The sequence below is a fragment of the Antechinus flavipes genome, chromosome X, assembly GCF_016432865.1.
Source record: "Antechinus flavipes isolate AdamAnt ecotype Samford, QLD, Australia chromosome X, AdamAnt_v2, whole genome shotgun sequence".
Lineage (NCBI taxonomy): Eukaryota > Metazoa > Chordata > Mammalia > Dasyuromorphia > Dasyuridae > Antechinus > Antechinus flavipes.
Window position 1 is genome coordinate 46,136,020 of NC_067404.1, and position 60,948 is coordinate 46,196,967.

General features: G+C 48.6%; 1 protein-coding gene across 1 annotated transcript; it reads left to right on the plus strand.

Annotated features, from left to right (window-relative positions):
• Nucleotides 1-24,563: 24,563 nt before the first annotated feature.
• APLN (apelin) lies at nucleotides 24,564-41,940 on the plus strand. The gene is made up of 3 exons (XM_051968365.1): nucleotides 24,564-24,855; nucleotides 38,569-38,737; nucleotides 39,431-41,940. Exons 1-2 carry the CDS (start codon nucleotides 24,789-24,791, stop codon nucleotides 38,730-38,732), a joined length of 231 nt encoding a protein of 76 aa, XP_051824325.1. The 5' UTR covers nucleotides 24,564-24,788; the 3' UTR covers nucleotides 38,733-38,737; nucleotides 39,431-41,940.
• Nucleotides 41,941-60,948: the final 19,008 nt, after the last annotated feature.

The window sequence follows — 60,948 nt, forward strand, 5'->3', positions numbered from 1 at the left end:
TCCCCACAAGCCTCCTAAATCACCACTTTCCTCCAAGTTCTCCAAGACCTCCCCATATATTTGACTGGCCTTCTACGTTATCTTTGGTTGGAAAATTGTTTGGCTCTGTCTTTTGTGGGTTCTGGGGCTTGAAAATTTTGTTTCGAGTCATTATTTAAAGGGATTTGGAGGAGTCTGGGGAGAGCCCTGGCGAGACCCCCTGCCTTTACTCCGCTACCTTGGCTCCCCCCTCGTGTTTTCCTGGAAAAAGTGAAAGCCGTTGATAAGAAGTCCTCCTTCAGCCTTCTCTACCAGCCCCAGGTCCTTGACATTTATTCTCCATGTTCTCTTCCTTTCCCCAAGCCCCTGCTGAAGATGCGGCCCTTCCCTTTGCCTGGTCAACGACGTGTACATGTGTCCTCGATCCCATTTTCTCTAGCCCATCACCCTTCTCTCTAGTATCTTCACTGTCCCCCTGTCGGTTCCTCAACGTCTACAAACATAGCTAGATTTCCATCCGCTACCCAACCTTAAAAAAAAAAAAAAACCAATCTCACCAGCCCTTCAAGTAGGGCCCATTTTTCTCCTCAGTTTCACAAGCAAACTCCCAGAAAACAGCTCCTTCCATTCATTTACTCTGCTTCCTCTCTGCTCTCCTTTGAGACTGGACTTGTGGATCTCATCACTCAACTGAAACGGTTTCTCTCCAAAGTTATCAGTGATTAATTGCCAAACCTCAAAGCCTTTTTCTTAGAGCTCATCCTTCTTTATATCTCTGGAGCACTGGAAACTGCTGCCTACCCTCTCTGCATCCTCTCTCCTGTCCAGATTTTGGGGACTCTGCTCTCTCTTGGTTCTCCTTTCATTTTTCTGGGTTCCAGGACCTGTTTCCGCCTGCCCCCATGCCCGGATCACTTTCTCTCCTCCACTCTGAATACTGATCTCCCCGACTTCCAAGGAGTCCCAGCTAAATCCCCACTTTCCACAAGAAGTCTTCCTCAACCTCTCAATTCTGCTGCCTTCCCTCTGTTAATTATTTTCCATTTTTTGTATCTAATTCGATTCGATACATTTGTTTGCAAGTCGCCTCCCCCATTTCTTTTCCCCTCTTTTTGTATCTCTAGTGCTTAGAACGGTGCCTGGAACGTAGTAGGTGCTTAATGGTATGGTTTATTGCTCTTTCTCAATCTCCTTTGCTGGATCATCCATCCTGCCCCCCAACTGGGAGTATATTCCCCAGGCTTCCTTTTCCATTCTTTCTCCCCTTTCTCTCTTGGGTATCTCTTTAATGATCCACTTTATGCAGATGACTTCCAGATCCAGATATCCAGCCTTAACCTCTCTCCTAAAATCTAGCCTCCGATCTCCAACGGCCCATTGTTCATTTTGAAGTGATTATCCCTTAGCCATCTCAAAGTCAATACCGATCTCACTCTCTTTCCCCTCAAATTCTCTCCTCTGACAAAGTTGCCCATTTCTGTTGAGAGTAACCTTATCTTCTAGCTTTAAAACCATTACAATAGCCTCCTAATTGGTCTCCTTTGATTCTGATCTTATCACCCTTCTGGTTCAGGAGGGGATTGACTCCAGGGGTCAAAAATGAAGACCTACAGATCAGATTTAGGGACCAGGGCTAAATTTAGATTCAGGAAGGACTTCTTTGATCTCTCCTCCATAAAACTGCCAACTTGATCTGGCTAAAGCACAAGTTTGACCCCTGTTCTAGAAGTTCAGGTTATTCTCTGGAGTCCAGAGGATAAAATGTAAATCCCTGGATGTAGCCCCTTTGCTCTGGCTCTCTGGACTCCCTACCCCTCCAGCATGGTTGTAAATCTCTGTGTCTTCTGCATCTCACCCAACTTGACATGCAACCCTTAGAGCACAAAATATCTCCTGTTTTCCTGCAGCTTCAGGAAAGCCTTCAGGAAAGTGTCCAGGAGACACGACTGGTACACAAGTAACACTGAGGGATGGGCCCATTTTTCTAAACCCTCAAGGGCTACAAAGCTACTAAACCCTCCTCACCATGAGGTTGGGAAGGAAGGGCTGCAGCTATTACAGAATCACAGAATTTGAGGTGGAAGGGACTTCGGACGCCATTGTCTCCAAACCCAGCACGAAAGGACTCCCCACGGTACCATCTTGGATAATTTGGCTTCTCCCAGAAAAATCTCTGAGAAGGGGAAGCCCCGCCCCTTCCCACCACTTCTCACTTTGGGACAGTCCAAAGTATTATGAAATTTTTGTTGAGACACTAATCTAAAAGTGCCTCGTTTTCTCTACTCACTGCTTCAATTTCTGCCCTGTGGGACCAAAGAGACCAAGTGGAATCATCTTCTACGAGACTGCTCCCGGACTCTTCTCTTGATGAAACAGTCCCAGTTCCTTCAGTGGATTCTCATATAATACAAACTCTGGGATCATCATCACCCTGGCTGTCCTCATCCAAACACTTCAGCTTGTCCATATCTTTCTCAAGCCACGGTGTTCAGAACTGAGACCTCCACTAGGTCTGACAAAGACACAGGCCAGTGGGATTCTCATCTCACCATTCGAAGCTCTAGCCACGGTTTTCTCACTCTCCATATCCCATGGCTGACTCATACTGAGCTTCATAGTTCACTAAACCAGGGCATCTTAAACTTTTTCTACTCGTGACCCCTTTCCACTCAAGAAATTTTACCCAGATCTATAGGTATATAAAACAGGTATTAAATTTATTAATAATAAGTCATGATTTCACAACCTCCTCATTTAGGGTTGTGAACCACAGTTTAAGAAGTTGGAAATCATTTTCAGACAAACTGCTGTCTGACCAGGCCTCCCCTACTTTGCATTAGTGAAGTTGAATTTTTGAACACAAGTGTCAGATTTTTTTTTGCTGAAGCAATTGGGGTCAAGTGACTTGCCCAGGGTCATACAGCTAGGAAGTGTTAAGTGTCTGAGGCTGGATTTGAAGTCAGGTCCTCCCGACTTCAGGGCCAGCACTCTATCCACTGCACCATCTGGCTGCCCCCCAAGTGTCCGATTTTACATTTAATCCCACTGAATTTCATCTGAATACGTTCAGCTCAACGCTGTGGCCTGATGAGAACTTTTTGGATCCTGATTCTCTCATCCAGGGTGGTAGCTGTGTCTCAGCTGTGTGACCTCTGCAAGTTTGATGAGCGTGTCATGTCTTTATTCGAGTCTTTGAGAGGCCCAAGCCCAGTCCCAGAGCCCTGAAGCACTTTGTGGGGAGTTAGTTCTTGACCCTCTGATTTGAAATCAATCTTGAAGGTCAGTCAGCTACTCAATTAGGAACCCACCTAATTGTATCGTTTCCTAGTTCTTATTTCTGCATCTTCTCTACAGTCTCTGCTCTCAAGAAGCTCACAGTCTAATGGGGAAGACAACATCCAGCCAACTATTTAATCTAATTATAGACAGGAAAAATTGGAGATAATCAATAGAGGGAAGGCCCTAGAGTTAGGGTTGCTTGGGGATAGAAGATGGGATTTTAGCGGGGATCTGAAGAAAGCCAGGGAAGCAGAAGGCAGACATGAGGAAGGAGAGAGTGAAGACATGAGAATGGACAGTGAAAATGCATGAGATCCCACGAGATGGAATGTCTTAGTTGAGGAAAACCAAGGTTAATGTCATTGGATCATAAAACAGGTGGAAGTGAGCATGTATGTGACTGGAAAGGTAGGACAAAGTGGACAGGCAACGAAGGGCCCTGGACACCAAAGAGAGGAAGTGATTCTGGAAGTGTTAAGGTGATTCAAGATAATTCCAATAGACTTAGGATGGAAAATGCCATCTGCATGCAGAACGAGAACTAGGGAGACCGAATGTGGAGCAAAGCAGAATATCTTCACCTTGTTGTTGTTGTTGTTTTTCTTTCTCATGTTTTTTTTTTTTCACTTTTGATCTGGTTTTTCTTGCACAGCACGATGAATATGGAAATGTTTTTAGAAGAATTGTTTGCCGATTTGGGGAGGGGAGAGAAGGAAGAAAATCTGGACCATAAGGTTTTGCAAAGGTAAAGGTTGAAAACTATCTTTGCATGTATTTGGAAAAAATAAAATGCTATCATAAGAAATAAAAGAGATTCTGGAGGTGATAGGGAGCCACTGGAGTTTATTGAAGGGGGGGGTGATGTGGTCAGGCCTGTATTTTAGGAAGATCAATTTGACATCTGAGTGGAAGATGAACTAGAGTGGGGAGAGACGAGACAGAGAGACCAATCAGCGGGCTATTGCTATAGGCCGGGGGTGGGTGACGATGTGCCACATTAGAGCGATGGAGGTGTCAGGGGAGAGAAAGGGGTGTATGTGAGAGAAGTTATAAAGGTCAAATTGATAGGATTCAGCAACAGATGGGATATGAGAGACAGAGCAAGAAATTAAGCATGACACTAAGGTTGAAAGCCTGGATGACAGAGGGAATGGTGATGCACTTGACGGTAAGAAGGTAGAAGGGGGGTGGCTTGGGAGGAAAGAGAATGAATCCAGTTTAGGAAATGTTCAATTTCAAATACCTCCAATCATCGGAGATGTTCAATAGGCAGTCGGGGATGTGAGACTAGAGGTCAGGAGAAAGATTACAGCTGGATAAATAGATCTGGGAATTATCTACATAGAGATGATAATTGAATCCATTGGAGGTGAAGAGATCACTAAGTGAAATCATGTAGAGGGAGAATAGTACAGAAGGAGAAGAGAGAAGGGCTTAGGACAGAGCCTCGTGTAACATTTTCCGGCTAGTAGATGTGATTTAAAGATACAGCAGAGGAAATGAAGAAGAAACAGTGAGGTAGGTGGAATTAAGCAATGTCACAGATGCCTCCAGAAGAGAATATCAAGGAGAAGGGGGCAATCGATAATGTGGAAAGTGTGGAAAGCCTGCCAGAGAAAGCAGAGAGATTAGAAAGGATGAAAACATAGAAAAAGGCCATCACAAGGCTCAAGTAAATACGGGCCTGCACATATTATACAGGTCCTAGGGGAAACACAGAAATAATGAAAATAAAATGCAGAAAAAGAAAAAAAAGAGAAAAACGCCATCAGATTAACAATAAGGAGATCATTGGTAATTGGAGAGAGGAGTTTCGGTTGAATGAGGAGGGGAGAAGACAGACTACAGAGAGATCAAAGGAAAGAAAGTGTAAGCATTGCTTGTAGAAGGTCTTCTCCATTAGCTATGAAAAGATAGAGAAATATGGGAAGATAGCTTGCAGGAATGGATCAATCAAGTGTGAGCTTTTTAATTTGAGTTTTAAATGTTTATTTATTAACATTAATTTGTAAATTTTGAGCTCCAAATTTCCTTCCTTCCTCCTTTTCCTTTCCAAGGCAAAAAATGTGATTTTCATTATGTGAAGTCATGCAAAACATATTTCCCTAATAGCTTTGTTGGAAAAAGAAAGAAACAATGAATGGAAGGAAGGAAGGAAGGAAAGAAGAAAGGAAGAAAAAGAAAAAGAAAGAAAGAAAGAAAGAAAAAGAAAGAAAGAAAGAAAGAAAGAAAGAAGAAAGAAAAAGAAAGAAAGAAGGAAGGAAGGAAGGAAGGAAGGAAGGAAGGAAGGAAGGAGGGAGGAGGGAAGGAGGAAGGAAGGGTAAGAAGGAATAAAGGAAGAAAGGAAGAAAGAAAGAAGGAAGGAAGGAAGGAAGAAAGGAAAGAAGGAAGGAAGGAAGGAAGGAAGGAGGGAGGGAGGAGGGAAGGAGGAAGGAAGGGTAAGAAGGAAGAAAGGAAGAAAGGAAGAAAGAAAGAAAGAAGGAAGGAAGGAAGGAATGAAAGAAAGGAAAGAAGGAACAAAGGAAAGAAAGAAAGAAAAATGTGTTCTATGTGGAGAAAGTAGATAGTATCATGACTTCTTTGTTTCACAACTGACCGTTGTTACAATGTTACTGTTACTATATATAATGTATTCCTGGTTGTGATGTGAAGAAGTTTTCTAGGTAGCAGGAAAGCAAACAGTCGAATTGTTGTTTGCCCTTCATTTTCCAAGAGTACCAGTACCAATCCAATCATCATGGGCTGATGTCTTGACTTGCTCAGGCGAATTGGATTTAAGCGAAGCAGAGTTATACAAAGTGGCAAAGTTGTCAGCCTCACTCTCTCTTCCAGAGACGTCACAGTCCAGTGGCAAGACAAAAGTCAGGCCTGTAGATAAGGAGAGATCGAAGATAAGTGAGTGAGAGGGAATGATAGAGGGGACATTCTACTGGAGAAAACAAAATGGAATGGGAGATTTGGGTTTTTTTAAAAATAATTATAACTTTTTTATTGACAGAACCCACGCCTGGGTAATTTTTTACATTATCCCTTGCACTCACTTCTGTTCCAATTTTTCCCCTCTCTCCCCCCTCCCCCCTCCCCCAGCTGGCAAGCAGTCCTATACATGTTAAGTGGGTCACAGTATATCCTAGATACAACATATGTGTGCAGAACTGAACAGTTCTCTTGTTGCACAGGGAGAATTGGATTCAGAAAATAAAAATCACCCGGGAAGAAAAACCAAAATGCAAACAGTTTCCATTCATTCTCCAGTGTTCTTTCTTTGGGTGTAGCTGCTTCTGTCCCTCGTTGATCAATTGAAATTGAGTTCGATTTTCTCTTTGTCAAAGAAATCCACTTCCATCAGAATACATCCTCATACAGTATCGTGAATGATGTGTATAATGATCTCCTGGTTCTGCTCATTTCCCTCAGCGTCAGTTCATGTCAGTCTCTCCAGGCCTCTCTGTATTCCTTCTGCTGGTCATTTCTTACAGAACAATAATATTCCATAACATTCATATACCACAATTTATCCAGCCATTCTCCAATTGATGGGCATGGAATGGGAGATTTGTGTATGTAGAAGGGTTTGCTTGGGTAAGGGCAAGGGCCTTCTCTTTTTTTAAATTGCTTATTTATTTATTTAAATAATAGCTTTTTGTCCAAATCCATGCAAAGCTAGTTTTCAACATTCACCCTTGCAAAATCTTGTGTTCCAATTTTTCTCCCTCCCTTCCCCCCACTTCCTCCCCTAGAGGGCAAGTAATCCAATATAGATTAAACATGTACAATTCTTCTAAATATATTTCCACTGTTATCTTGCTGCACAAGAAAAAATCAGATCAAAAAGGGTAAAAAAATGAGAAAGAAAACAAAATGCAAGCAAACAACAACAAAAAGGTGAAAATGCTCTGTTGTGATCCACACTCTGTTCCCGCAGGCCTCTCTCTGCGTGCGCATGGCTCTCTCCATCACAAGTCTATTGGAACTGGCCTGAATCTCTTCATTGTGAAAAAAGCCACATCCATTACAGTTGATCATCACATAATCTTGTTGGTGTTGTGTACAAAGTTCTCTTGGTTCTAGCTTAGCATCAATTCATGCAAATTTTTCTTTTCTTTTCCCTTTCTTAACTAATTTTTTATTAAAGCTTTTTATTGACAAAACCTATGCATGGGTAATTTTTCAACACTGACTCTTGCAAAACCTTCTGTTCCAACTTTTCCCCTCCTTCCCCCCATCCCCTCCCCTAGATTGCAGGTAGTCCAATATATATTAAATATGTTAAAATATATGTTAAATCCAATATGTGTATACATATTTATACAATTATCTCATGCAAGTCTTTCCAGGCCTCTCTGAAATCATCGCGCTGATGGTTTCTTATAGAAAATAATGTTCCATTACCTTCATATACCATCACTTATTCAGCCATCCCCCCAAATGATGGGCATCCCCTCAGCTCCCAGTTCCTTGAGAAGAGCCATCTCTTAAAGTGAAACAGGGATGAAGGAAGAAATAGTGACAGGAGACATTTGGGTGATGAAAAGAGGAAAAGAAACTTTTTTCAGTGAAATATGAAGTGTGGTTCTTAGCTGAGAGGGTTAGGAGAGAGGGAAGTTTGAGAAGAAATTTTCATTCAATTTTCATTTCAAAATTCAAATTTCAAATTTCAAAATTTCAAGTTTGGAAAAGCCATTGCGGTCAGGGGGATACTGAGTCAATTATGGAGGCGGAAAAGGATTGCTTAGACACAGTGAGGACCCAGTTGTGATTCTGTAATATAAATTTGTAGTAGCCCCAGCCGTCATGGTTTCATGATTTTCTCCAGCTTCATTCATTCACACGTGAATAGGAGCCCAGACAACACACGGAGGGAGTATTCTAGGACTGGGGCTCGGCAGGGCAAGAGCTTTGATATGATAAAGGAGCAAGGAACTCAAGAGAGGAGGGAAGTATAGAGTTGAAATGGTTCATCAAAGGGTCAAGATGGGGAAGGAAAGAGACTGTACCCACTTCAGGATTAATAGCCTGAGAAAAGAACTGAAGGTTTATTAAGGCACTGGAGGTCACACTGAGAATGAAGAACAGGGTAAGAGGCTGCAAGGCAGGAAGGATGGAATGGCAACTGATGCCAATCATGTTAGGACACGAATATAGAAGCAGAACGTTGGTGGGTGATGTCAGACTCAAGGGGTCATGGGAAATGAATAGGTTGGGGGAGGGCGGATGAAGGCAGGGGTTGAGGAGGAGAGAAAGGCTGTGTACCAGGCACTGAATTCACTGAGGAAAGAAGGGGAGTATCCTGAAGGTTGGTGGGCAACGGCCACCTGAATTTTGATTGGGCGGTAGGTATGGATTGGCCGAATCTTAAAGGAGAAGGTTACTGAGTGATGGTGGTAGAGAATGAGCAGGGATGTGGCCATTGGGAACAAGTGGTATTTCTCCCCGCTCTCTCCCCCGCTGAGTTGAAGGAAATGAGTGAAAGTACAACCACTTGCACAAAGGATAACCAGAGTATCTGTGTCCTCTGTAGGGAGCTAGGTCTCAGTGAGACTCAAAAGATGGAAGGAGTGGAAAAGATTTAAGATGAAAGCCAGTTCCTTAGGGAAGGAGCTTTCCAGAGGCACTGTGGAAAGGGTGGGAGTTTGTTGTTTGTTCTTCATTTTCCAAGAGGCCCCATGACATCTTAGGTGATATCTTGGCTTGCCTGTGAATTGGATTTAAGGGAGGCAGACATTAGTCTCCGTCTCTTTTCCTCAGTCATCAAAGTCCAGTGGGATATTGAAGGGATTGAATGGAGGGCAAGGAGAATAAGGGAGCAGGCTGTTGGGCATGGGGAATGGGGGGAGTGGGAGAACGGGGGAGTCTGTTCATCACGGAGAGATATAATCAGGTCAGTTATCAACATCCCTAGGGTTTAGCCCCAGGGTGGAGTTTTCTCAGAGATGTAGGCAGCTCAGGCAAGGGGACCGGCCTGGTGGGGCCCACAGAATGGCATTTCTCTTCCCGCAGGCCAGCCTGAGACACCACTGAGAAAGAACAAGGGAACGGCCATTGGGAGCATGGGAAGCGCTATGTACCTTGTGCCCTAGAAGTATTATGGTGGTCGCTGTGTGGAAGGTGGAGGACTGAAAGAAGGGAGACCCATCAGGAGGTCCTTGCAAGTCTGGGTATAAGCATATGAGGACCCGCCCTAGGTCAGACACCTGAGATAGAGAGATTGGATCAACCAGACTTAAAAAACGGAATGGATTTGCAGGTTGGGGGAGAAGGAAGGGTCCTTTTCCCTCTCTGAGTTTGTTTTATTTCCTGCAAAGTGAGGTCGCTTTGCAGGAACAGAACTCTACCCAGTGACTACAATAATACACATGAAAAACAATACTGAAAGACAGCAGAACCTCGATCAGGGCGGCGATCAGGTATGGCTCCGGGAGACTGTTGATAAAGCCCCTTTCCTCCCTTGTCGGGGAAGGGCTCCGGGGAAGCGCCACAGGCCCCCATCTGTGGCCCGTGTGCTGGCTCGCTTATACTGCCTTGTTACAACAGAGAGTTCTAATAGTGGGAATGAACAGGGACGTCGCTGAGAAATGACAGTTATCTACGGAAGAAAAGAAAAAAGACATAAATAAAATATCTGAGGGAACTGCGTTATCTTCCATCATTGATATTCTATAACGCTAAGACATTTATTTCTCTTCCTTCTGAACTAGTTTCCTTATCTGAAAAATGAGGATAATAGATTTGACACTTCTTCCATCAGAGAGCAGATAGGAGAAAAATACTTTGTAAACTCTGCCAGTGCCATACTGATAGAAGCTCTCATTATTAGTAGTAGTAATAATAGTATGCTCCCCTGGGATAAAATGGAGGCAATTAGCCAGAAGTTTCCTTTCCCACCAACACCTGAACATTTGGGGAAACTGAGAGCCTGACTTCAATTATTCAGTTCTAAAGCAATTATTGGCTTGTCCAGTTGTGTGTGTGTAAACTCTGACGATAGGAGCTCTCATTATTAGTAGTAGTAATAATAGTATGCTCCCTGGGGATAAAATGGAGGCAATTAGCCAGAAGTTTCTTTTCCCACTAACACTAGAACATTTGGGGAAACTGAGAGCCTGACCTGAATTATTCAGTTCTAAAGCAATTATTGACTTGTCCAGTTGTGTGTGTGTGTGTGTGTGTGTAAACTCTGACGATAGGAGCTCTCATTATTATTAGCAGTAGCAATCATATATATCCCAGGAATAAAATGGAGGCAATTAGCCAGAAGTTTCCTTTCCCACTAACACCAGAACATTTGGGGAAACTGAGAGCCTGACTTGAATTATTCAGTTCTAAAGCAATTATTGACTTGTCCAGTTGTGTGTGTGTGTGTGTGTAAATTCTGACAGTGTCATACTGACAGGAGCTCTCATTATTATTAGCAGTAGTAATTGTACACATCCCAGGAATAAAATGGGGGCAATTAGCCAGAAGTTTCCTTTCCCACCAGCACCTGAACATTTGGGGAAACTGAGGGGCCTGACTTCTGCATCAGTTACTGACTTCCCCAGGCGTGCGTGTGTAGACACGGTCTGCAGGGTGGATTGACGAGGGAAGGAGTCCAACAAGGGCTGCTGTCCGAGGGCTCTCCAGGTGAGGGGAAGGAAGCGGCTTAATGAGCTCTCCTCTTTCTAATTTCTCCAAATCAGTGAGTCAGGGGGCCGGCATGCCTTTGGACATTCCAAGCCGATGAGATCTCCTGGGCCAGGAATGCACAGACATACCAGAGGGAGAGAAAACAATAGGAGACAAGATGGAAATGAGCAATGGGTTTTTTCAGTCTCTTGACCCAAGTTGGAGGAGCCCAGAGAATAGGGAGGAAGAGGAGGAAGTGTCCTTGCCGGAAAGGAGATTGTGCTTCGGCGCGCATCAGGGAAGCCACCCGCGAGAATCTGAAGACCTGGAATGTCAAGACTCAGGGGAGGTGCTCGGGGTGGAAGCACCAGGGGGGAAGAGGGAGAGAGGAAAGAGGCCGGGGAGCCGTGGCTGGGGGTGAAAGCCCAGAAGGAAAGGGAGGGGACACAAAAGACAAAATAACCACTGCCCAAAGCCATCTGTCAGCCGCCCAGGGCCCACGGGGCAGCATCTCCAACTCGGCGTGGCCGACGAGGGCTTCGGCATCCTCTACCTCATCTCCCCTTCCTTGTTTTCCTTGTCATCCTTCCAGTCACCCACGTCCCCAACTTGGAGTCATTCCCAACTTTTCATCCTCCTTCAGCTCTCGGCTTCCACATTCGCTCAGTTGGCCGAGTCTCACCGTTCCTACCTCGGTGAGACATTATCTTGTGACCTTCCCCTTCTCTCCACTCATCGAATCCCCGAGGAGAGAGAGATCCCAGGTTTAGTGTTGCCAATCAGGGGAGGCTTCCTGGAGGATGGGGCACCTGAGCTGAGCCCTGAAGGAAGGGACAGACTTCAGCAGACGAGCAGGTTTCAAGCCCCCATTTCCAGCATGTAGGAACGCCTCGAACCAAATCATGGACCCGGGATAGACCGGAGTCGAGCTGAAAAGTAGTTGTAATATGTTAGAACTGGAAGAAGCTCAGAAAGCCAGCCCATTTCCAGGACATAGGATTTAAATGAACACGGAGGCCATTGGATTAAAATCCTTTGTTTTACAGAGGGAGAAACCGAGGCACAGGGAGTAGAAGTGGCTCACCCAAAGTTCAATCATTTTTCTAGCTAAGTGATGATTAGTTTGAGTGAGGAACCCTGGGAAGTAGTCTCACCATTTAGAAGTTATCATTCTACGTGAAACATAACGGTTCTTGGTTCTAGACCCACGGAAGGAAGCATGCGATTCGAATTTCAACGATTTGACCACTTCACCAGACTCATTATTACAATGAACTGGAACCTAACTGTTCTTTCAATGGGGGCCAGTGGATACAGCTGAAAGGATGATTGTGAGTTAGGTGCCCAGCTCCCGGTGAGAGAAAGAACTGCCTTAGAGGACCATGGTTCAGCACAACTGGGAAATGGGTAGAGGGATCTAGAAAGATGAAATTAGCTCCAAAGGAGATGTTCCATTCAATCCAACAGACAGGATCACAATGATGTGGGCAGTCGAATAGATCGGAGGATGTGTCAGGTAAGAGGGAGAAGAGATCAGAGGTAAGGGAGAACAAGGAGGAGGTCATTCCACTGAGATTAGCCTTTCCGGACCTCAGTTTCCTGATTTGTAAAATGAGGAGTTGAGCCAGGCAACCTCTTAGGGTCCACTCTTACTCTAGAGATACTATTTTCACTGAGAAGAGACAAGAGCCTGAGATGAGGTGGGCGCTGGAGCAGAGAAAGGCAACCCACAGGAAAGGCTGAGACTGTACGATGGATAGCTGGAGGGGACGGAGAAGGAAGAGGTGAAGCTGTTTCCCTGTGAGCATTGGCCCTATAGCTCACACGCTGGATCACACCTCCTGCCTCAGTTGGAGGGCCACTTCTTGTTCTGGTTGGACCAGATGCAGCGGACGACCGATCCTTCCCAGCTCTTAGATTCTGTGATCTTTGGAAATCGGGGCCCGCCATCGAACGGGTTCAAAGGCTTGCTGAAGGCCATCGAGGCAGGAAAGCAGCGGGGATGGGATCTGAGCCCAGTCTCTCTGACCAAGTCCGTGGCTCTCCCAATACGTCAAGGAAAACGGTGTAACAGGATTGCAAGGTCATCGTGGAAAATGAATCCTTGTATCTCTTTTGCCTGTGAGGATGTTACCTTGGGAAAGATCTGATTCAGTCTTTGTGTACTCAGGGAAAGGGCAAATATGAAAGTTGATGAAGTAGGAACCCAGGAAGATCTCAATTCCCTGAATGTTGGAGAGGAGACCAAATAAGGCCAGACACAGGGTAGAAATGTTCTCTCTGGCAGGCGGTGCAGGTTCCTGTGCCTGGTGCTTGGGAGCGAAGAATCAGGGCGGTGGGGGGGGGGAGACAGAGGAAGGTATACTCTTTTTTTTTTTAAGAGTGAAGAAGATAGATTTTATTTTAAGTGTATTTATGAGGCATGGAAATATTTTCTGATAAGAACAAGTTGATGATAATAATTTTGACTAACATTTCTTTAGCATTTAACTTTGTGAAGCATTTTACATTTGTAATCTCTCTCTCTTTCTATGTGGCACTGAAGAAATTGATATTTATTTATTTTTTTTATTATAGCTTTTGATTTACAAAACCTATGCATGGGTAATTTTTCAACACTGACCCTTGCAAAACCTTCTGTTCCAAATTTTCCCCTCCTTCCCCCCACCCCCTCCTCCAGATGGCAAATAGTCCAATACACGTTAAATGTGTGAAAGTCTATGTTAAATCTAATATATGTATACATAGTTATATGTATGATCTTGCTGCTCAAGAAAGACCAGATCAAGAAAGAAAAAAACCTGAGAAGGAAAACAGAAATGCAAAAAAAGAACAACAGAAAGAATGCAAATGCTATGTTGTGGTCCACGCTCATTTCCCATAATTCTCTCTCCGGGTGTAACTGACTCTCTTCGTTACTGAACAATTGGAACTGGTTTGAATCGTGTCGTTGTTGAAGAGAGCCACGTCCATCAGAATCGATCATCTCATGGTCTTGTTGTCGCCATGTATAATGATCTCCTGGTGCTGCTCACTTCACTCAGCATCAGTTCGTCTAAGCGTCTCCAGACCCCCTGCTCATCATTTTTTATATAACAATAGTATTCCATAACCTTCATATCCCACAACTTATTCAGCCATTCCCCAGCTGATGGGCATCCATTCAGTTTCCAAAGGGCTGCCACAAACATCTTTGCACGTGTGGGGCCCTTGCCCTTCTTCAAGGAAGGCATACTCTTGCCTTCAGACGGCTGTGGACAGGGGCCACATCTGGCCCTGCTTGGAGTAAGGAAGGTTTGTTAAGGTGTTTGTTTTTCCAGCGTGGGGCCGGTCGGTCCATAGCTTCTCACTTCTTTCTGCTGGCGTGAGAGCAGGACTCAGCCCGGGGCCATTATCAGCACCCCCCCCCCCAATCTGGGACTGGGATGGGAACTAATTTGTGATTAGGTAACAGTTTGGACCCTGACCAGAGTCAGGGCTGAGGCTGGGACCGGGTTTAAAGGCTACCATTTGCATCTAGAGGTAAAGTGGGACGGCGCAACCCATGACCTTGACCTCTATGTCATCAACTGAACATTGGCAGTGGATTAGTTGGAAGGTGGGGGAGAGGGAAAAAGTCAAGCCGTTTCCCCGTCCCCGTGTCTTAATCTTACAAGATGTCGCCCATTTCTGCTAACCTCGCCAACTGAGCTGGAGGATCAAGAGGTTCTTTGGGGCGGCTGCTGAAGTCTGAAGATGACTGACCCTTTGGGGAGCGACCCCCCCAAACAGTGGCCAGGCCTTCTGAGGAAGGACTTCGTGAATGGCGAGGTAGAGATAGTGAACTTCAAAGGGCTCACTTTGGAGGAATAAAGGGATTGAATGAGGAGGTCGCCCCTTGGGGACAAGACTATTTTCGGGCAAGAGAGCAGAGGCAGGATGGAGACCCCTGAGGGACGCCATAAAGGATGTGGGGAGGAAATGGAATCTGCTTGGAAAGACAAGGAGAAGCAGTGGCCTTGGGTGGAGCTCGAGGATCAGAAGAAATCAGGAAGGATACAGAAGAAAGGGGCCAGAGGGACAGGTTGACCCTATGGGGTGGAGATCTAAATAGTAAGGCATGGAGAGGCTGGGAAAAGTGGGACATCCTCCCCTCCATCTGCGGTTCCCATGTCAAGCAAATCTGACAAAAGCATTTAGAATCATAAGGAACCTTAGAAAAACACGTCTATCCAACTCCTTTATTTATTCATTTGCTTGTTTATTTATTGCTGAGGCGATTGGGGTTAAGTGATTTGCCCAGGGGGTCACACAGCTAGGAAGTGTTAAGTGTCTGAGACCAGATTTGAACTGGGGTCCTCCCGACTTCGGGGCTGGTGCCGTGACCACTGCGCCACCCAGCCGTCCCTCGACTCCTTCATTTTAAAGTTGGGGAAAATGAGACCCAAGGAGGGTAGGAGCCTCGGGCAGTTCGAAAGCCACCTTCTGCACGAGGCCTTTGCTGGTCCCTCCAGTGGTTAGTGCCTTCTCCCACAAGGATACCTTGGGCCTACTTTGTACAGGTCTTAGGTACACCAGTATGTGTAGGGACACCCATTAGAACGTAAGCTCCTTCGGGGCAGGGAATATCTTTTCTTTGTCTTGTATGCCCAGCTCTTAGAATAGTGCCTGGCACACAGGAAGAAGGCTTGGGACAGGATGTGTGATTCTATTGGAACTCCCAGATGAAGTAACTCCCTCTACCAGTGCAGGTTGGCACCTCCTCTGCCCGTAACAGTCCCAGAACGCTGATTTTCCTGGGGTCAGACAGCCAATGTGTGTTAGAGATGGGATTTGGACTCAGTTCTTTCGGGCTCCAGCGTCGGGTCTCTACTCACTCCCTGGCACACAGGACGTGTTTAATAAAGTCCTGTTGATCGAGGGATTGTTCCAAGGTCGCGAGCTAGTAAGCAGAGAAGCCTTGTTTTCCAAATTGTATATTCTCCACGACCTTGCCAGCTTCCTAAATTTAAGCAAAAACTAAATTAGGGGGGCAGGTCTTCACCTCCCCAAGGCTGCTTTCCTCAGAGAGTGTTCTTCTAGAGAGCAAGCACCCCAAGGTGATTTCAAGTGGTGTTTCATTGAGAAAAATCTTTCCCTTTTTGGGGAATCAGTCAGTTATTGTTAAGTCATTTTTCAGTTGTGCCCAACTCTTTGTGACCCCCCATTTTGGGGTTTTCTTGGCACAGACACTCGAATGTTTGCCATTTCCTTCGCCAGCTCATTTTACAAATGAGGAAACTGAGGCGAGCAGAGTGACGTGACTCGCCCAGGGTCACATGGCTAGTCAGTGAGGCCGCATTGACTACCGGAAGGTGAGTTTGCCTCCTTCTGAGCCCAGCGCTCTATCCACTGTGACAACACCCAGAGGCCTCTCTTGGATCAATACCATTACCTTAAAAGGAGCTGTTGGGGACATTTGAAATTTCCTGGGCATGTACTGGAGAAAACCGGGCACCAAAGTGCCGGGGGCGGGGAGGAACGCAATTTATTTCTGGGATTCAGTGTTGCTCATAAGACGGCATGCCCAATTTGGAGCCTGAGATCCGGGTTCGAAGCCTGGCTCTGGTCCTTGCTAGCCACGTGATCTCGACTCTCTGGGCCTATCTTGCCCGGCCTTAGTTTTCTGGAAAATGAGGGAGCTCCAGCCAGCGGGATGCTGATCAATCTTTATCAGGCAGCAGAGGGGAAGGGGGGGGCGGCCTTGAAGTTGGATTTCCGCAGTCACATTCCCCTCCATCACTTAAAAAGGCCGAGACCACCGGTGCAACAATAATCAAGCCCCGGTTGGGGGCATTGGCCCATTTCCGGAGTTTGGATGCACCCTCATGTGGACTTTAGATCTATGGTCGCTGGAACTGAGAGCAACTCTCCAGGGGGGTAAGTCACTGGGCTCTGGGAGATTTCAGGTGCGGGAACAATAAGCACGGAGAGAAGGCCAGTGGACCACCGGGCCGGCGTGGCACCTCATTGGGCCATGCCAAGAACTAAAGATCTCTCCAGGGAATCCAAGGCTCCTCTTTTTCAGAGCCTAAAATCATCATCTAGTTGTAGTCACTATCTCCTCCTTCTTCTCCTCCTCCTCCTCCTCCTCCTCCTTTTCCTCTTTCTCCTTCTCTTCTTCCTCCTTCTCCTCTTCCTCCTCCTCCTCTTCCTTCTCCTCCTCCTCCTTCTATTCTTCCTCCTCTTACTACTTTTCTCCTCTTCCTTTTCTCTTCCTCCTCCTCCTCCTTTTCCTCCTTCTTCTCTTCCTCCTCCTCCTCCTCCTCCTCCTTCTATTCCTCCTCCTCCTACTTTTCTCCTCCTCCTCTCCTCCTCCTCCTCCTCCTCCTCCTCCTCCTCCTCCTCCTTCTATTCCTCCTCCTCCTACTTTTCTCCTCCTCCTCCTCCTCCTCCTCCTCTCCTCCTCCTCCTCCTCTTCCTCCTTCTATTCCTCCTCCTCCTACTTTTCTCCTCCTCCTCCTCCTCCTCCTCCTCCTCCTCCTCCTCCTCCTCCTCCTCCTCCTCCTCCTCCTCCTCTTCTTTCCAAGCCTGACTTTCACTGAGATCCTTTGTTTTTCTGTTGCCGTGATTTCCGAACACGTCCCTCCTCCCTCCCCACAGTCCTCGAGCACCCCAGTCCGAAAGAGCAGAAAGGGAGAAGAGCGCGTTCCCAGAAGTCTAGGCCATCTTCCCGGGCCGCAGGCCCCCCCCTGGGTGAAGAAGGGCGGGAGCACGCCCGCGGCCCTTTGCTCCGCCGGTGCGGGGAGGCGGGGGCCGCGGGCGTTATTATCTCTGTTTACCAGACGCTCCCTTCCCTCCTCCCGGAGCGCCTTCCTGGGATAGGCGCGCGACCCTTCGATTCACACCGTCGGTTCCGAGCGGTCCGTGCACCCCGGGCTCTGATTAAAACCCCTCAAGCAAAAAATGAGCCGGGAGGATTTCTCACGTGTCCCCTCCCGGCAGATCGCGGCGCGCCGATAATTTAGCGTCTTCCCGAGGCGGCCGCGGCTCGGAAGGATTAAGTGATTTGGCGGGCCCTCTCCCCCCGCGCCCGCGGGCTCCCGGCTTCCCCGTGGCTCTGGTCGGAGCGCCCTCCTACCCCGGCCGGGAGAGCGGTTGGCAAAGCCAGCTGGAAGGGACTGGAGTTTAGCCGGGAGAGGAGGACTTGGGGGGGGTCACCATAGCTCCGTGGGCGTGGGAGAAGGGGGAGCGGGGGATGATCTTGGCTCCCGAGGATAGAATCAGGAGCGAAGCGGAGGGGAGATTGCACACAGGTTTAGGTCTGATGAAAGAGATTCCGGAAAGAAAGAAGAGTTGGCCAAACTCTCAGCCTGGGAAGTGAGCTGATATTCACACTGTAACTGACCTTTTTTTTTTTTTTGGCTGAGGTAATGGGGTTAAGTGACTTGCCCAGGGTCACACAGCTAGGGAGTATGTCTGAGAGCAGATTTGAACTCAGGTCCTCCGGAATTCAGAGCTGGTGCTCTAGCCACTGTGCCCCACTTGTATAGTGCGTTAGAGCAGGGCTTCTTCAACTTTGTGACTAAGTGAATAGCCACGCAGATAGCATCAGACAGATTTGAACCCAAGTCCTGGAAAGTTCCCATCAGTTCCCTCGATGACATTTGACTGAAGGATCATGGAATCTCGAATCTCGGGGTTGGAAAGCTCCTCGGGGGCCATCGAAAGATGACAAAATCCCCAAGGAAAAGCCATCAGGATTCCTTCCCCTTGTCCTCCTCTTCCTCCCTTCAGCTGCTCCTCTTCCTTTTTTAAATATCTAATTGATTTTTCCTTTTTATTTAAACTGCAACAAAACCGAGGGCCTCGCAGGGCTGCCCAAAATGTTTAGTGACTTGTAAAGCATCGGCCGGCCGACGGTATTTAACCTGGAGTTCTCACTGTTGTCTGACTCGGCTAGAACACGGTTCCAGTGAGGTCAAGGTCATGGGTCTAATCTTCACGATAACATTCCTAGTATAGTGAAGATCATAATGAATACAATGTGATCATAATATCCGATGATTTGACGATAATTCGGGATTACCGATACACCCATCGGACATAAGTACAGGCCAGGATTCTTCTTCATATCACTCGGATCATTACAAAGTTCATGTGAAGAGATGTAGCTTCCTATCGTCCTTGAGCCCCTCACTCAGCCCCAGGCCTTCTTGCCCTAACGGAGGCGGAACTTGAACTTGAACTTGGAGCGACTTGGAGCCACTTTGACACGAGCTAGGGTGAGGAGGGGACTTTGACCCGGGTGTGGAAACGTAGGAGACAATGGCTGCTCCGTAACCCTTCCGCAGGTGAACACGACTGAGTGATACATTTCCCAAGTTTCCCTCTCCCCCTGGTTTGGATCCGAGTCCCGAGATCTGTTCCCTGTCCTCGAAAAGCTGGTTTCAGGGCCCCTTTCTGGGCTGTGGGCCCCAGGCCCTCGAATGGCCGCCGGGCTCTGCTCCTTTTGCAAATGTTTTTTGTCACCTGGTCTGGGATGGCGGGATGGCTCCGTGAAGTCCGTCCCCACTGCTGGAGGGACCCTATTAATAAATGTACTGCTATGACTGAGAGAAATTCGCTAGCGCTCTTGTTGTCTTTAACAAAGACCGAAGTCCTCAACGAGTGACAGATTATGTACTAACCCTGCGAGGCAGGAGGACCAGGATTTTTATCACATTTTATAGTTAAGGAAATTGCTGATTTGTGCAGCCATGTGCATATATTTTATATTTACCTAAGATTGTCTTCCCTGAATCCCTCTCTCTCTCTTTCTCACTCTGTCTGTCTCTGTCTCTCTGTCTCTCTGTGTCTCTCTCTGTGTGTGTCTCTCTGTCTCTATCACTCTTTGTCTCTGTCTCTCTGTGTGTCTCTCTCTCTGCGTCTCTCTCTCTGTGTTGTCTCTCTCTGTCTCTCTCTGTGTTTCTGTCTGTCTTGCTCTGTTTCTGTCTCTGTCTCTCTGTGTCTCTCTGTGTCTCTGTCTGTCTCTCTCTCTCTCTCTCTCTCTCTCTCTCTCTCTCTCTCTCCTCTCTCTCTCTATTTATATAGTTTACAATATAAACTCCTTGAGGGCAGGAAGTGTTTGTTGTTCAATCCTTTTCAGTCTTATCCAGGGATTTTCTTGGCAAAGAATCTGGAAGAGTTTGCCATTTCTCCACCTCTTTTTACAGATGAGGAAACTGAAGCAAATAGGATACCATTATTTGCCCAGGGTCACACAGCTAATAAGGGTCTCGGGCTGGATTTGAACCTGGATGCTCCTGATTTTAGGCCCAGGGTCCTATCCACTGCAGCATCACCTGGCTTTTGTATTTGTAGGCCTTTAACAATGGCTTGACTCACTGATGCAACTAGTAAGCAGCACAATTAGAACTAAGAAGGACCTGCGCATTCATGGAGGCTTAGGAGCCCAGAATGCTGCTGCTGGGAGCTACCATCCAGATCTTAGAGCTGGAAGGGACCTCGGGGCCAGCCAGTCCAGTCTCTTATTTTACAGAGGAGGAAACTGAGGCTTCTGCTGATCAACTGACTTCCCACCGTCTCATGAGTAGTAAGCGTGAGAAGTAGGATTTGAACCTTTGACCTCTGACTTGGAATCCCGTGACGTGTCATCTGCCTCTCCGGCTGATTTTACAGATGGGGAAACTGAGGCAAACAGGGTGAAGTGACTTGTCTGGGTTCACACAACTAGTGAGTGTCTGAGGCCAGATTTGAACTCAGGAAGAGGAGTCTTCCGACTCCAAACCCGGCTCCTTATCCACTGCAGTGCTACCAGATCACAGGAATGGTCACAACGGGTCAAATGTGGATTGGACATACCCGCACACATGGAAAGAATGATGTGGAAATACCTTAACTCAGTTGGGTAAATGATAAGACACAGAGAGGGGAGAGGGGAAGATGGTGGAATCGGGGAAGGCTTAATCAAAAACAAAATGAACTCTTTTAAATGGCTGAGCTTGGCGAACCTAAGCCTGTTGACTTTAAATCTAGAACTCTTTCCATCACTCTATGAGGCAACCGTTATTTTGCCAGTTTTATCTCTAACCCTATTTTATAACTGAGGGAATAGGGTTAGAGAAAGGAAAGAGGTATCATTGGGAATGAAGAGCCCTCCATTTAATAATTGCTTCTAAAACCAATTATGAGAGTAACTGTGTGTCTGTGGATAAGTCATTTCCCCCCCAATCTAGACTTCGGTTTTCCCCATCTGTTAAACAAAGGCAGTTGACTAAAAGGCCTCTTAGGTTCCATCTAGCTGTCTATGGGCTTCAGATCTCTTTGCAGTTCTCATTTTCTTGAAATTCTGTGAGCCTGTACGGTCCAAGGCCTCATCCCCCCACAGACTGAACTGTGACCTTTGAACTCTTGTCCATCGTAGATCACGTCTCCCCTGCTGATCGGGGCCTGTCTCTGGACCCATGCTCTAAGTCTTTCCAGATTGGTAGCATCTGTCAGTTTTTGATCTCTGCTGGCAAAGCTTTCTGTGTCCCGTGACCATGTGGACATCACGATGGGGAATAGGCCTATGCAATCACAGAACCTCAGACTTGGAAGAGATCTTGGGGATCTTCTGGTCCAGCTCATGAATGAACTTCCCTAGCATGTGATCCCCCAGTCTCTCCTTGGAGAACCCTGACCCCTAGAGGGATGAAATAAACACAACCTCCAAGCAAAGCCCATTCCACTACAGAACAGCTAGCTCTCTGCCAGGAAGGTCTTTCTTGCATCAAGCCTAAATGTGTCTCTCCTCAACTCCCACCCGTTGTTTCCAATGCTGTTCCCCCAGAACCAAACAGGAGAAATCGACTCCCTCTTCTACATATTGGCCCTCCAGATGTTTGAAGACTCCGATGACGCTGTTTTTTTCTCAAGAGAATTTTGTTTTCCCCAAGACTCATAAAGATAGTTGTCAACGTTCGGTTTTGGAAGATTTTGAATTCCAGATCTTTTCTCTTTCCCTCCCTTCCCTCCCTCCTCCCCAAGACAGCAAGCACAATGCCATATAGTTTAAGCCTACACAATACTTTAAAGCATATTTGTATATTTGTCTCGTTGTACAAGAAAAATCAGACCGAGAGGGAAAAAACCACGAGAAAGAAAGAGCAGACAAACAAATAAATAAAAAGGCGAAGAGACTATGGGATCCACAGTCAGTCCATCGTTCTCTCCCTGGGTGCAGATGGCATTTTCCAGATGATGTCATTGGATCGTAGATTTGGGACTGAGAAGGACCTGCGCATTCATGGAGGCTTAGGAGCCCAGAATGCTAGTGCTGGGAGCTACCATCCAGGTCTTAGAGCTGGAAGGGACCTCGGGGCCAGCCAGTCCAGTCTCTTCATTTTGCAGAGGAGGAAACTGAGGCTTCTCCTAGCTTCCCACAGTCTCGTGAGTAGTAAGCATGAGAAGTAAGATTTGAATCCTTGGCTTCTAACTTGGAATCCAGTATTCATCCCCCTAATCCAATCCCCTTATTTTACAGAGGAGGAAAAGAGGCACAAAAAGGTTTGCCGAAGGTCAGTCACAAGGTCACTGGCAGGTCTGGGATTCGAATTCTCAGCCCCCTAAATCCCAGTGTACTCTCTTCCCTGCCCCCTCTGGATCTGTCTCCTCTCAGTCTTCTTGCTAAACCTTCCCAGCTCTTTCAATGGATTCTCACATATAGTGGGATGTCCATGGTGAGTAAGCATCCTGGTCTCCCTCCTCTGGGGGTCTCAAGTTTTTGTCCAAGTCCTCCTTAAAGTGGGGCACTTGGAACTACTTTTCCTCTGGGGCCCAAAGGCTTGCCAGTTTTTAAGAGTTTGAGCTACACCGTAAGAACTGGCAATTTTAAAAGCTTTTCCTCGGCCCCCAGTGAGTCTTTCGGGTATATCAGGCCCTTCCTGTACAGAGTTTGCGAGAGCGAAGGTCGATTTTCAATATGCTATGACTGCCACCTATGTGCTGAAACTTATACTGGGTACCATGCCAAGGGCCCGAGCAGGAAGTAAGACTCTCTGCCCAGACCTGCTCCCATCTGATAGAAAAGACACAGCCTTTTTCCCAGAGAGCTCCGGGACTGGGGAGTAAATCCAGGTCTTCCCTTTCCTCTGCCCTTTTCATGGAGCTCCCAGCGTCCATAAGGAGATTCCACAGTCAACCTGGGAGGATACGCTGGGCATTGGCTCTGGGCTCAGAAGACTTACTCTCTGCTACTCACTACAGGAATGACCTTGGGCTTTAGGCAAGAGATAGATGAGCTGCCCTTTGCTATTTGACCTCTGAGTTTATGATCCCATATGCTCCGTAGGAGCAACTGGCAGAATCTCACACAGTCCTCTGGTCCAAAGGTGGGTATGAATTGAACGGGCAAACAGGTAGCCTGCGCACAGAACCATGGGGGAAAGCCAAGGGAACCGCCAAGGAGCTGCAGGTTCAAACCAGGACTGTGGCAGAACCATAGCATTTCAGGGTTGGAAGGAACCTCTTCCATAGCGAGTCCCACCTGTATATGAAAGTCAAGGGGTATGTTGTCCTGATTTGGGGAGAGCTGCCGAGAAGATGTGGGACCTCAGATGTTTGGGAGAAAGGAAGGGGGGAGGAGAAATGATCTTCTAGGCCCAGGGTGGCTGCATAGGGGAGACCAACATGGGCAAGGTGTGATTAGATGCCCTCGAATGCCCCTTCTGGATGGGAGATGAGTCACAGCATCTCGAGTCTGAAGGGGCCTCAGAGGCCACCTGGTGATACCCTTTCGTTTTGCAGAGGGGGAAACTGAGGCTCAGGGAAGGCAAACGATTTGCCCAATGCCACACAGGTATGAAACGAGCAAGCTTCCCAATCCGGGTGCCCTCACTGCAGAGCCAGCTGCTCTGTTCATTGTCCTACGGCTGATTCTAAGGTTTTTGAGGGATGGGGGGGGAGTGAAGGCCTTTGAGGATTAGGTCACGCACCCCAAATCCGGCTCTAGATGTGAGGGGCAATGAGCAGCCCTGTGACTGTCTCCAACAGGCCTTTCTGGTTTGGGGGTTGGCAACTGGAGTGTAGAGAGTGGGGGGGGAGGGCGGGGGGAGACAATCTGGGTTGACTTTTCTCCTTCCCTAGGTTTCCTGACAGCTGCTGAGGAAACGAGGTGAGAAAGGGTTAAGACTCCCCCCCCCCCCCTCCATGCTTCCTGCGTTTGAAATCCTCCAGGTCTCTGGAAACCCACTAGCCTTGGCCTAGGGCCAGGCGGGCATTGTCCTAGGAGAGTGGGGCTGGGGGGTGGGGGCGGAGCTGGGGCTGCCTTTGTTGTGGGTCGCCCCCTCTCGGTGCCCGAAGTGTGGGGGGGCGGGGCGGGGAGGGAGGCCCTCTCCCCCCTTCCCTCCAACCCCCGCCGATGACCACATGACCGGGCGGGCTCGCCGCCAAGGCAGCCCCGGGCTCGGCTACAAAATGCAGCCCGGGGAGTGATCGGGCCAGCATTGTCGCTTGGCTGCCGTGCGGGCCCCCGCGAGGCGAGCAGAGGCGGCCGGCTGCCCCCCTCGGAGAAAGGAGCCAGAGCCGGCCAGGGAGGGAGCTGGCTGGCGCGAAACCACTAGCCTTCCGCTAGCCCGCCCGCCGCCTCCGCCGGCCGTCCTCCCGGGCGGCCAGCCGCCGCCGCAGGGGACCGGGAGGCGCGCAGCGAGCTCGCCGCGGGCAGCCTGCCGCGGGGCCCCGCCGGCCAGGCTCGGCTCGCTCGCGCTCCGCACGGCTCCGCTCGGCAAAGCTCCGCACGCGCGGCCGGCTGGCCGGCCAGACGCGGGGACGCAGGCGACTCCGCGCCCACGCCCCCCTCACACGCCCGGCCGCTAGCTCCAGCTCCCCCTCCCCCCAGCTCGGCTCCCCAGGGTCCGCGCCCTCCCCGCCCCCCGAAGCGCGGCCAGCGGCGCGGCGGCGGCAGCCCGGCCCGGCCCGGCTGAAGCATGAATTGGCGCCTGTGCTTGCAGGCGCTCCTGCTTCTTTGGCTCTCCTTGACTTTGGTTTGCGGAGGTGAGTGCCGGGAGGGGGAGGCGGGGAGGTGTCCGCGCCCCGGCTTGCTCCTTCGGAGACCACCCCCTCTTTGCTCCCCCGCCCCCCTCAGGGAGTTGAGCCACGCGCCGGGAGGTGATTGACAGGACGGCCCCGGGGTGGGGGTGGGGGGGCTGAGCCCAGCTCTGAGGGCACAAAGTGCCCCCGGCGGTAGGTGGGGGGAGGATCGGACTGGTCCGGGCAGGAAGATTCCAGGGAGCTGCGCCCCCCCCCCCCAGCCCCAGTAGGTGGAGGATGTGCCAGCATGCAGACGTGACACTTGTTGCATAGGCCCTGGCCCAGGGGAGGGAGCCCAGCTGTTGCTCAGTTGACCCATGGGGAGAAAAATCATCACCCCTCCTCTTCTCCCCCACCCACCTCCTGCGGGCTGGACCCAGTCCAGAGCTCTCTGATAAAGGCCTGGAGATTCCCGTGCTTTCTGTCCCTCCTTTCATCCTCAGGAGATAGCGCCTGAGGAGCAGACACTGAGTCAGGGCTCCTTGGAGGTCACCGAGGGCGATGGTCAAGTGTTGGGTGGGCTGAGCTCTGCGCCTCCCACCCCTCCCCCCCTGCGTGACTGTTCTCTAGCTTGGGTTTCTTCCTCTATAACACGGGAGGTTGGACTAGGTCACCTCAAGAGTCCTTAGTCCAATCCTCCCTTCTTTCCCAGCCTGGCCCCTCCGATTTTACAGTTGAGGAAACTGAGGCTCCGGGAGTCCAGATGAGTTGCCCATAGTCCCCCGGCAGTCAAGTGGTAGATTTGGGACTTGAGCCAGGTCTTCTGAGTTCTGACTCTGCGGTTTCCCAACTCCGTGTTCTCCCCCAAGTCGACTAAACTTTCTGGGTCTCAGTTTCCTCATCTGTAAAATGAATGGGTTGAACTGGATGACGGGAAAGTCCCTCATGCTTTTGGTCTAGAACCCTGTGATCGGGGCTGCCAGTCCAATGTTCTCCTGATTTACGTTGCCGTCCCTCTTCCTTCTCTTTTGCCCCTGTTCATGGGCATTTCTGAGCACCGAACTGTAGGAAAGATGAAATCCAGAGACTTCCCCCCCCCCCCCCGGGAAGAGGTGGTAGGTATGTGGAGAGGAAGTTACACTGCCCTGAGTGGGCACAGATCTTGCCCAACCGTGGCACAAAGAAGAGAAACCCCTTTGTCCTGCCTCCCAGTACCCCGGGCTCTGGCAACCGCCCTCCCACTCGTCACCCACCCACCAGCCGGCCTCTGCCTGTCGTTGACTTCCCCCGCCTTTGCCAGCTTCCATCTCGAGCTGGCCCGCTTCCTGAGATCCACCGGGCTCCCCACTGAGGGGCATAGCTGCCAGGCCTTCCCCCTCCCCCCTCCCGCTCCAGGCCCAACTCCCAACAAAGGGGTAGAAGCTAAGACAGTCTGGGGGGCACAGGACTGGGGGCCTGGGGTCGGGGAAGAGTTCCAGGTGACTTCCATATTACCCAGGGAGGAGGGAGGGACACCTTTCTGCCCATGGGAAAAGTCAGCAGGAGCACCTGGGTTCCTGATCCTAATCTGTGTGACCTTGGACAGGGCACTGCTCCATAAACTTCCATTTCTGTCCAATGCTGGGGCTCAGTCCTATAAGGACCTCATTTTCTTGCCCTTCATCTCCTAGCCTGGCCCATCTTTTTAAAGTAGATTCTCCCTTCTCCCTTGGCCTGGATTGGAAAGGGGACTCAGGGAATTCCTCTTCAGCCCCGGCCTCAAGGGAGCTGTCCAGGCTTTTCCCTTCCTAGAGCCCGGCAGCCCGCCACAGAGCAGGAAGGAGGGCCCTGGTCCAAGCGGGGTGGCGTCCACCTCCCCACACCCGTGGGGGCCGGCGCTTCTGCCCCCTCCCCCATTTTGAAATCCCAGAGGCACCTCTTACGTTTGGATGGAGGTGCGCTTTGGGATTCGAGGGACTTGAGCCCCCGTTGCCAGGCCTCCCAACAACTTATCGTCTCACCGGGAGACGGGAGGTCAGCGGCTTCGGATCAGAAGGTCGGAGAGAGGGGAAGGAAGATCCAAGGGGTGAGAGTGAAGCTGCCATTTATAAAGCAGTTCTAAGCAGCTGCCTGGGTGACCTTAAGCAAGTCCTTTTCCTCTTTCAGGTCTCTCTTCCCTCATCCGTAAAGTGACTTAGTTGGACTAATGACCCCCGAGAGTCTTGTCATCTTTACGGTTTCCCAAGCCTTTATAAGTTATTTTGCTTCATCCTTGCCAGAGTGCCAGGAGAAAATAGCTTGGGCAGATGTTGTTAGCCCATTTAATGGATGAGGAAATGGAGATTGTTCCAAGTCCCCTTTTTCTAGTGCTCTGAAGTTTAGTGTTTTCTTTGTAACTGTGGAATGACGATGTTTAGTCTCCTCATTTTTCAAATAGAGAAACCGAGACTCGAGGAGGCGATTCTTCCCACGTCCCCAAGGTCACACAGCTGGGAAAGAGATCGCTCCTGAGCTGAGAATTCTGCAGCTTCTGGCTGATGGCCTGGGAGCGGGGCTGGGGGCCGGCTAAGATCACCCGTTGGCCGTACCAGCAGGCGGGGCACGTGTCCGTCTCTAGCCGTAGGTGCCGAGTAGAGCCGGGGATGACTGGCGGCTTTTGGGAATCCCAACCCTGCTCCCCTACCCCAGTATCACCTGTGGACTGCCTGAGAGCTCCCCTAGAATTTGGGCCTCTGTTTCCCGTGAGTCCCCTTACTCGGGGCCTCAGTTCACCTCCCTGCAAAGCAAAGAGGATCTTGAGCAGCCCTTCCAGCTTTAAATCCCAAAGGCTTGAGCCGAGGACTCGCCCCTTAGCCGGGGAGGGCCGGCGTCTCTGGAGCTGGCCGACAGGTCTCACCCTTCCCTTCTTCCCCTTTCCCCTCTCTCTCCCTCTTTAAGGGCCAAGCGGCAGGCCGCTTCCTCCTCCCAGGGTCTCCCAGGGCCACCTCTCGCCTTCAGCCTCTCCTCCCCATCCCTCGCTGCCCTTGCTGCTCCGGGGCTGAAACTCCACATGCCTTTCTGCAGGCTCTGTTCCTCCATGGAATGTGTCTCCCTGCGCTTATGACCTGGTTTACCCTTTGCTATTCTGGGGCCGAGACCCTGGGGACAGGCCCTCGGTCCCGGGCTGGGCCACCTCGCCCCCTTGCGAGCTCGAAGCTTTTGGCCGCCTGCGTGGCAGGGGCCGCGGGAACAGGGTCCCCCCCGCCCTGGGCCGGGGGCGCTGGAGACAGGCCCACCCCGTCCCCAAATGCTCCGCAGCCATGGAATCCGTAACCTGAGCAAGGGCTCTCTGAGGCAAAGGACAGATCATCGAGAGGGTGTCCCCGAGCCAGAAAAGGCCGCCCCAGAATGAGGGCAGGGCCGCTGGCCTGGAAATAGCTCCAAGAAATGAGCTTCCTTCCCTCCCGCCTGCTTTCGAGCTCTAGGGGAGGAGGGCTGCCCACGGGGCAGGCCGGGGCCGGGCAGGGGAGGCGGGCGGCAGGCTGGGTCACAGCTGGGGTCAGAACCGGAAGGGGACCTTGGAAATCACCACCGGGCGTCCAGATCAGCCCCATTCAGAGGCAGGGCGCCCTGGGCTGCAGTCCCACCTCGGACATTAGCCCTGTGACGGATCAGTCGACCTCCCTGACCTCTGAGTTCTTCATCCTTAAAATGGGGATCACAGCAGCACCTGTGGCACCAGGTGGCTGTAACATTCGGAAGGTCAGAGAGCTATACTGACTCATCCAAGATGACACGTAGGACCCTCAATCTCTAGGGTCCTCGGAGACCCTCTGGTTAAGAGGTCACTTTTTACAGAGGAGGAAACTGAGGTCCGAGGCCACAAGACAGTGTGTCTCCAAAGGTGGGATTTGAACACAGGTCCTCTGAGTCTTTCCAGTGCTCCAGGCACCTGAGATGAGGTGGGGAGTCAAGTGGAAAAATGGAGATAAATGCCTTATAAACCCTACGTCTAACTTTTTAAAAAGCTATTATTATTCTCCAGCACTTTAAGGCTTAGTAGACGATCTGTCCTCTAGTCTCTTCTTCGTCTTCCACCAGACTCTGGGGGTTGTTGTGAGGAATAGTCTTATCCCCATTTTACAGAGGAGGAAACTGAGTCCCAAAGAAGTTAATGGATCTGTCCTGTGGTCATCCAGCTAGTAAGCGCAAAAGGTAGGCTACGCACTCAAGTCCGGTGCTCTCTGTTATTAAGCCGGAAGTAATGGCGGCCCGTGATCTCTCATTTGATAAGATCTGGGTTTTCTGATGTCAAGAGTCTATGAGGGAAGAGCCTAGATGTCAGCAGGTTGGGGGAGGGGGAAGGATGGAGCCACAGCTTGGAGGAGCGTGCTAGTTCCTGGGGATCATGGGGGAGACCTTTGGGGTCTGGTTTCTCCTTTTGCCCTCAACATTCCGGTTAGGTGCCCACAGCTCCCATGACAGCAGCCTCACTCCTGGGTATTCCTAGGGCCCTAACTCCAAGGAGCTCTCAGCTGCTCATCAGAGGTGAGGGTGAAGGAAGGGGCCGGGGAACTAAGGGACTTAGAATATAAAAAAGAGCACAGAGCAGGCCTGTAACCTCAGAACGGCAGCACTGGGAGGTTAGAGGTCAGAGTTTAGGACAGAGAGCGCAGGATTCTAGGTTTATGTTGGATGAGACTTCAGAGGGGGAAACCGAGGCCCAGAGAGGTTGTGACTTGCTCAGAGTCACATGGCTACATGGCAGAGGTCCCAACTTAGATCTTCTTGACTCTAAATCCAGATCTGTATCCCTTCTCTCGGGCTCTCTCTCTCCCCCAGAGCTGGAAGGGCCCTTAAAGACTACCTGCTATAATCTTATTTTACTGATGGGGAAACTGAGTTCTAGAAAGGGGGATGGGCTCAGTCATCCAGTAGGAGAGCCCCGAGAAGGTCCAAATGAGCGGAACGAGTGGACAAGGGCGCTGCGGGCTTGGAGAGTGAGGGGTGAAGTCACCGTGGGATTAAAAGATGAAGCATCAGCAGGGACTTGTCTGCCAGAGTCGGATAGCCCACCCCTTCTCTCCACGCCCCTTTCCTTCCAGCAGGGACACAGGGACGGCTGCAACCACTGGAGACAAGTTTTCCATGGCTGTGACCGAACATCAGGGCAGCTAGGTGGCACTGTCAGGAAGCATCATCTTCCTGAGTTCAAAGCTGGACTCAGACCCTTATTGGTTGTGTGACCCTGAGCGAGTTATTTCCCTCTGTCTGCCTCAGTTTCCTCATCCAGAAAATGAGCCAGAGAAGGAAATGGCAAACCACTCCAGTGTCTTTGCCAAGAAAACCCAGATGGGGTCCCGGGGAGTCGGGCGTGACTAAAAATGACCAAAACTTACCCCTAGGCTTGGAGAGCATTGACAGGCTGACCCAGGAGAGCTCAGCTGCCCAGAGGGAAATGTGGAAGGTCATGTAGAGAGGGCAGCGCTAAGCAGTGGCTAGATCAGCCTGACAGAGTCCAGAAGCCTGGGCAGTCCACCCTGAAGGGAGCCCTCTTAGGTGCCCATCCTGGCCCATGGATGGAGAGCAGGCCCGGACTTCTGCCGCCCCCATCCCAAGCTTTAGTCTTTACTGGAGGACTCGTACGTGCCCTTCAACACCACGCTCAGCTCTCGAGTGGAAGCCCCCTCTCGCCCTCTGGAAGGGACCTTCAAGGTCAACGTCATTTTACTGAGGTGGGAATGAGGCTCAGAGTGGGGACTGACCCAAGGTCATACAGTCAAAGAGATAAAAGATCATGGAATATTAGAGCAAGTAGGACTAGAGGTTGTCTGACCATAGGATTGAGAGCTGGGAGGGACCTGAGGAAATCCTCATAGGCTCCGAGATCCAGAGCTGGAAGGGACCCCACAGTGGGTTGGCAAGGCTGGGATTCCGCCCCGAGCCCTCGAGCGATGTCCCACACTGAGACTTTGAGCCAAATTGCTTCCCTCCCTAAACCATGGCTTCCCCTCAAGTAGGGATGCTAAGCCCCGTCTCGCTTTCTCCGGAGGGCCGTCCCCGCACATTGTCAGTTTTACGGCGTCAGGAAAAGCGGGAGCTGTGATTGTTGTTAGTTCTGATCATTATTTACCATGAAGAGTTCTGGTCAGTCTGTCCGTAAGTGTGGTCGAGCTCCTACTGTGCACCCGGAACCATCCTAAGTACTGGAGATACAGTAGCAAAAGCAAACCGGTTCCTGCCCTCAGGGTGCTTCCGGGCACAGTTACATTTTCAGGCACAATTTTGCGCCGTTGTCTCCCTCGTTCGAATGGGTGCCCTTTGAGGTCGGGGAGCCTGTTTCTGCCCTTCCTTGGATCCACAGCCTAAGCATAGTTCAGTGCCTGGCAGACAGTAGGTGCTTAATAAATGCCCATTGTGGATCGGTGCCTTTGAGACACAGCAGAGAAGGACCCGAGGGCCGGGAGCCAACGACCAGCAGGGTTGGAATCGAGTGGCAGATTTTAATAGATCGAATTTCAGGGGAAAAAAGGTTGCTGTTATTAGGGCTGGTTTGTGGTTCACCAGAAGAGCTTGGGTCCAGGGCCTTATTGACTCTGGAAGCATGAGAGGAGAGGCCGGGGGCACCGTGCCCTTCCGTGATGGCACAGGGAGTTCAGGGCTGCCTGCCTTGGGCTGGAGGTCTCCCGGTTCTAGGCCGGGAGCCAGCCTCCACTCCCTCTGAGTCAGCTTCGTGGAGGGGTGGCCCACGTCCGGCTCTCTATCCAGGGGCTCCCCACCCCCTCCATTTGCTCTAATGAGCTGGATTTCGTGCAAGGGGCTGAGAGAGGCAGCCCTCCTCAGGATTCTCACGATGGGGAAGGCAGGGGTGTGGGGGGGGGAACCACTTCTTTATGGATTATCTTCCAGGCAGCTGGACGCACGAGCTTTCCAACCCAGATTCCTAACGACGGCCACCCCCGGGTCCCCGTGAAGTCCACACACCAGGGAACTCTCAGCTTGAGCACTTAGAAATAGAAAACAGCTTGACAGGCTTTGGGGAGGAAGAGCAAGGTCTACAAGGATAGGGTGGGGACCGGGACCACTAAGCCGTTCCGTTTGGATGCTTTGGTCCGCGTTCCGTCCCGTGAAATAGGCAAGCTAGGGGCTGTGAGCCCCACAGGAAACTGGGGCTCCCAGGGCCGGGGGTGTGTGACTCGAGAAGGGCAGATCTTGAATCCGACAAGTTTAGGTGCTCACTTATCTTCCCTATTGGGTAACCCAAAGCAGAACCGCCTTCCCCATCCCCTTTCGACAAAAGCACCAGACTCATTAGAACAAAGGAGATGCCCTTGGATAGGGACCCTAGAGGCTAATCTAGCCCAACTCATACCTGAACAGGAAGCCCCTGCACCTCTGCCGGAGCTCTGCCGGATATTCACTCCTCCCTTTCCCTCTCCTTCCTCCTCCTCTTCCTTCTCAGGAGACCTCTTCCTTTGTGAGATCCTTCTGGTTCTTAAGAACTTCTTCTTTACATGTAGTAGAAATCCGCCTTCGCCACTGGCAAGCACTGGGTACCGCTCTGTCCCCGGGGGCCGAGCACAGCCGCTCTGATCTCTCTTTCGTGGGGTGACCTTTCAGATATTTGAAGAGAGTTTCCTCCCAGGCCACACGTTCCTACTTCCTTCCACTCACCGTCGTCAAGTTATTGGCAATCGGCCTCCTGTCTTCGATATTCCATTCTCTCTGCCGGTTTTCCTTCTTTGCTGCATCTTCACCCACTATTTTGGCTCTTTCCCTTCTGAATTTCAGTAACTTTCCCCTTATCCTAACTTTCCTATTATCACCAAAGGTATCCCCGTTCTTCCGGTCAACTGGGCTCACAACCGCAGTGTCATGGCGCCATTCTCTCTCACCTCCATATCCCATCAGTTGCCAAGTTCTGTTGTTTGTACTGTCGCGTCATCTCCTCCACGATCCCCTTGTCTCCTCTGACCCTGCTACCATCCTAGTCCAGGCCCTCATCATCCCACATCTACTGATTTTGAAATAGCCTTCTGGTTAGAGTCTCCTTATCTCAAGTCTCTCTTCAATCCAGTCCATCTTTCACTCCCATATCAAAGTGATATTTCTGATGCTCTGACTATGTCAATCCGACCCTCCAGTAAATTCCAGTGGCTCCCTATTAACCCATAGGATCAAATACGAAATCTTCCATCTGTTTTTTTTCTGATTCTTCTACTCTTTTTTTTTTATTACAGCTTTTTATTTACAAGACATATGCATGGGTAATTTTTCAGCATTGACCCTTACAAAAACTTCTGTTCCAACTTTTCCCCTCCTTCCCCCCACCCCTTCCCCCAGATGGCAGGTTGACCAATACATGTTAAATATGTTAGAGTATATGTTAAATGCAATATATGTATTGTCCATTCCAAACAGTTATTTTGCTGTATAAAAAGAGTCAGACTTTGAAATAATGTACAATTAACCCGTGGAGGAAATAAAAAATGCAGGCGGACAAAAACAGAGGGATTGGGAATTCTGTGTAGTGGTTCCTAGTCATCTCCCAGAGTGCTTTGCATCTGGTTTTTAAAGCCTTTCGTGACCTGGCCCCTTTCAACCTTTCCAGCCTTCATATATTTATTCTCTTTCCTACATCCTACAATCCAGCTACACTGACCTCTTTTCTGTATTTCACACATATGACAGTCCATCTCCCCCCCTAGGTGTTTTGATTGGCCGTCCCTCGAGCCTGGTTGCACAATGGACAGAGCACCAGGCCCGGACTCGGGAAATCCTGAATTAAAATCTAGCCTTGGATGCTTAATAGCTGTATGACCCTGGCCAAGTCACTTCACCCTGTTTGTCTCAGTTTCCTCATCTGTAAAATGAGCTGGAAAAGGAAATGACAAATCACTCCAGTATCTTTGTGAAGAAAAACCCAGATGGGCTCACGGAGAGTCGGGTATGACTAAAAATGACTGAACAATAACCCGTGTGACTCTGAGCAATTGTGGAGCCTTTCTGAGACCCTCCTGGGTTCTATTCAGCATCGTTGTCTGTGTGTCGTTTTCCCCTTTAGACCGACTCCTTGAAAGTGAGGACTGCTGTTGCCTTTCTTTGTAGTCCCGGTGCTTAGCACTGTGCCTGGACACAACAGATACACAATAAATGCTGAACTACTTACCTTGCTATCTAGTGCAAAGGTCCTTCGGGATCCCGGTCAGCCTGTTCTAGATGCTACCCAACTTCTCAGTGTCCTTTCTGAAATCTAGTGCGAGAACCGAACACGATACTCCAGATGGAGTCTGATCTTCTGCAGAGAACGGTAGGACTGCTATCTTCCTTGGTCTAGATGTCACGCCTCTTTTCTTTTCACCTAAATAACGTTTCTTTGTTGGACCGCCACCTTGACTCGGATCGCCCTTGCAAATGCGCCAACCTCCCCAGACCTTTGTCATGAGAAACACAGCCTGCTTGTCATCCTGTAGTTGGGAAGTTGAATTTTTGGACCCAAGGGCGGCACTTTATATTCAGCCTCACTAATTTTCTCCTTCTCAGACTTGACCCACAGCCTGTCTGTCTTGCGCCCCCATCGCCATCTTTCGTTCCTTCCCATCTTTGGATCTGCAGATTAACTCCGCCTTTATCTACGTCATTGATAAAACGTCACCCGGCATGGAGCTGGGGTTCAGCAAGAGAGCTTTGGGGACCTGGTTAGGGGAGAAGAGGTAGTGCAGTCTAGCTTACCAGCTCTGACTCAGTCTGACGATTGAACCCACAGCCAGCTCTGACTGATGCTGGTAAACGCATGGAAACTGTGGCGAAGGAGTGAGTGAGACGTGATCGGGAGGGAGCCAGAGAAAGGGTGGGAGGGGAGAGGCAAGCCTTAGAAGAGAAGGAGATATGATTGGAAAGCTCAGGAGGGGCAGTGGTGTGTGGAGGAGGAGAGGGTGTGTGGAAATAGTGAGCTAATCGTGGAGGATTCTGGGAAAGATGGGGAATTGGAGCTCTAGGCAGAGGATGGCAGCTGTAGGGAAAAGATTTCTCCAAAGTGGCTCTAGCATTAGTTCATAGGATCCTCATGGCAACCCTCTAAGGTGACTGAGTTAAGGTCACATGTCTAGGAGGCTTAGTGCTGGAACTTGAGCTTGAGTCTGAAGTGGGGAGAATGCTGGATTGGAGTCTTGGGAATGCTGGCTAGGCGGTCCAGAGGCTGCCCATGCTGTATTGCCATTTACCCATCCTGGGTCTCAGTTTCCTCTTTTGTTAAAGATGAAGAGATTTGGATGGGCGAGCCTCTGAGCACCTGCATGGCAGGGACCGGGCACCAGTGACCCCTGACTCCACTTGGCCCAAGGAGCTCTCGATAACGATCCAAAAACGGATTGATTGGAAGCGTGCTCTGGAACACAGAGATGGACAGACGTGAGACAGCATGGAAGGAATGCTGGCTCTGAACTCAGAGGCTCTGGCTTCTCCTGTCACCTCTGTGACCCCGGGCAGACCCCTTTCCCTTCCTGGTCCTCAGTTTCCTTTTCTGTAAAATGAAGAGACTGGACGAGCTTTCTTTCAGCTTCAGGTCTACAATCCTGTGACCCATGGTCAACAGGAGATGGGTTAGATTAAGTGGGATGGGAGGGGGCTGAGAGGAAACAGATCAGATAGATACCTTTCTAGTTCCTATCGCTAACCATCCACCGCTACTTCCTCCTGGGCTGGCCCTCCAGCGCCACGGGATGGGAAGGGTAAGGAAGGAGCGGTAGTGGTTTGGGATCATCAACTGCTGGAGTTGGAAGGAATCGAGGTGATGAGCTCATTTTTAGTACAATACCCTCCCCACTCTGCCTCGCCATGACAGAGAAAACTGAGGGTTGGGGGGGGAGGGTTCTGTTTTGTTCAGAAATGGGGGAGGGGGAGAGTCACAGAGGGAAGGATGCTTTTCCGCCATGATAGTCTGGTCTAATGGAAGACGCTAGATTAGGAGTCAAAGGCCTGTGTTCAAATCCCGACTCCACCTTGACTTCCTAAAACGAGAAAGCCGGACTCCCCCCGAGGTCCTGCCCGGCTCTCGGGTACTGGTGTCGCAATCACAATGAGCAGTTATGTCGTTTCATCCTCACCATGCATGTACTCAGTCACATCAACACCAACTCGAGTCCCCCTGGGATCTGCAAGTTATCCTTCTTATAACACACCATTTTACGGAGGGCACAACTGAGGCCAGAAAAGTTGCCCACAATTACACAACCAGGAAGCACCAGAGCTCGGGCTCAGAGCCAGCCTGATTCCTATCCCGAGGCTCCTGCTGGTGTTCTTTCCTCGCCCGGTAGCGTAATGCTTTCTGTATTTTCTAATTTCTCTGCAGGGGGTAATCTTTTGGTGCCTCAGTTTCCCACTAGGACCACTGTTACATAAAGGAGATGGACCCTTAGTTTTACTTTTTTTTGGTTAGTTAAAGCTTTTTATTTTCAAAATCTATCCATGGATACTTTTTGACATTCACCCCTCTAAAACTCTGTGTTCTAATTTTTTCCTACCCTTCTCTCTACCTCTTTCCTAGTAAGACCACTGTTATGTATGGGGAAACTGAGTCACCAAATGACACCACACCAACAGGGAAAATAATTGGATTGGAGTTAGAGGTCCTGGGTTCCGGTTCCAGCTCTGTCACTTACTACATTGGGCAAATCCCTTAGTCTTTTGGGGGCCCTTGGTTTCTTCATCTTGTAAAGTGAGGTTTGGGACAAGCCCCCTTTTCCACTCTCGAGTTCCCCCATACCCCAACCCCATGATCCCGTGAATTAAGCCGGGGGGGGGGCGGAGATAATGGCAGCAGCCCCCAGCCCCTAGCACGGAGGCCTCCCTTTGGATTCAGCAGGAGTGATCTCATCTCCTTTTGGCCGCTGTTTAAATAGGGCAGAGGATGGGGAGAGGAGGGAGGGAGGGAGGGAAGGAAGCTCTCCTGGGACCTGCTGGGGGGTCAGGAGGGAAGGAAGGAGACTGGAGTCACGGGCCCTGTCCTCGGGAACCGTGGATTTGGAGCTGGAAGGGATCTCCGAGCGGGCCCCTGCAGTCCCTCCGTTTTGGCGACGGTTCGCCCCGAGTCACCCACTTAGGATTTGAAACCGGGCCCTTTGACTTCAGGTTCAGAGCTCTGCCTAGAGCCCAAGAGGGAGGGAGGAGTGAGTGGGGGTCCCGGGCCTGGACAAGGGCAGGGCCGTCTCAAGAGGAAGTGGCGCTGAATCGTGAGGAGCTGAGGGGCCCGAGGGAGGTTGGGGGTCCCTCTGGCATTTCCTTTCATGCTCCTTTCCCTGGGGGTTGACCTCAGAAGGAAGGAAGAGGAGTGAGGTAAGTCCGGGGGTGAGGGGCAGCCCCCAGCCCGTCAATGGGATCTAAGAAGAGGCCCAACCCTTCCTCCCAAGAGAGGAAACCGCTTCTGATGCTTGGCTGGGAGCAATGGGGGTCCGGCGGGAAGGAGAGAGGCAGAGAGAATGACAGAGAGAAGAGGGAGGCCGGGAGGAAACCGAGTGGCCCTTTGGCACGCTCCAGGAGGAAAGATGACGCCCTTGAGTTCGGGCTCTGGGTTGGCAGTGGCCCGGCAGGTGCCTGGGCAGGGGGTGAAGCCGGTGGGGGCTTCAGGTTGGAAAGTAGGGAAGGGATTCCAGTCCCAGGTGGGCCGCCCACGTGGAGGGGCCGATTCTTTGGAGGCCCACGTTTCAGGACCGGGCTCTGCTGGAGCTTTGACCCCACGCTGACTCCTCACCCCCACCCCCTGCCTTGATTTAGCTCTAGATTCACTTAGTCTCAATAGCAAAATGCATTTATTGAGCTCCTACCTCTAGCAGAGGATATCGAGCTCCTCCCTCCCTCTCGGGCTCCAGGCAGAGCTCTGAATGTGGACTCAAAGGGTCCGGTTTCAAATCCTAAGTGAGCGACTTGGGGCGAGCCGTCGCCAAAGACGGAGGGACTGGAGGGGCCCGCTCGGAGAGCCCTCCAGCTCTAAATCCACGGTTCCCGAGGACAGGGGCCGTGATTCCAGGCTCCTTCCTTCCCTCCTGACCCCCAGCAGGTCCCAGGAGAGCTTCCTTCCCTCCCTCCTCTCCCCCTCTTACTATATACCAGGCAGCGTGTGAGACTTGGGGGGGGGGTATCAAGACAAAGCTGAAGATTGCTCCTCTCCTCTGAGAACTGTCCTACTTGAGGTCAGGGGAAATGGACACGGAGGAAACGAGAACTATGCTCAGAGTCACTTCAGAGGGATTCTGGGAAGGGAGAGTGGGAAAGGTGGGGAGGGCCCTTGAAATGCGCCTTATGGGGATCTGAGACACCAAGGGGTCCCCAGAGGGGGCAGATGGAGTTCGAGGAGAAATCAGCCTGGAAAGACTCACTAGGGCCAGATTGGGAAGGGCTTGAAAGCCAAGCAGAGTCATTCGGATTTTATCCCAAAGGCGATAGGGAGCAACGTTTTGAACTGGGGGAGTTACACATCCCTAGTGCCTCCCAAGCACACGTCCGGGTCCTGTAGAAAGAGTACTGGCTCTGGACCCAGATTCAAATACTGCTTCGGGCTTACAAGTTGAGTGAGCTTTGACTGGTCCCGATCCCTCCCTTAACCTCAGTTTCTTCCTCTGAAAAATAAAGGGGTTGGACTAAATGGTTCGGATCCTAACGGTAATCTTGGGGAAATCATGTCACCTTTCTGAACCTCAGTTTCCTCACCTGTAAAATGAGTGGATTTGAGCCTTCCCAGCTCTCAGGTCTGTAATCTCCTAACCTTCTTTTTCCTCCTCCTAGGGCCCCTGCTGGAGGCGTCGGACAGGAAGGAGCTGGAGGAAGGAAACATTCGGACCCTGGTGCAGCCCAAGCTGGCGAGAACCGGGGGACCCTGGCAGGGCGGGAGGAGGAAGTTCCGAAGGCAGCGGCCCCGTCTTTCCCACAAAGGTCCCATGCCTTTCTGAAGCAGGTAGCTAACCGAGCCTACTATTCCCTTCTGTCAAACTGAGGCTGGGGGGAGAGGTGGAGTTGGGGGAACGACAAGGGGAAACCTATTGTCTCTGGGACCCGTCAGGCCTTTATCCCTTCACCCACAGGGACCTCTGCCATAGAAAGGCTGGAGCGCTGATCCCTTCCCGTAGAGAGCTCCAATCCCTGTTGAGGAATCAAGTTAAATGAGACAGATAGATCTGGGATCTGGGAGGGCCCCCTCCTCCTATCGGGGGCTCAATTTACTATAAAATGAAAAGAATCGACGCGTTCTCCAACCTCTTCCGTTCCAAGAGCCCTCCCAGCTCTGCCCTTGTGCCAGATCAGTGAAGCCAGGGTCAGTGTGGACAGAAGGCGATAGGGCGGATGCAAAGAGGAACAGTATAGGAACGGAGGGGGAAAAGTCAACATAGGAAGACTGAGATGTCAACTTCCTGAGGGTCAGGACCTTTTTTCTTTCTCATTTCTCCCCAAGGAACCTGGGATTTGGCTTTGTTCAGGATCTGTTCCCTTTCCCCATGAGGTTTTAGGCTCAATTTGAAGTTCAGGGTCCATTCAAGAGAAGGGGGTGTATGTGTATGTATGTGTATGTATGTGAGTATACATCCCCACGGGGGGACCCTGAGCGGGATCATCCTTGTGACATTTCTCTCTCGTTTGTGATTGTCTCCAGGGCTACTAAGGCCTCCGAGGGTTCACGTCTTCGCTCCCTGTTCTGCTCCCAACAGATGGACGACTTTCTTTACCTGCAGATGGGCCAGGCCCCTCCCACACAATGGCTTCCCCACACCGCTGCCTGGCTGGACTTGTCCTGGACCTCGTTCTTTCTCCTGGACTTACTTAATCTACTTCCGTCCCTCCTCCCTGCCCTAACTCCTTATTACATCTGGGGCCCCAACGCTGAGAGAAGTGAAGGAAGGCTTTTGTTCCCCTCTCTGCCTCCTTCCAGGTCCGCTTTCCTAATGTCACCTGGGCCCCTTTTTACTCAATGATCCATGGGAATCCAGGTATCCAAGCTGGAGCTTCCCTCCTTCCCCATTGCGTACCATACCCAATGATCCATGGGAATTCAGGGGTCCAAGCTGGGGTTTCCCTTCTTTCCCTTTGGGTACCATTGCTTTCCTTCAGTGGACTCTGGGCTCAAGGGTGCCCAAATGGGGAGATAGAAGGGGAGAGAGCAGCCAACAGAACCTTCGGAGTGCGGCATTTGGGGACAGGTTAAAAATCAAGATGGCTAAGAGAAAGTGGGGGCCCCTGGGGAGTGGAAAGTGGATCACTTTGATATTGTGCCTTGGAATTTGTGGGGCTGGCTCTCTCAGAATTGGGATCCTTTGTTGGAGGAAAACAGCCGGTGTCTCTTTCTCACCTTCCAGTGCTGGGGACAATTTAAATTTTTGTCACCCCCCCAAGGGAGAAGGGGTCCCTGTGAAGCACTTTCTTGGATGTGAGGGGAGGGGAGTCCCCTCTGAAGTCTTAAGATGCCCTTGTTTCCCTGTCTTTATGGTGTGTGTTCCTTCCTTCCTTCTACCTTTTAGAGATTTAAGAAGATATATAAAAAATATATATATATATATATGTAAGTCCACACATACACACACATATGCAGTCTAGAAGAGAGCTATTTTTGTGAAACAATGGCTTATGGGAAGGGGAGGATTCTATTTATTCTTAATTAAACTTCCAAAAGTAAAGGGAGAGGGATCTGGTTTGTTTCACTTGGCCCCACAGGGTCCAGATAAAGCAATAAGAGAAAGTTCCATCGAGGCAGGGTTTCATGCAAGGAAAAGCCACCGATCATCAGAGCTGGCCTAAAGTGGAATGGGTTGCTTTGGGAGGCAATGAGTTCCCCGTCACTGCAAGTACGCCAGCAGAGAGCGACCAGTCGCTTGCTGGCTATGCTGCAGATGTGATTCCTGTTGGATTGGCCTGGATGGCCCCCAAAGTCCCTTCTGGCTCTGAGATTCCGTGAATATAAGAGGGTGAGCGTTCCTCAGCCTTTCTGGGGAATGGGGGCACGGTGTCTTCGTTCAGGGGTCCCGTCTCTGATGGGCTTCTTGGCTTCTCCCGTGATGCTTTTTGAATCTTCCTTGTTACACAAGGGGGCTGACACTCAGAGGGGGATAGAGTGCTGCTCATCCCAGTCCTCCGTGCCCTCCATTTCCTGACTTTGGTTCTCAAATGAAATTCTGGCTGCTGCCTCCCTACCACCCCCAGGGTCAATTGGGAAGCAAGACCCTTCCCCCAGCCACGGTGCCCTGGCGCCATGATACTAGAATATCCAAGTTAGAAAGCTGCTTAAGGAGCTCTAGTCCGCCCTTACCTTTTCCTACATGGGGAAACTGAAGCCAAGAAGGGGGTAACAGGGGAGCCAGATCTGTGATGGAGAGAGGGAGAACTAGCGATGAACTGCCCACTTTCTGGAAGGGAGCTGTACCACTCCCCCCCACTCCCAATGATACACAATGGCTCCTGGCCCTTTGCTTGGATTCATCTGGGCTAGTTTTCCTCCCTTAAAGCGGTTAAAGCAGTCGACCAGGGGCCATAAGAGAGCTAAGCATTCTGGTCCAGAGTCTATCATAAGATAGAGATCTTGGATGGGCCTGGAGAGCTCATCTTATCCAACTCCCTTATCTGATGGGTGTTGGGGGGAGCAGATCCATAAATAGAAAATGACTGACCCAAAGTCCCACGAGTAGCAAATGGCAGATCCGGGATTAGAACTCGGATCTTGTGACACCCAATTCAGCACTTTTCCTCCTGTAATACAGCTCTTCCTACAATGTCCTTTTGGGGCCCAAGAACCTGACTCGGGCCGTCTCTTTCTCCCGTTTGGCTGAGGCTTCCCACCTCCAGCTCCTGCCTGTGTTCCCCTGTGAGATTGCCCACACTCCCAGGACTGGGGGTCCAGACACAGCTCCCCAGCTGGGGGTCTAGACACAGCTCCTGGGCCGGAGATGGCTGGAGGAGGAAAAGGAAGAGGAGAAGAAGGGGGCCAGCTGGCTGCCAGCTAATCTTCTGTCACCGTCGGTGGTTCTAATCCACGCCGAGGCGAAACCCTTTTTCCTTGAGACTCCGTCCCCTCCTGACAATGGCCACGCCGATTCCTGGGTTTGTAATATTGTCCCGTGTAAATATATCTTTATAATAAAGAGTTTAAAAGGGCCCTAAACCCTTATTTTTGGAGTTTGAGTGACGGTGTGTTGCCTTCTCCTTTGGGGACGTAAGCTTGACGTCCCAAGCTTCCCCCAAGACTGTCCCCACAGTTTGTGGCAAGTGACAGGTAGGACGGGAATGAGCTGTGCCCCTCAGACGGGCCTATATAACAGGCTTATTCTGCCGAGCTGGATCTCGTGGGGGTTGCAGGGCCTGTGCCAGTCGTATAGAAAAAGAATCCATAAAAATTGGAGAAACTTGGAGTCAGATGTGGCGGCCCTTACCGCTGAACTTGGAAACTGGGGGAAACTGAGGCTACTGGGGTCTCGACTTCTGAGCTCCAGAAGGGCCAATTCTTAGGACATTCCCACCCATATGTCTAGCCTCTGGGAGCAAGGGGCTACCGGGCTGCATAAGGAGGGGCTAAACCAGTCCAGCCCAGGAAAATGAAACAGGTCAAAACTGCGTGTTAATTGGCACTAGGATTGGCTCGTGAGTGGCTACTGGGCCACAGAGGGAGACTGCATCTCAAAAAAAAAAGAGAACAAATTTGGTGTTGGGACATTGTGAGCAAGTCGTTTGGGCCTGTTTCCTGAAAATGGAGTAAACGGATCAGAGGGCTTCTTTTTGCTTCAGTTTCCTCTCCTGAAAAATGGAGTCAGAGGATCAGAGGACTTCTGTCTGCCTCGGTCTCCTCTCCTGAAAAATAGAATAAGAGGATCAGATGGATTATGTCTGCCTCAATGTCCTCTCCTGAAAAATGGAGTAAGAGGATCAGAGGATTTCTGTCTGCCTCAGTTTCCTCAACTGTAAAATGGGGATGCTAATAGTAACAATAACCCTGCCTCTCAGTGTTGTCGTGAGGATCAAGTGAAATAATATTTGTAAAGCCCTTAGCACAGTGCCTGGCACGCAGTAGGTGCTTAATAAGAGCATCTTCCCTTCCCCTCTTCTCCCAGAAGAAAACCTCAGCGCCAAAAATAACACATGGTAAAAGTACGAACAGAAACATAAGAACGAGCTATAGAGTTAGAGAGAAGGTGCCGACCTTTATTGGTAGGAGTTTTCTCCTCCAGGAGTCCCAGATACCGCCTGCAGAAGTTTGAATGTTGGGTCTAGAGTCAGGAAGGCTCCTCTTCTCGAATTCAAAGCTGACCTCCTTGTCACTTACTAGCTGCATGACCTCGAGCGAGTCATTTCCCTCTGCCTCCCTCAGTTTCCTTCACTGGAAAATGGGGATTAATAACACCTACCTCAAAGGGTTCTTGTGAGGATCTAAGAAGATAATCTGCAAAATCCTAGATCACACATTTAGGCCTTATCCTTATCCCTACAATATTTATATAGATCACTGGAAATATGAGAAAGGTCTTAAGGAGTCAATTGGTCGAACACCTTGATTTTCTAAGCCAGAGCTTGCTAAACTTTTTCTACTCAGGGCCCCTTTTCTCCTAAGAAATTTTTATGTGACCCGGGGATCTAGGTCTAGAAAATAGGTATACAAATCAAACATTTGCTGACGATAAATCCTAAAGAAAATTTATTTTGAGACAATTCTTTGGGAGACGTATAATTTTACCACTTATTAAAGATGAAAGCAAGACTGTGTACTAACGAGATGGGCGTGCTGGTTCATTTTACATAAAGAATTATATCTTAGGGGCCGATAGGTGGCGCTATCGTGGATAGAGTGCCAGCCCAGAAGTCAGGAGTTCCTGAGTTCAAATATGACCTCAGACATTTAACACTTTTTAGTTGTGGGACCTTGGGCAAGTCACTTAACCCCATTTACCTCAGGGGGAAAAAGAATTACATTTTAGGGGAATATTCGATACCTTGTATATGTGCCAAACTTTTCATAACCCCCACATTCAGTTACAGGACCCCATAGGGGGTTGCCACCCACAGTTGAAGAAGCTTTGTTCTAAAGAAAGAAATCGGGTCTCAGAGTGGGGAAGAGCCCCAAGTGGGGCGTTCAAGGCCTTTTTCTGTTGTCCATGACTGTGTGCTCCAGGCTGATCATCCCACCTCTGGGTATCTTGGGTTCCCATATGTAAATCCTAGAAAGGGCTGGGAGTGTGAGTGCTTAGGATTATTCAGGCCAGGACACAAGCAGTAGGTCTGGTGTGTTGGGGGATGTCCCTGCTATAACTAGGAGGGAGGAGATAGGGGTCTGCTTTCAAAGGTTCCAATTGGGGCTGCTGGGGGCCCCTCCACTTCGGGTGGTTTGACAGAGGTCTAACCGACAAGGACTGTGTTAGGCTGTTGCTCCTGCTGTCTCTAGACCCCTGGCTTCGTGAACAGGATTTCCTTTTTCCCCTTCTGTTACCCGTGACTTCAGCCGGCAGGAGGAACGTAGCAAGATAAGGGGAGGATAAACTAAAGACCACCCTGAAAGGAGTGGGAGCTGAAAAATGGGGCAAGGAGCCGTCTCCTGGGCGCACCCACCCACCTTGGCATTTCGTAATATTATATGCTAAGGCCTGGGACCAGGAAGATGGGCTGGGGGTGGGGGGGAACGGCCTATTATATCCCTGTTCCAGTGAGATTAATATAACCCTAGCTTAGAGAAGGGGCTCCTCACTCTAGGTCTGCCAAATTATCTTTTTTTCCCTTTTCCCAGAACTGAAAAGAGTTCTTCTCACACACGGGCCCAAATTGCGAGCATTACTGACTCTCAAAGACAAGCAACTCGGGGTGGCACTTCTGAGCAGAGGGGGATTGAAAATATTTTCAGGATGAGAAGGGACGATACCATAAACAAGTTAGGAAACAAAGGATGGTTTACCTGTCAGATCTTTGGAGAAGGGAGGAATTCATGACCAAAGAAGAACTAGAGAACATTATGAAAGGCAAAATGGACAACTTGGATTACATTAAATTCAAAAGGTTTTGCACGAACAAAACCAACAGAAACAAGATTGGAAGGCAAGTATAGAGCTGGGGGAAAAATCTTTACAGCGGTGTTTCCGATAAAGGTTTCATTTCTAAAATATAGAAAGAACCGTGTCAAACGTATAAGAATACAAGTCATTTCCCAAGTGATAAATGGTCAAAGTATATGAATGAACAATTTTCAGATGGTGGAATTAAAGCCATTTATAATTATATGAAAAAATGCTCTAAATCACTACTGATCAGAGAAATGCAAATTAAAACAACTCTGAGGTACCACCTCCCAGCTCTCAGGTTGGCTAAGATGACAGGAAGAAATAATGATAAATGTTGGAGGGGATGTGGGAAAACAGGGACACTGATACATTGTTGATGGAACTGTGAACTGATCCAACCATTCTGGAGAGCAATCTGGAACTACACCCAAAGGGCTATCAGACTGTTTATACCCTTTGACCCAACAGTGCCATTACCGGGTCTGCATCCCAAGGAAATCATCAAGGAGAGAAAACGACCCACATGTGCAAAAATGTTTGTGGCAGCCCTTTTTGTAGTAGCAAGAAACTAGAAAGTAGTGGATGCCCAGCAGTTGGGAAATAGCTGAATAAGTTGTGGGATATGAAGATAATAGAATATTATTGTTCTATAAAAAACGATGACCAAGCTGATTTTAGAAAGGCCTGAGAAGATTTACATGAACTGATGCCGAGAGAAACAAGCAGAACCAGGAATACATCATACACAATAACAGCAAGAATGTGCGATGATCAACTAGGAAAGACTTGTTTTTTCTTGGTGGTTCACTGATCCAAGGTAGTCCCAAAAGACCTGGGACAGAAAATGCCATCTGCATCCAGCAAAAGAACTATGGAGATTGAATGTAAATCATCACATCCTCTGTTCCCTTCTTTTTGCTATTTGTTTCCTCTCCCGTGGTTTTTCCCTTTTGCTCTGATTTTTCTCTCCCAACATGATTCATAAAGCAATGTGTATTAAAAATAAACTTACCACAATAAAAATGAATTAATTAATTAATAGAAGAAAATATCTATAGGCCACAGAGTTCTAAGTTCTCTGCTCAGTAAAATCCCAGGTTCCAAGCTGCACATACCAAGCTCTATGCCCATATGGTTCCAAGCTCTAGTTTCCAAATTCTGTACCCAGTTTCAAGTCCTGTTCTGTATATTTCTAAGTACCAAATTACAGGTTCTAAGTCCTATATATTTTCAGGTTCCACCTTCCAGGGTTTTTTGGCCCTAATTCCAGGGTTCAAGTGTTATACCCTATGTTCTGGGGCCTAAGTTCTGAATTTCATGTCCTATGTAGTTCCAAGCTCCAAGTTCAAAGTTCTATTCCAGGGGTCCTCAGACTGTTGGAGGGCCGGACTAGAGTAAAAACAAAAACTTTGTTTTGTGGGCCTTTAAATAAAGAAACTTCATAGCCCTGGATGAGGGGGATAAACATCCTCACTTGCCGCATCTGGCCTGTGGCTGTAGTTTGAGAACCCCTATTCTCTGCTCTATATCATGCCCTAAGAGCTGTAAAGCCCATTCCACTTTCATTCATGGCCCATGCCTCAATTTCAAGAGCAAAGTCATAGAAAACTGCCCCCTTTCTTTTGTCCAGGAACAATTAAAACAAACAAATGCATAGTTCATCAACCCAGGGCACTCTCCTGGGCACTTTAGGGAGAATACAAAGAAAGAAGCTGTGATACTCATCCTCTGGGAACTCAAAAAGGAGGATGATCCCAACTAAAAAGAGTAATAGTTTGTTCTGAGGCTGTGATCTACAGCCCATTGTTGAAGTGCTGGCCTCTTATGGACAAGCGTTCCGATCTTGGAAACCCTACAAAACCCCTTTATCGTTGGCTTTATCCCTAATGAACAGAGAGATGCATATTTTTAAAAAGCCTCTGAGGTATCAACTCACACCCCAGATTGGCTAACAATGGGAAAAAAAGAGAAAAAACAGATGCTGGAAGTTGCTTAACCCCAATTGCCTCAGCAAAAAAAAAAAAAAAAAAAAAAAAAAAAAAAAAAAAAAAAAAAAAAAAAAAAGATGCTGGAGGGTATATGGGAAAACTGGTGCATTATTAGTGAAGCTGTGACGTTCTGGAGAACAATTTGGAACTATGCCCAGAGATCTATAAAACTATGCATACCCTTCGACCCAGCAATACCACTTTGTTATTGTTCAATTCTTTGGGTCATGTTGGCCCTTCATGACCCCCTTGGGGTTTACTTGACAAAGATACTGGATTTCCTTCTTCAACTCATTTTATAGATGGGGAAACTAAGGCAAACGGGATTAAGTGATTTGACCAGGGTCACACAAGCTAGTTAGTGTCTGAGGCCACATTAGAACTCAGGAAAATAAATCTGCCTGGATTCCAAGCCCAGTCCTCTATTCACTGTAGTGCCACCTAGCTGTGATACTATAATTAGGCCTAACCTCAAGGAGATCAAATAAAAAGGAAAAGGATTCATAAGAACAAAAATATTTAAATTAAGCAAAAGGAACAAATTAACAAAAATATCTATAGTGGGCAAGAGTTGGAAGCTGAGGGGGTGTCCATCATTTTGGGGTTGTATCGAGTTTGTTGATTTTAAATTTTATGTAATCAAAATTATCCATTTTACCTCCTGTAAATTTCCCTAGCTCTTGTTTGGTCATGAACTCTTCCCTAATACAAGTAATTTCTTTCAGGGTCTCCTAATTTGCTTATGATATCACCTTTTATGCCTAAATCATATACCAATTTTGAGGTTATCTTAGCATGCGGTATGAGATGTTGGTCGATGCCTTATTTCTGCCAGAGTACTTCCCGGTTTCCCAGCAATTTTTGTCAGAAACAAAGTTCTTGCTCCAATAGTTGAGATCTTTGAGTTTATCAGACACTAGGTTATTGGGCTCACTTGCTTCTATATATTATATACCTAATCTATTCCACTGATCAATCACTCTATTTCTTATCCAGTACCAAATCATACTGATGATTATGACTTTGCAATATAGATTTGGTATCGCTAGGCCTCCTTCTTTCACTTTTTTTTTCTTTGATACTCTTGATATTCTTGACCTCTTGTTCTCTCAGATGAATTTTGTTATGATTTTTTTTTATAATTCTTTGGTAGATTGGTCGGTGTGGCACTGGAAAAAATTAATTAATTTAGATAGTATTGCCATTTCTATTATGTTAGCTCAGTTTACCCAGGAACAATCAATATTTTTCTAATTATTTAGGTCTGTCGTTGTGTGAAGTCTTTTGTAATTGCGATGTAATTACAATGAATTTTGTAATTCATAGAGTTCTTGCGTGTGTTTGGGCAAGTAGACTCCCAAATATTTGTCTGCAGTTATTCTAAATGGAATTTCTCTTTTTATCTTTCCCTGCTGGGTTTTGTTGGTAGCACATAGAAACGTTGATGATTTGTGTGGCCTTATTTTATACCCTGCAACTTTTCAAGTTGTTAATTTATATGATAATTAGTTTCTTAGTTAACTCTCTATAGAGTTAACAAAGGGCTTGGCCTCTGAGGCAGGAGATTGTGTCTTGCAGGTGTTAAAGGAACTGCTGATAGATTCCTTGAGGTGGTGAGGAGTGTGTCCTCTTGCTAGTTCTCCACCTGGGATGCAGCGTTAACTCCAGGTGTCTTCCTTCTGTGGCTCCACCTATGCAGTGGGCTGGGCACGGAGTAATCCTGGAAGAGAGGAAGCATAACCAGCTTTGAGCTGGATGTACCCACACTTGTCCTTGCCCTCTCTCGCTTTTGCTTCCTGCGAACCCCTACTGAGATAACTTTTAGGCTATTTGCACCTTCTGATCGGCTCCTCTCTGTGTGTATACAGGTGGGCTCCAAAGACTGGTGAGTATGGCTCTGGCAGCCTTGGACAGTGCTCGGATAGTCCGCCACATTTCCTCATTGCTAATGCTTATTATTTTCATTTCTTTTTCTTTTCTCATTGCTATAAATGAGCATTTCTAGGATAATATTGGATAATGGTAATAATGGTCATTCTTAATTCATGCTTGATCTTATTGGGAAGGCTTCTAGTTTACCATCATTAAAGAAAATACTCTTGGTTTTAGATTGATATTATTTGTCATTTAAAGAAAAGCTTCGTTTATTCCTGTGCTTTCTAGTGGTTTTATTAGGAATGGTTGTTATATTTTGTCAAAAGCTTTTCATCCATTGACATTATCTTATGACTTGTTTATATTATTGATTTGGTCAATTATACTGATAATTTTCCTAATATCGAACTGGCCTTGCATTCCTTTAAAATTTTTTAAAGTATTTTTCAGCCTGGCAATTGGAGTTAAGTGATTTGTCAGGGTCACGCAGCTAGTGAGTGTTAAGTGTCTGAGGCTGAATTTGAACTTGGGTCCTCCTGACTCCAGGGCCAGTGCTCTATCCACTGTGCCATCTATCTGCCCATGGCCTTTAAGTCCTGATAAAAATTCAACCTTGTCATATGAATCGATCTTTGTGATATGTTACTGTAATTTCCTGACTAGTGTTTATTCAAAAGTTTTAAAGCCACATCCATTAGAGGAATTGATGTATAATTTTCTTTCTCTGATTTTGCACTCCTGGTTTGGATACCAAAAGCATACTTGTATCATTGAAGGAATTTAGTAGGACTCCTTCTTTGTCTATTTTTAAACAATTTATATATTATTGGAATTAATTGTTATTTAAAATGTGGGTAGAATTGTTTGTAAATCAATTTGATCCTCGGGTTTTTTGTATCAGGGAACTTATTTTTGACTTGTTCAATCCACTTTTTTAAATATAAGATTATTTAAATAATTTCCTCTCATTAATCTGGACAATATATTTTTGTAACTATTCATCCAATTGGTTTAGATTGTCAGTTTTGCTGGCACATCGTTGGGCAAAATGGATCCTAATAATTACTTTTATTTCATCTTCATTAGTTGTACATTCACCATTTCCCTTTTTGATACCAGTAATTTGGTTTTCTTCTTTCTCTCTCTTTTAAAAAATATCATTAACCAACAGTTTACTTACCTTATTGCTTTTTTCATAAAAAACAACTTCTAGTTTTATTCATTAGTCCATTTTTTAAACTTTCATTTTATTATTGCCTTCTTTTGTTTTCAGGATTTCTAATTGGATGTTTAATTGGGAAGTTTTTTCTTTTTCTTTTTAAAATAATATCTGTTTATTTTTCAAAATACATGCAAAGATAGCTGCACAACAGACTCATACCCATGTCTTCTAAGTAGACTCTTTTTAACTGCCGTAATAATGATAAAGTTCTCAGGAGTTACTTGTATATAGTCATCTAAATGGTTTAACCTTATTAGGTCCCTTGTGATTTTTCATTTGTGTCTCCCTTTTTATGCGTCTCTTGATTCTTGAGTTTGAATGCCAGATTGTCTATTCAACTCTGATCTTTTCATCAGGAATGCTTAAAAGTTGTCTATTTAATTAAATATCCATTCTCCCCACTAGGGGAAACCTATCCAGTTTGGCTGGTAGGTTATTCTTGGTTATAATGTTACCTCCTTTGCCTTCCAGAATATCATATTTCAAGCCTTCTATTCCTTTGATGTAATAGCTGCTAAATCTTGTGTCGTCCAGACTATGGAACCATGGTATTTGAATTATTCCCTGCTTTCACTATTTTCTCCTTGATCTGGGAGCTCCGGAATTTGGTTATAACAGTCCTGGGAGTTTTTATTTTAGGATCTCTTTCAGGAAGTGAACAGTGGATTCATTCAATTTCTACTTTACCCTCTAGAGCTATGATATCTGAGAAGTTTCCCTTTATATTTTCTTGAAATATGATGTCCCCACTCTTTTTTTTTGATCATGGATTTCAGGTAGTCCAATAATTACCAAATTATCTCACCTTAATCTATTTTTCAGCCCAGTTGGGTTTCTGATTAGGTATTTCACATTTGCTTCTATTTTAAAGTCTTTTAACTTTGTTTCGCTGTGTCTGCATGTTCCGTGGAGGGAGTAGCTTCCATTTGACTAATTCTAATTTTTAAGGAGTTATTTTCTTCAGTGAGGTTTTGTGTGTCTCTTTTACCATTTGGCTTATTCTGATTTTTAAGTAATTATTTTCCTTATTATTTTTAATACTTTATCAACCAGTTAACTTTCTTTTCATAATTTTCTTGCACCGTTCTCATTTATTTTCCTAATTTTTCCTTTACCATTATCACTTGGTTCAAAATTTATTTTGGTTCTTTTTGCAAAAATCACTTTCTTTAAGCTCTTCTAGGAATTTTTTTGGGGGGTTATATCCAATATTCATTTTTCTTTGAGGCTTTGCTTTTAGTTATTTTTACATCCTTGTCTTCTTGAGCTTCTTTTTGTGGTTAGTTTTTTTATTTGCTTGCTTATTTTTCCAGTCCATTTCTTAACTCTGTCTTAACTATGTTGGAGTTGGGCTCTGCTCATCTCTTGGGAGGATGGCTAGCCTGAACTTCTGTAGCTAGATCTGGAAGTTTATAGGTCTTCAGTGGTGGTATGATCTGGAGAGAGTTCTGGTCATTGTGCATCTGGTCTATAACACTCAGACAGGACCTCTGCTTCCTCAAGACTATAGACCATAGCTGCTTCCTTCGGCCCTGAAACTGTGATCCATAACCGGGCAATGGTCAAAGGACCTGCCAAGTGATACTTGTTCCTATGTCCAGTGTTAGCACAGGGATTCCCTAGAATCTCTAAATATCGAATCCCAGTACCATCTCTGAGCACTCCTGGTGCCTCTATTGTTGTTGTAGCTGTCTCCAAGTCCCACAGCTGGTACATCTTACACCATGCCACAATGGGTTCCCTGCCAGCCCCCACCCCAGTGTCCACAGACTTCTCTTTTTGTCTTCCTAAGCTGTCTTGGGCTAGAAAAATGAGTCACTGTAATTTTCTGTCAAAAATTTGGTTTGAATGAGATGAACCAAATTAGTTCCATTTGTTAAATAATGAATAGAACCAGCTACATCCAGTGAAAGAACTCTGGGAATGAAGTGTGAATCACCACATAGCATTTCCAATCCCTCTGTTTCGCCCACTTGCATTTTTGATTTCTTTCTCAGGTTAATTGTACCCTATTTCAAAGTCCGATTCTTCTTGTGCAGCAAAATCACTGTATGGATATGTATACATATATTGTATTTAACATATACTTTAACATATTTAAAATGTATGGGACTGCCTGACATCTGGGGGGGGGGAGGAGGGGAAAAGTTGGAACAAAAGGTCTTGCAATTGTCAATGTTGAAAAATTACCCATGCATGTATCTCGTAAATAAAAAGCTATAAAAAAAGAAACTATCGCAATGTTTGTCTTATAGAAAGAAAAAATTCTCATGAAGAAACTTTGTTGAATATCACAAATAAACTAAATGAGATGGAACTGTGTCCTTGGACTTGAAGAGAATTCATCTGCAATTATAGGAGAGTTTTGATATGACACTGGCTGCGATCTTTCTCACAGCTGAAGTGCTACACATAATCTTTGTTTTTTATATTGTTATTAATAAATTACATATTTGGTAATTTAGAAAAAGAAAATTTGATTTGACATATTTATTAATAGATGTTTAGAAGGTTGGGAGAGTTCAGCAGAAATTCTCATTTCCCTCTGGCATCTTGGCGCTACATCTCTTTCTCGGGGATCTAGGGGGCCCCTGAGGAGTTTCAGAGTTCTTCTCTGCTAGTATTAATTCCATCCTCAACAAAGCCTGGTTTGCTTTGAGACCCAGAGAGGGGCCCCATTATCAATCACTAGTTATAATTAGTATCGCCTTTATATCATCAATACCCTTCAGTGACTAGTGTCCCAGTTTCCTTTAACCAATTAGCATAAATTAAAGAGAGAGAGAGAGACAGAGAGGGGAGAGACAGGAAGAGAGACAGGGAGAGTGACAGAGACGGGAGGGGGAGAGGCAAAGAGAGAGAGAAGTATAAATAGAAAGGAACAAGATGGAGGGAAATATAGTTAGCAATCATAACTGTGAATCTGAAAGACTGTTTATTGAGAAGATCTGGTGAGAACAGAAGCCCCTGGATCCCGCTCGGGCCCTGGGATGCACCATGCAGTGCCCTTTCTCTCCCACAATAGATACCACTCCTGGAAAGGTAGAAGCAGGTGCCGTGGCCAGAAGGCACACAGACTAATGAAAACTTAGGCTTGGCGGCCTAACCGGAGCTGTCCAAGAGCGGGCCTGGCTGCCTGTGAGGCCGTGAGCTCTTCATTCTTCGAAGTCTTTAAGCCAAGCCTGGGAGTGGGGTAGAGGGAGCCACCGTCCAGCTACAGGCCTTCCTTCCCGTGAGGATATCTGGAGATGCGCTGATTGTCTGTCTCGCAAGCTCTAAATTGCACTGTCATTTGGTTTAGTCCCAAGTCCATGTGGAATGAGTGGATGCCCCCTGCTGGCAGAGCCTCAGACTCATGCCAGACCAAGAAAACAAATGCCCACCCCAGTCCAATAAATCCATGAATCCAAATGGCAACAGCATGCCAGGGATGGTGCGAGGCGCTAGGTATGCAAGGACAAAAAATAGATTCTTACTCGAAAGGGATTTCCGTCCTAATGGAGGAAACAAGTACACACATAAAGCGAACAAATGCAAGTATATACCAAGGAAAGTATGAGGCAAGAAGGGAGGGTGCTTCCATATGGAGGATGGCCGGTAAGAAGGCCTGGAGGTGGGAGATGGATTTTGGCGTATGGGGGTAGAATATGGTGTCCCCACATCCATGGTGGATGGGGAAGAAAGAAGGTATATAAGTATATAAGAACGTGGATGGGAAAGCACTGGCCGACGGAAAGGTTGGCGCAGGTATGTGTGCGTACTTGTTGACTAGTTGATCTGAAGTTGGGAGAGACTTGTTCCAGGGAGACCAATTAGGAGGCCATTGGAATAATCTCCCCGAGAGGCGACCTCGTGAGCGCAGAGAAAGGGTTAGATGTGAGAGACGTTGTGGAGGTAGAAACGGCAAGATGGGACTGAACACCTGGAGTAAAGGAGAGTGAGAAAGCCAAGATAATGCTAAGGTTCAAATCTCAGAGACTGAAAGGATAATGATCTCTTCTTTTTTTTTCAAGAGTATTTTGTTTTTCCAAATACATGTAAAGATTGTTTTCAACATTCGTTTTTTGTCAGACTCTGTGTTCTGAATTTTTCCCCTTCCCTCCCTTCCCTCTCCCCTCCCAAAGACAGCAAGCAATCTGATATAGATTAAATATGTGCCATTATTTTAAACATATTTTCACGTTTGTAATGTTGTGCAAGAAAAATAGATCAAAGGGAGAAAAAACCATGGGAAAGAACAAAACAAGCAAACAAACAACTAAGAAAAGGTGAAAATCATTTGCTTTGATCCACATTCAGTCTCCAGAGTTCTCTCTCTGGATGCAGATGGCGTTTTCAGATGATATCTTCCATAGAAATAGGGAAATTTGGGAGAAGATGGGATTTAGGGAGAAAGATCATGAATTCCTAATAAAACATACTATCCACCTCCAGAAAGAAAGCTGATGGATTCCGAGTACAGAATGAAACATAAGCTCTTCTCTTTCTTTCTTTTTTGGGGGATGTATCTAATGCAGAAATTTATTTATAGGGTTAGGGTTATGATATATATTTGTAACGGGCTGTGTTTTTCACCTCGGTGGGTAGGAAGTGAGAAGATGGAAGGAGAGAATTTGCAACTGAAAAGAAAATGAATTTTTAAAAGAGAAAGATAAGGAGTCCAGTTGTGGATATATTGAGTTTAAGATGTCTCCGGGACATCCAGTTTGAAACGTCTGATAGGCAACTGGTGATAGGGAGCTAAAGCTCGGGAGAGATCTATGGGGCTGGATATATGGATCTGAAAGTCAGCTCCATAGAGGGGAGCATTGAATCCATGAAAGCTGATGAAGTTCCTGACACAGTTCTGATATGGTTAGGTGCTGGTAGGCAGATATGGGTGATGTCAGCCAAAGAGACCGAGGAATGGTCGGAAAGCTAGGTGAAGGGGGCGGCCAGATAGCACTGCAGTGGATAAAGCACTGGCCCTAGAATCAGGAGGATCTGAGTTCAGATCCGACCTCAGAAACTTACGGCTTACTAGCTGTGTGACCCTCGGGCAAGTCATTTAATCCCAATTGCCACACAGGAAAGGAAAAAAGAAAGAAAGAAGCAGAAAGATAGGAGAAAGCAGAGGCATAAAAATCTAGAGGAAAAGAGTGGATCTGGGAGAGGAAGGGCATGAGTGTCAATGTAGCAAATAGACCGAGAAGATAAATTTGATTGTCTTTCCACCCCTCTTCTGGGATGGCTCCGGCAACAAGTGTCTCTACTTCCTCTCCTGGGCACGAAACAGGTTCCTTAGCCAGCACTTGCAGCTGTTTCTCTTTTTCACACATCTGGTCTGAAAAGTTCACATCTGTTGGCTGAAATCCTCCATCCCTTTACTGATCCCCCAGAGTAAAGGGAGCTCGGGGAGAGACTCCCCGATCTAAATTTCTGGCAGGCATTTATCGCCGGATTTCATATCTTGCCTCTTCTAGAGCGCTAATTTTGTAGTCAGAGGGACCTGAATTCAAATTCTGATCATTCTTAGCTAGGAGATCTTCAATAAATCCCTTCCCTTCCCTTCACCTCAGTTTCTTCCTCTTTAAAATGGGAGTTGGACTAGATGATCTCTCTCGTTAGGTCTCTTCCAGGAATATAATCTAAACTCAGGGACTGTTTTATTTTTAACTTGGCATTCCCATCACTGAACTCTGTGTCTGGCACCCAGTAGACATTCAGTGAATGTTTGTTGATTAATTGATTAATTATGTTCTCTAGAGCTCTCCATCTGCGTGGGTATCTGGCACAGCGGAACATGGTATGACCACATCCCTTCCCTCTGCTCTAAAACATCCTCGTCGTCTTTTTGATCGAACAGCACAAAACCCGTAAGGTGCTCTGTTCACGGGGTGTCCTGCAGCCAATTTGCCGGGATCCGACTGTTCAATTCTCACCGAGAACTTTTTTATCTGGGAAATCGGCAAAAGCGTCACATTAGCGTTTGATTTATTGTTTTGGTGATTGTCTAGACTTAAGAAAGTGATGGAGGAAATGGTAATCAGGCAGTTCCAACTGCAAAGAGTGCCTCTATATTTATTTTCCTTGGAGGGTTGGTTGGTAGACATTTGCCAACATATTCTTGATATATGTATGTGTGTATTCATTGACAGAGGCAGGGACAAGGAATGGGGAGAGAGAGGCGGGGGAGAGAGAGGTGATTAGAGAGAGAAGGGGGAGAGAGAGAGAGAGGGAGGGGGGGGGAGGGAAGCAGGGAGAGGGAGAAGGGGGAGAGAGAGAGAGAGAATGAGAAAAGAGGGTGGGAAAGGGGAAGGAGAAACGGGGGAGAGGGAAGAGAGAGAAATTTAGAAAGGAAGATGTGAGTCCAAAAGGTTCCCTTGTCAGATAGTGCCTCTGTGAGCCTGGGCATACGTCCTCACTGTATTCTTGCTAAGTCTTTAAGTCTTTAAGATCCAGAACAGGAGTTGCCCTGCACTGGGCATAAGTTTCCTTATGAGGGAGTTCTCTATATTGGTGAAATCACAGGCCGGCCTCTGATCCCCTATTCCTATTGAATTGAGCTGATGGCACTATGGGGTGGCTAGAGAGCTGACCTTGGAGATGGGAAACCCTGCCTCTGACACATATTGGCTGTGTTACCTTGGGCATGTCATTTGACTTCTCACTGCCCCCATTCGATGTCTCTACGACTGTCAGTTGCAGAGGAGGGGCCGATCCAAACGGTTGCCAAGGCCTGTCAGTCCTAACTTGGTAACGTTTCACGAAGGCGGCCTTTCCTCTCCCGACATTGCTACCGCCTTGGTCCCAAGCCCTCCTCCCCCCACGCTCAGACTATTGCTCTGGGTCTTCTGGTGGGAGCTCCCTGACTCAGTTTTCACCCCACTCCAGTCTCTTCTCCACTCAGCTGACAAAAGTGATCTTCCTCAAGATCTACATCACCCACCCCACCCACTCCCCCCATCCCATAACCTGCGATGGCTCCCTGTTTCTTCCAGGATCAAATATAAAATTCTGTTTGGTGTTCAAAGTCCTTCATAACCTGGCTTAGTGAGTCCCATACAGGATCATAGATCTGGGAGAGACTTCCAAGGCCATCTAGTGTAACTGCCTCATCCTACAGAAGAAGTTAAGGAGCAGCCCGATGAAGGGACTTGCCCCCGATCACACACGAGATCCTGAAGCTGGCAGGGACTTGAGAGACTCTCCGGTCCAACATGAGGCGTCTGAGGCCCGGGGGAATTTAGGGGTTCGTCCAAGGTCACGCATGTAGTGACAGGTGGGATTTGAACTCGGCTCCTCTGTCTCCAGAGTCACAAAATCCTTTCTATTGCACCTCAGTCATGTCTTCGGCCCCCTTCAGTGCCTAGTACACGGTAGGTACTCCATACGTGTTGGCTGAATAAGACATCTTTGAGTGGGATCGCCATGCTAACGGTGCCCAGGGGCTGCCTCCACGAGTGGCCATAGGGCATGAGGGATATAGTGACACCTCTGAGGATTACTCCCCCCCCCCACAGCAGTCCTGGGAAGTGCCTGGGTTACAGAAATGGCCTCGCTGTGTTTCTACAGGAACGGCACCGGGCACCGAGTGGCCACAGTGATGGAGCTGGGGACGTTGCCCCGGGTGCCAGCATTTGCCTTAAGTAGTCATTGCCGATACCTCCCCAGAGCGGGCCTGGACAGCTACCCTTTCAGGCCAGGGCGGGACATGAGCCAGCAGGTAGCTGGGACTCAGGAACAGCTTCCCAGAGAGCCGGCGGGTGGGCTTGTCCTGGGCAGGCACCTCACTGGTCTCTGGTGGCCTGGTTCTGCCAGAAGAGCCCAACGGTTGCCACCTCTCTCTGGGCAGACAGGTGGCCTGGGGCTGTCCTTGGTCCTGACGACCTCTGCTCTGGGCTTCCCTCTCAAAGACCGACCGAAGTCATGGTCGCGACCTTGCGGATGGCTCTGAAGCTGATTCAGTCACTCACCCAATGCCTGGCGGTGTGATGGCGGCTTGGACCCGAGTCTAGCCAGCCTAGCGGGGCCCCTCTGCTAGAGACCCGGGGGCCCATGCTGCTTTGAGGTGCCTTTGTGCCTAGGGGGGCCTGCGGGGCCAGAATCAGTAGGCTTAGAAGATTCTAGAAGGAGCTGGAAGGGGATCCGATCCTTCCATTTAGTCCCAGGGAGGAGAAGGAAGTTGTTCCAGGTCACATTGCAGTTACTAGCAGTCAGGATTGGAATCCAGGTCCCCTGACTCTGCTTTTCATTCCCTCGGGTCTTGGACATAGAAAGGAGAAGAGCCGGGGCTCTCTTCACCTACCTGGCCTGGGTGCTCCCTTCCTGGCCTGGGTGCTCCCTCCATGGCCTGGGTGCTCCCTCCATGGCCTGGGTGCTCCCTCCCTGGCCTGAGTGCTCCCTCCCTGGCCCTTGTGCTTCCTGTTTTCCCCCGGCACACTTAGAGTCAGAGGACCCCAAAATGGTGGCAGAGCATCCTTAGCACTCAGCCAAGTGCTTCAGAGTTTGCAAAGTGCCTCACGCTCCTGTCTGATTGTCCCAATGACAGTGAGGTAGGTGCCCGAGGTGTCGCTGCCCCTGTCTTCCCGAGTTCCAGGCCTGGATCCGGAGGGCCCAAGCGTCCTGGCAGTGGCCACACAGCCAGGAAGTCCAGATGGAAGGGCCATCAGCTAGATGTCAGAAGGGGCCTTGAACACTTAGTCCAATCTCCCCCTTTTACTGATGGAGGATCAGGGAGAGGAAAGGGATACATGTGACATAAATGGCAGAACCTTGGACTAGAAGTTAGGTGTTCTGACATCTTCCTCAACTAGCAGTCCATGCTCTAGAACCTTTCCTGATCCGCCCCCTGCCTCCAAATCAAACATCGACTCAATTTCAATTCAGGGAAACGAGTTGGGAGCGCGTTACGTGCAAGGGGTTTTGGGCTCGGGCTAGAGGACACGAGGGTGAAATAACAAGTCCCTGTATTTAAGGAGCTTGCAATCTGCTGTAGGGCAAGGCTGCGCGCTTGTTCGTTTTTTCAGTCGTGTCCAACTTTTCATGACCCCATTTGGGGTTTTCCTGGTAAAGGTGTTGGGAGGGGCTCAATATTTCCTTCTTCAGCTCTTTTTTTGTTATAGTAGAGGAAACTAAGGGCAACAAGGTTAAGTGACTTGCCTAGGGTCACAGTTAGTCAGTGTCTGAGGTTAGAGTTGAACTCGGATCCTCCTGACTCCAGGCCTAGCGCTCCATCCACTACAGCATTCAAATTTTACCTCAGATTACTTATTTCAGACACTGGACAAGTCACTTAACCGCTCTCTGCCTCGGTTTCCTTATCTGTCAAATGAAAGGAGTTGACCTCCACGGTCTAACAGTCACTTTCAGCTCCAATCGATGACCTTCCTCAAAAGCCTGTAGCTAATTCCCAAACTTTTCTGAACCTGGGTTTCCCGTCCTTGAGGAGTACGCCCTGTCCCACCGTCTCTGCCACTGACTGACTTGCTGTGTGACCTTGCGCATGTCACGCTTCTCTTCCACCCCCGGCCGTGGGCCTTTTTCTACCTCTAAGGCCCCTTTCAGGACCGTCCTTTGTCCCCTTTTCTGAGGTCCCTGGCTCTACGGCTCAGCCCCAGCGACCACACTGCCCACACTATGGGGCAGCCCCCAGCTAAGGCAGAAGGGCTGCGGATGTGGAGCATCTTCCCTGGCCGGCCCCGGCAGGGCACACGGCCCCCGAGCACCCCAACTATTCCCCAGTAATCCTGTCCCCACAGCACGTGCAGGCGCCCCAGCCGGCCTTGCCGGGCCTCTCCGCTCTCTTGTCCCTCCTTAGGGGCAGGGACCCAAAGCACCCCTCTTTGGAGTGGGGGGGGCTCTAGGCATTTCCCCTCATCAGCCTAGGAATGCGGAGAAGGCCCGAGAACAATGAGGAGAGGACAGCCGTGGCCCCGAGAGGCTGGTGACGTGGGCCCGCGCCGGGGGTGGGGGGGACGCAGCTGCCCGCCAGAAGCTCGGGCAGAGCAGGGGGCGTGCGGGGGACATGCAGTGGGAGATGGAATCCTTGAAGGAGGAAGCAGGAAGCCGCTAGAAAGCTACTGACAGGCATTTCCCGGGGCAGGATGTGCTCCCGCACTCCGGCCTCCCCCCTGCAGCTGCTCCTAGGCGGGCCGCTTCCCTCTGACCTGAGCAGCGGGGGCCCCAGACCCTACCTTCCCCGCCTTACAGCTCCACAAACAGATGGCCGGGCTCTCTCCGGCCTGCTAACGATGATATTAATAGCTCAGTTCTTAATAACGGTCGATGTTGTGCTTTCTTCCCTGTGGCCAGGGATGCAAGGGGGGCACGTGTTCTCATCTCCATTCTCAAGATGAGAAGACTGAGGTACAGAGAGGGGACCCTCCCCGTCAGAAGTCCCACACCAGTTAGTGCCATAATTGTGATTCGAACTCGGCTCTCTCCTGGTTCCGCTGCTCTGTGACGTGAGAAAAGTCAGCTTGCTTCAAACTCATCTCCTGCTTCTTTCTTTTACCCAAGGAGCATTGGAGTTGGGAGGACCTTACAATCTGTAATGTAACATAAAATGGTAGAGCCGGGAGGAACCTTAGAACTGAGAGTATCCCGGCTGTAATGGGCCTTAGAACTCGGACTATCGGAACTGGGAAGGACACCGAATGTTAGAGCTGGAAAGACCTTAGAGCACGGAATGGGAGAGCCGGGAGAGGATCTTGGAATAGAGACTGGTGGGAGCTGGAAGGGCCCCTAGAACACGGAATGCCAGGGCTGGGAAGAACCTTAGATTAGAAAATGGCAGAGCTGGGCCTTTAGAATACAGAATGGCAGAGCTGGGAGGGAATTTGGAGCCCAACTGGCCTAGCCCCTAATTTCCAGCAGTCTCTCACCATGGGGGAGGTAGATCGTTTTTCTTCGTAGTAGGCTTCCCACCTCGACCGTCCCCTTTAAAATAGTGGAGCAATGGGAAAGGAGCATTAATGGGGTCAAGATGGCAGCTTCAATCAGGTGGGAGGCAGGACGGAAACGCCACAGGGAGGGGGGTGCGGTGCGGCCACAAGGACTTGGCCCCGTGGCCCGAATTCTA

Bases quoted from the DNA above. Each gene is read 5' to 3' on its own strand.
- APLN (XM_051968365.1), top strand. From the start codon at position 24,789: ATGAATTGGCGCCTGTGCTTGCAGGCGCTCCTGCTTCTTTGGCTCTCC. The intron at 24,856-38,568 runs GTGAGTGCCGGG...TCCTCCTCCTAG, and splicing joins CTTGACTTTGGTTTGCGGAG to GGCCCCTGCTGGAGGCGTCG.